The 72,089-nt window shown below is 42.6% G+C and overlaps 1 protein-coding gene and 1 non-coding gene across 2 annotated transcripts; one reads left to right on the top strand and one right to left on the bottom strand.

The window, feature by feature from the left end:
- Positions 1-38,188: 38,188 nt before the first annotated feature.
- Positions 38,189-38,295, top strand: LOC112998007 (small nucleolar RNA R71). The gene has a single exon (XR_003263054.1). It is a non-coding gene; the product is annotated as a small nucleolar RNA R71 (small nucleolar RNA).
- Positions 38,296-41,786: 3,491 nt separating this feature from the next.
- On the bottom strand, positions 41,787-44,768 carry LOC100805172 (uncharacterized). The gene is made up of 2 exons (XM_003535082.5): positions 43,688-44,768; positions 41,787-42,929 (listed from the first exon to the last, which is right to left on the bottom strand). Exons 1-2 carry the CDS (start codon positions 44,764-44,766, stop codon positions 42,050-42,052), a joined length of 1,959 nt encoding a protein of 652 aa, XP_003535130.2. The 5' UTR covers positions 44,767-44,768; the 3' UTR covers positions 41,787-42,049.
- Between the last annotated feature and the right edge of the window lie 27,321 nt (positions 44,769-72,089).

The raw sequence follows: 72,089 nt of genomic DNA, 5'->3' as shown, positions 1-72,089 counted from the left end.
CTAGGTGATGTTCTTTTGCTTCCTCTATGTATATCTTCCATTGTCTTGTGTTTTGGTGCTTTTTAGAGTAGATTCAAAAAAAAATTAACCAATTAAATATTAAATCTACACTTGGTCTTCCATTTCTATGGTTCAAATTTTGTAGATCTACTCTTGAATCATGTTTTTGTTTTGATTTTAGGTTCTATCATTTTTCATTCATAATATTCTTGTGCTGAACCTTATATCTAAATTTTCTTCCAAAATATTGATTAGAAAAAAAACACAAAAATCTAAGTGTAAATCACTTAATCCATGTTGTCTTAGAGTCATGTTTAGTCATAGTAATTGTCACATTATGTTCTAAGTTTGCGTTGAATTTTTATATTGTTGATTGAATTCTAGATACATTTGTTCATGTATTCTTGTCATTCTTAGCCTATATTTTTGAATTTTGAGTCTAATTCATGCATGTTATTTAGTTCATAACATGTTCTAAATCAATTCCTAGAAGTAGTCTTGTTGTTGAACTCTTTTTTTTTTTGTTTTCTAAGTTTCCTACATGATGCCTATGATGAAGTTGAGTTGTGGTGCTGAGTTGTGGCTGGATTTGTGAATCAAAATAAGTCTTAAGCTCTCTTGAATTGTGTTATTCAAGATAATTGAGCATAATCAAACACAAATTGTAACTATCCAAGCCTTAAGCAACATAAACACTACTCTTGATTTCTAGATTGAAATCGCTGGTGCTGGCAGCTTGAACATACGAACTTATATAAATTACTGGGAATTGGTCACTACGTGTTTTGAGCTGAAATTTTTACTGAATTTGCTAGACATCTGGACCAAAATTATGAAAAAAGAACCAAGCTATTCGGATTAAAGGAAAAAAATAAGAAAAATCACACAAGTTGGCAGAAAAATCAGTGTCCAGGAAAAAAAAGCGAAAGGGAAGTGTGCTTGTTGTTTTGGCTCAAAATTTGTTCTATAATTGGTGCCTATTTTATACCAATCCTAGTTTTGAAATTTCAATTGAAAATTAGTGTGAAAAAAAGTTCCAAAACTAGAGGTTTCTTGAGTCTTTTTATTTTAGCTTTTTTACTCTACTCTAGAGCCATTCTAGGTTTCTCTTTGAGTCCTAGCTTGCTTTTATGTGCTTTTCATTGCTTTAATTGTTGAAAAATCCCTGAAAATTTGTCTTGTTAAAACTCTATTGGTTTAGCTTTCATTTCATTTTTGGGGTCTTTGGTTATTGCTTTTCGCTTTGTTTCCTTGTTTGTGAGTTGCCATATAGGGAATTGGAAAGGAGGATTGGTGTCATCCCTTGAAGAATTTGAGTCAAGAAACAAGGGGATAACCACCATAAGAGCTATTGGACTAAGAAGCACTCCAAATTGAGTGAATCACCAAAGAGAGAACAACCACCAAAATTAAGGACCTTGTTGTAATTTTGTAATTGACAATTTACTTACTTTCATTGCTTTCAAATTTTGTAACAACAAGGCCTTTCATTGGAAGTATGTTGGGAGCCTCCAATAGGTCACCCTACTTCCATTTGTGTGTAATAATTTTAGGCAATTTTCCCTTAGGATTGTCAGTGTTTTGTTGGGAACCTTAAATGTGGTCATCCAAACACTCTTAGGATTTGTCTAGTTTACATTTCTTGCTTACTTTCATAGCTTATTTCCTTTACCTTCCATTGTCAAACCACCTATATAGCTTGCCTTTTACCAATTAGTTGTTACCTTATCCTTCACACCTCTTTTAGTGTTTATTTTGGCTAGTTTCAACCATAGTTTCTTTTACCTTTTGTTTTCAAACCCCCAACAAGAAAGAAGCATAGCTTAGGAACCAACATGAGTCTTCATTTTTCATATAGTGTTAATGGTGAGGGTTCTACTCCTAAGGACCCCTTGTATAAGATATTAGATGAGTTGAGATCCCTTAAGTTGTGGAAAGAAAAACAAGAGAGAAAAGAAAAAGGTAAAAAAAGAGTGGAAGAAATAAGTCAAGATGAAAGAGAGAAAATAAGAGAGGAAGAAAGAAGAAAGATAAAGAAAGAAATGAAAAGAGAAAAACATGTCTCCTATAGTAATCATGACTCTTGCAAGAGTTTAAGTGAAGAACTTAGCGACTATTATAGAGGGCGCAATAGTTCACATACTAAACATCACTCCCAAAGAAGAGAAAAAGATAGAAGGCCTCAAGAAGTTAACATTAGCCTCCCATATTTCCATGGAAAAGATAATGTTGAGGCCTACTTAGATTGGGAAATGAAGGTTGAACAACTCTTTGTTTGCCATCATATTAGCGAAGAGAGAAAAGTTCCATTGGCTACCCTTAGTTTTCAAGGGTATCCCCTTTATTGGTGGACTTCCCTTGTTAGGGAACGAAGGATTCATGGGGATCCTCTAGTAGAGTATTGGAATGATCTTAAGAGCGCCCTTTGGAAGAGGCACATTCCCTCCTACTATGAAAGGGAGCTTATGGACAAGCTCCAAAGGCTTAGACAAGGGAGTATGAGTGTTGAAGAATATAGATAACAAATGGAACTACTCTTTTTAAGAGCTGGACTTAGGGAGGAGGAAAGAACAAGCATAGCTAGGTTCCTTAGTGGGCTTAATATGGAAGTGAGGGACAAGGTTGAACTCCTTCCATATAGGGACCTAGATGAGCTAGTCCAACTTTGTATAAGAGTGGAGCAACAACTTAAAAGGAAGTCTTCTTCAAAATCTTATGGCTCTGACTCTTATCCAAGGAAGAACCAAGCCCATGGAATTTTGGGGGCTGCACCTTCAAAACCCAAGGAAGATAAGGGTAAGACCATAGAGAAATACACCCCTAAGACTAGAAAGGACTAGAAACATTAAATGCTTCAAATGTCTTGGGAGAGGTCACATTGCCTCTCAATGCCCCACAAAGAAAACCATGATCATGAGGGGTCAAGACATTTATAGTAGTTGATCGAGGCCGTACCCGAATCAAATAAACATTAAAATGCAGTAACTAAGAAGTGATCCTAGGTCGTTTACCAATGAGCAATGATAAACCAATTGTTCATAACAAATAGTAGGAAAATAGTAACGAATTGGGGGGGAGTTGTTTGCTTTTGTAAATTAAACAGTGAATAGATGTGAATTATAAAATATCATAATTAAAACACGTTGTTTCCCCTTGATTCACAAGCAAGTCTCTTATCCTAGGTTACGAGAGTTTATCCTTTATCAATTGAACCACTTAATCCAACCCTAAATTAAATTACTAAGCGAAATTTAACATAAGGCATTCATTATGTGATTAAGCAACACATACACCAATTAATCATAAACCATCATTAAGCATGAACATAAATTAAGCGCAGAGACAATTAATCAAGCACTAACCATGCATGAATTAATAGCAACAAATTCAAAGTAATTAGTGAAGAGGAATAATTGAACAAAATTTAATAGTAATAATAGAACCTCAAAGAGAACTGTGCTTGATCCTCAAGAGAAAACAACACTAGAGACTTAGCCTTCCATTAATCAATAGAGAACGAAATTATAGATTGAAGAATGAAATTTTATTGCTGAAACGAAAAGTAAAAATTGGAATTGCAAAACGAAAAAGTGTCTAAAAGAAGAAAAGCCTAAAACTAAAAACAAAAAACAGGAGAGAGGACAGGAGAGAAGAGGAGAGCCTAAACTAGAACCTTGGTGCTGTTATATAGTTTTCATCCCCGAAGCTTACAAATCTGTTTTAAGTCCAAGCCCATAAATAAAATAAAATCTAAATAAAATAAGATAAGATCTAGATGAAATAATATATAGATTAGATAAAAATCTAGATAAGATAAGATTTGATAAAACTATCTGCTCTCTTCAAGTCCAAGCCCAATTCTGGGTTCAAGCCCAATTGCTTATAATTCTCCTGAAATTAAATTAAAAACACAAAATTAGTCCAATAGGCCCAAATGATAAAACTGCATAATTAATTTGACAATTAAGACTAATCAGTAATTAAAATGGTGCAAAAAGGGTTAAGAAATAGGAGAAAATAATGGCACATCAAAACCCCCCATACTTAGCCTTTTGCACTCCTGGGCAAAATGAAACAAAGAACAAAATCCAATGATATCAAAGAGAGACAAACAAAAACATTTACATATTTCTCAATGAAAATCAAGGAATGAAAGGAATGGGTAACATCTAACATGAAGAGATCCAAAGAGTCAAGATATTCGTGAAAATCATCCAAGCAACCCAATCATGGCAAAATAGTTAATCAACTCAAGAATGAAAAGTGAGAAAGCCTCACAAGATATACACTCTATCTCTCAAGTGTCTAGGCTACTATTTACCCTCAAAGCACCCATGAAAGCAAACACCACATAAACTTGGCAAGATTCTAAAATTGACAATCAACCCATAAACACAAGCACATGAGGATCAAAAGGTCTTTTAAGGTTGTAATGGGGCCAAGGACAAGGTAGGGAAAAGTATGGAATAAGTAGCTAAATCCCAAAGGAATAGAGGAGCAATGGGGAATAAGTGCATATTAAGAAAAAAAATAAGAAAACCTAAAGATAAAATTTTAAACGCAAAGAGTAGAGCCAAGAGTCTCGTCATTCTTTTTCCATTTAAGATCTTATTCACTCAACTTTATTGCTTTTTTTTCGAATTGATTTAACTTGAAATTATTTTTTTTCTGCAAAATTATTTTTCTCTTTTTTTTTTAGCAGTAGCATTTGAGAACTAGCATATCATTCAGCAACATGTCCAACATTTAACCCATATACAATGTACATCAGTATGGCTCAAAAATACATCATGAAGCATAGCCAACAAAACATGTTATCCAAAAAAACCCCCCCACACTTATTCCCAAAACAATTCCAAAGCTCCAAAATTCCTTAAGGGTAAGGTGATATCATGGTTTTTCACTTAAGGCTTGTAGTGAGCTTCAAAACAAGGAAAGGGAAACAAGGCTCAAAAGGGCTATCAAAGGAATTAATTCAAGGTAGATCCATTTGGCTAGAGGCTTATAAGAACAAAATTGCCTAAATCATTTCCAAATATGCATGTGAATTAGGAAGCATCAACAAGAATCAAGCCAAGGCTATTGTGCAAGCAATCAATGGGGCAAAACACACCAAATGATTATGATGATGGATGGCTCAAATTCTCACAAAGGTAAACTTATCACTTTCAAATTGAGCTTTCAAAACTATCATGACATGTAGAGGAAAAACAAGGATTTCAAATCACAAAATGTCAAGAGACTTTTATTTTCAAAACAATTACCCATTACTTGAACATATCCTATAATTCAAAGAAAAATATGCAAAGTTGTACATGCAAACAAAATTGACCTAAAATATTAAACTAGAAACCCAACTAACAAAATTAACAAATTTAACACAACTAACAAAATTAACAAAACTAACATAACTAGCAAAACCAAAGAACACTCCCCCCATACTTAAACAACACATTGTCCTCAATGTAGCACAAGTAAAAGATTAAAAGCAATTAAACCATCAAATAGAATCAGAAAAATGTAATAAAAGTAAAGGAGATAGGAAAAGAAAAACTCCCTACGTCATCGTGGAAAAGAAGTAAGCTGAAGTGAGGAGATCTTTTGAGCAAGGACAACCCCCAATGTGAAATTGGATGCATCGCACATTAGCTCAAATGGGGTTGTCCAATCAGGTGCATGAATGATAGGGGAGGTAGTCAGTGCTCTTTTGAGGCAATGAAAGGCCTCTTTGCATTTATCATTAAAGTCAAACTCCACCTCCTTTTGCAACAAGTTGGATAGTGGAAGGTGTCGCAACGTGCCCTTTTGCGGGCGAGCAAAGGCGAGGCTCACGGGTGCGCTTTCCAAAGGAGGAAAGATGCGCGGAGTCGCCACCAATGTTTATTTGTGGAAAACGTCGGAAAAACCGAAGGAAACCGATCAAAATGAAAATTCTAAGTTCTGGAGTTGTATTTACGCTTGAGGAAGGTATTAGCACCTCTCACGTTTGTCTCAAAGGACAACAGCCTATTTTTTAGAATTGTGGAAATTGTATTACCTTAACTTATATTTCTTTTTATTTTTTGAGGTCGACAAAAGCAGGGCTTTCGCTCCTACGTACCCTCCATCGAAGAGGAAACCAGACCTACGTAGTTCTTTCTTATGCGTGAATCAAGTGATTCTTTTTACTTGAAGGGTGATCATTTTAAGGCGTTGGACCTTAAAAATGATCCATTTTACTTGGTAAGAAACTGAAATGATAAACTTTCAAAACCCTATTTTTTGTGGACGAGCTTGACTAGGCGAGTTGATTTTAGCCTTAGTTTCGCTTTAGTTATTAGTCAATTCAATTAAGAATGAGAAATCCCAAAGAGAAAACGTCCGATTGATTTTTCGCTTTATTTTACTAAAAGGTATTTTTTTATTATTATATTATTATTTTACCTCTTTTTTGATTTCCAACGTGGTTACGGCACGACCGAACGGTCGGAATTCATTTTAATCGAAATTAACAGATGATACAATTCAAATGATCGGTGGAAATTTATTTTATTTTTAGATTAGGCGAGAAATGACTTAAATAAATGACTTAAGCACATCAAAAGCGGGTATAAAAAGTGAATGAAAACGAGAATAAAAATACATGAAACAAAATGTGGACCACCACGGGTACATAGAATGAATTGAAAAGCTCGGTTTGAGGTACTTACCCGTTGAAGACTGAAGAAAACGAAGAACGAACGATGAATGTTGAAGAACAGTCAAGAATCTTCGCGTAATTACTCATGGAAGCGTTACGGAAATGTTACGGAAGCGCCTCGGCTTGGATTTTCTTCACGGAAATAATTTTCCTCAGCAATTTTGAGAGAAAGAGAAGTGCCAAGAAGGCTGAACCCCTTCTCCCTTCACTCCTCCCCCTATTTATGGCAAAATAGGGGAGGAGCTTGCCACCCAGCTCACCCAGGCGAGCAAGGTTGCGACCTCCAGAAGCAACAGCCTTCTGGAGGAAGAATCTGGAAGGCCCAAGTGGGCCTGATTGTTATTTGTACCCCCCCCCTTTTTACTAAATGCACCCCCTCTTTACCTTTTTTGGTAATTCTTTTTCCGTAACGTTACGAAACTTTATGAATTTCGTAACGATACTTATTTTTCTTCCGCAAGGTTACGAATCCTTACAGATTATGTATTTACCCTTTTTTTAGCTTTCGAAGAAGTTACGAAAACTCACGGATTGCGAAAAATACCTCCTTTCGATTTCTGTCACATCACGGAATTTTCTCGGATCGCGTAAGCCTGCTTCCTTTTGATTTTCGGTACGTCTCGGGACTTCACATATTGTGCAACAAAGGGTGCCAAATATCTCGAAGCGGCCAATCAATGGTTGTATATCATCAAAATTATAATCCCCGGACGAAATTAGGGTATGACAGTTGCCCCTCTTTACTTACCTCTCATCGGAGATAAGAGGAAAGCAAAGATAAGACACTGATTTCGTCCATCCTGCCCTTTCCGTGATGACGATTCTTGTCTCTACTCCTTCTTTTTTTTTGCTGTACAACACAAAACAAAATACAAACAACAACAAGAACAACAAATATAATATACATATACACATATACACATGTTTGGCGAAGGAACCGATCCGGAAAACAAAAGAAGAACATATTTCCTAGTCACCAGAGGCTCCACGCTTGATAATGGAGGACACATGAACAGCGCTAGGCAATGACATTCATGGGGCTCCGAAAAAGGTGGAGAATGGAGGATTGCCTTGAGGGTCTGCACTTAGGCAATCATGAAACATAGCTCCAAACTCGAAGGTGGAGGACACATGAACAGCGCTAGGCAATAACATTCATGGGGCTCCGAAAAAAGGGGGAGACTGGAGGATTGCCTTGAGGGTCCGCACTTAGGCAATCATGAAACTTAGCTCCAAACTCGAAGATGGAGGACACATGAACAGCGCTAGGCAATAACATTCATGGGGCTCCGAAAAAAAAGGGGGAGAATGGAGGATTGCCTTGAGGGTCCGCACTTAGGCAATTATGAAACTTAGCTCCAAACTCGAAGGTGGAGGACACATGAACAGCGCTAGGCAATAACATTCATGGGGCTCCGAAAAAAGGGGAGAATGGAGGATTGCCTTGAGGGTCCGCACTTAGGCAATCATGAAACTTAGCTCCAAACTCGAAGGTGGAGGACACATGAACAGCGCTAGGCAATAACATTCACGGGGCTCCGAAAAAAAGGGAGAATGGAGGATTGCCTTGATGGTCCACACTTAGGCAATCATGAAACTTAGCTCCAAGCTCGAAGGTGGAGGACACATGAACAGTGCTAGGCAATAACATTCATGGGGCTCCGAAAAAAAAGGGGGAGAATGGAGGATTGCCTTGAGGGTCCGCACTTAGGAAATCATGAAACATAGCTCCAAACTCGAAGATGGAGGACACATGAACAGCGCTAGGCAATAACATTCATGGGGCTCCGAAAAAGGGGGAGAATGGAGGATTGCCTTGAGGGTCCGCACTTAGGCAATCATGAAACGTAGCTCCAAACTTGAAGATGGAGGACACATGAACAGCGCTAGGCAATAACATTCATGGGGCTCCGAAAAAAGGGGGAGAATGGAGGATTGCCTTGAGGGTCCGCACTTAGGCAATCATGAAACTTAGCTCCAAACTTGAAGGTGGAGGACACATGAACAGCGCTAGGCAATAACATTCATGGGGCTCCGAAAAAGGGGGAGAATGGAGGATTGCCTTGAGGGTCCGCACTTAGGCAATCATGAAACTTAGCGAAGGTGGAGGACACATGAACAGCGCTAGGCAATAACATTCATGGGGCTCCGAAAAAAAGGGGGTTGGCGGGACCGAACGGTCCACCGGGTTTTTCCACCTGAAAGGCAAACATGCTTTTTGTAAAGAAAAATAAATCATTCGCGAGAGCACCATATCTTAGAGAAACAATATACTTGTGCCAAGGGTAATCTTCCTTGTAACCGAGAATGAAGGGCAGGACGTCAACTTTTAGCTTTTAAATGAACATGCAGGGGAGACATCGGGCTAAGCTGAAAATAAATCACTCATAGTGTATAAAACTCACAAGGCAAGTGTTTTATCCTATTCCAAAACCATAACTGCACCATGACTCTATTTTGCACACGACTTCCTATCGAATCAAAGATCAAACGTACGATCACGGACCAATAGGATTTTCTCGAGGGTAGTGTTTTTTGGAGAGGAAGCTGGGTGTTTCGGTCTTTTCCTCTTTGTTCATGTGGGGTGGGATATCGTCAGTCGAGAATGACTTTGAATGGCAATCTGAAGGGAAGAGGCACCAAAAATGGGTTTTCCTTTGCCGGCAGTCCCTTACCTTGCTGAAAATTTATCTGGTCTAAAGATCTTTCGTTCTCTTTCTTTCATTGATCGAGAATTACCTCTTTTCCCTTTTTACTTCCTTTCGATCTTTGATCGGGAATCCTTCTTTCTTTTCTTTTGTTTTTTTCTTTATTTTCATCTTTTTCTTTCTTTCCATTTCTTCCTTTTCTTTCTTTTCACTTCTCCTTCCCTATCCCTTTCTTTGGGAAATCGGGTTTTAGCATTCTATTCGCTCTCCCTTAAGGAGATTCCGCTGTCCTTTGCTTCGGGGAAGCAATGAGGATTCTTTTTTATAGGCCAAGGTTCAAAAAGGTCTAAGGTTGTAGTTTCAATGGGGTCTTTTATCGTGGGAACCCAATCTTGATATCTGGGGCGAATCAAATTTGGGTGTCAAGGTGTCGATTTCGGGCTGAACTTCCATATTATTCCATAAGGCACACGTGACAATGATGATTTGAAAACAACATGCAAAATTAGTCATGGCTACAGCCAGGTGGGCACTCAAGTGTGGCGTCCCTAAATTAATGACTGGTTTAATAGTAATAATTTAGATAACAAAACCCATGGTAATATTTTTTTTTTCTTTTTCTTTCTCATTTCTTTCTCTTTTCACCATAACTAGGTTTAGAAGGAAAATCCTCACTATAAAGTCCTGAATGGCCAGTTCACAACTTTATTTGGAGTCATTTCTTTCTTATCGCTCATAATCTCTAAACTATTTTGCTTTTTCAAAAGGAAGAATGTACCAGCCATTACTTTAGGTCGTCACGTGAAAACAAAAGAATATAATACGGTCGGTAAACTCTTTTACTAATAAAGTTGCTAATGCTTTCTTTTCAAATAACAAGATCGATTATAAATGCATTCATCATTTAAAGCTGTCCAAAATATGGGAGTTTTACAAAATACATAGTGTCATCCAGAGCAAAGGTGTTCATAGTGGTGGCTTCAGCCACATGTATACAATCATCAAATGCCTATACATCAGGTCTACCCATACAAAAACAAAAGAGTAAACCTAACAGTCAGTCCTAGATACACCCACCCTCAAAAGTATACAAAACGAATCCAAAAAGCTATCCACTAGGATGAAGAGCCTCCGCTGATCGCCATCTCCCCAGGACCACCATCCTCCATAGAGTCTGCCTCAGATGCCGACATGACTTCCTCGGGAGAATCCACCTCAAGAAGTGGATCCTCATCACCCTCTAGAAAGTCAAGGGCATCCACAGCAGGCTCAGGAGGTAGCTCCTCCAGATCCTCCTCGGGGTCTACCTCGGATGGCGTTACCTCGATCACTTGGACGGGCTCCACTAGACGATATGGTGTAGGCGTGGGTAGTATCCACTCCACAGTGCGCTGAAGCTTCCGTGCAGGTTCATCTGGATGCACCAAAGAAGTAGCCGTGAATCGAATGGTGCCCCGAAATCGGCACCTCGTGTTGCCTTCGAGGGTCTCCCAAACTCCCTCTAGGCACTCCCTCTCTACTCGATCACGGATTAGCTGCGCCGCCATCACGATCTACAAGAAAGAAAAGAGAGGGGTAGACTCTTTCACAAGAATCTAACTGCGCTGCACACAAATTGTCTCATAACCACTACATGCAAGTAAAAGGGGTATTTTAAGGCTTTTTATCTCTGGTAATCGATTACACAACCTTGGTAATCGATTACCAGAGGCTAAACTTGAATTACACAGCCTCAGGACATGAAATATGCAAAAATGCACTGTGTAATCGATTACACATACCTGGTAATCGATTACCAGTGACCCATCCCTCTGTGTAATCGATTACACAGGCTGGTAATCGATTACCAGAGGCCTCCACAGTGTTCCAGTTCCTTTCTGAAGCCTGGTAATCGATTACATCCCCCTGGTAATTGATTACCAGAAGCTCCCCTAGTTTCCTGACCTTGTTTTCAAGCCTGGTAATCGATTACACCCCGTGCTAATCGATTACCAGAGACCATCCTAGTCTCCTGTCTTCATTTTTAAGCCTTGTAATCGATTACCCACCTTGGTAATCGATTACCAGAGCCCATATCTCACATATCAATCAAGTTTCACAGCTGGCCAGCCACCACAAGCCTCCTTGCTTTGTGGTCTTTGTTCCTTTTATCTGTTGACTGCCAGGAGCTCGCTTGCTTAGGTACATCACAGGTTCTCACTGACCGACTATGCCCGGGTTGGGTCGGGATTGGTCAAGCTTGGTTTTGGGCAATAGCACCCCACCTGACGTCCCCAAGGTCTCCTGACCCCCGCGACATATCTCCAGGTACCACTCTGTGGTCAACAATAAAAGCAGGAAGTTTCACCCTTCAGCACTTCCTCATCTCAAGCTTGTAGGATTATGGGGTACCCATCACATGTGGTCCTAGGTGGCGGTCGGGCGATGGTGCAGAACAAGTTTTCCATATCCACAAAGCGCGCATAAACCCACCATCCCCTGTTGCCCACCTCCATCTGAGCTCACGTACTCCCACGTAGCCCATATCCTCGTTTCTCTCAACACCGGGTCCCCATCAATCCTCCCAAGCTTCCAAAACATCCAAACAAAACGACATTCAAACCGCACAAGCTATCACAGCCAAGCAAAACAGAGCATAGGCAGAAAACTCTGCCAAAACACCAACCAAATCACAGCTTTTCTCACTTAAAGACCCCAGTAACAATTCCTTCGTTCCGGTTCATTAACCATTGGATCGACTCGAAAATTTTACTGGAAATCTCTAATACTTAAGCCTACATTTTGACCGTTGGGATCTACTAGCAAACATCCAGAACTCATTCTGCACTACCCTTTCCACAGCCAACCACACACAAGCATTTTTCTGCACAAGCCAAAATTCTGCTGCACCTATTTTGACAGCAAAATTCTGCATAAGTGCAGATTTCGAAAATCACACTTCCTCTCATCCAATCTTGCCCAAATCAATTCCTACAAGTCCCAAATCATGTATCAATCATGTCTAACCCAAAACCAAGCTCCAAAACACAGCAACACAGAATCTAAGTGTCCAACACCCCTCCATTCAATGGGTTTTCTAGGTTTGAAAAGTGAAATTGAGAATAAGGTAAATTTGAAGCAAACTCTCACCTCACACCAGTCCATAACATCAATCTAAACTTGCTCAAACTGGATTTACACCTAAAACTCCACCGAATCAAAATTTGACTCCTCAACACTCAATTTTGCCCTAGAAATGGCTCTTTATTCACTTTGATCATTTGTTTTTCTCTCTAGCACAGTCCAAGCTTTCTCCCAAGTCCTAAATGACATTTCAAGCTAGTATTAACTCACTTTAACCTCCATTTACCACAAAATTCAGACTTAACCTTCCAACCCTCAAAGCCTCACTCTTTTTCCACTCATAACATCACATTCTTACTTTCTAACCCTAGGTTAACTCTACCCTTCACCTCTAACAGTTTTCCATAAGAAATTTCAGCATATAAACATCACAAACATCATCACAAAAACCCTAAAACAGAATGGGTATGTCTAACTCATCCAAGCATGGCAATTTCAACAAGCTTTCAACAAGAGTCTTCACAAATAACCATCATGAAGCAGAAAACTAACAAAACTACCCATCATATCTCCCAAAACCCCATACCCACGAAAATCAAAGGAGAAAGAAGTTCACCCAAACCTGAAATTTTGAAGTCCCACTCGTAGACACACACTTCACGACCCCGAAAATGCCCTCCTTTCGCGATTTGGAGCAGAAATGATGGCCAAAGGTTGGAGCTTTGTTAGGCAACAATGGTGGAGGAAGAAGAGAAGAAGAAGGCTGCGTGAGAGAGAGGGAGAGCTTCTGAATTTTTCTGCTTTGGCTGAGTGAGGAGAGAGAAAAGCTTTTTGGTTTTAAATAAAGGGTTTTCTCTTTTTCTATTATTTTATTTCAGCTATGCCACATGTCTCCGTTTGAGTGGAGCAAGAAGGGCCCACTTTCCCTTTTAATTGTGACTCATACTCAGCCACAAACAGTGAGAAAAACCTGACCTTTGAAACGCTAAAATCCTGCCTCGGTTTGCGTGCCGTTTCTCTGGTTCCAATTCCTCGCGTTTCTCTGCGTCCGTCGGGGCCAGTTTTCGAAATCAAGCAATATATATATATATCAAAATGCTCAGAATAAAACCCCGAGCGTGGTTCAGAGGTTGGTTTCGTTAAATTCTAAGTCGCACGCAAAACGATGATTTTTAGACTAATTACTTAAGAATTAACCCATAACCTCCCAGTTATGGATTTCTCTTCCTTAATTAGCCTAACCCGCGTATCTTGCCCCCACTACTCCTATTTCTACCAAGAACATATATGCATATACACTGAATAATACTTATATATATATAATCATTCAAAATACATTCTTTTCGAAAATTCCGGGTAGAAATTTCCAGGATGTCACACAAACATCCTGTTTATGGCATGGTGATACTACGGTCGGGAATTTACACAAACAGACCCAACGTTTCCCAATTATGTTCTTTTATCAGTTCAATGAATTCATCCATCCTTATCTCGGTTATTCCGGAAAATAAACTCTTAGCATCAGTCCCTTGTTTCCAGAAGATACGTTTGCTCTTTACGAATGATTTATACTTCTTAACTATAACATGTCGACCTTCGCGGTCTTTCTTTCTTTTTCCTTTTTGTTTCATTCACAAAATTATACACTTGTGGTCCTTTATGAGGAAAACCTTTCTTTGTACATCTATATTCTTATACATGACAAACTTTTTCTGTACACGCATTGGAACTCTTTCTCTTTACGTCACACAGTCTATATACAAACCCTATTTACGTTCAAAGATTTTTTTATTTTTCCCAACACACACTTACGGTTCACACAAAAGTTTCTTCATATACACTCGTTGCTCACACACACAAGAATTCCTTTCCACGCATCATTTACACACACAAAAAATCCTTTTATACACACTTTCCTTTTTCTTTGCATACGCAGACATTTTATTCACAACGCTTCTTTCTTTTTATTAGGATTTTTGGTTCATTTTATTTTTAGGACGACGTTCCTAAATGAAAAACTCTACACGGTTCCAGAATTTCAACAAACACTATTGACAATAATGAAACAAGTACCGACGTAACAACTCAAACGATATGTATGTTCAAAACAAAAGTCAATCAACATGAAACAAACGTTAGTCCCTTAGTCAAACAGAAATATATAACAGGAAAAATGGAAACAAAAAGAAATATGGATCAAGGGATCTCCCAATCATGTGGCCCCGCTCCCTCCTAAGAAATCAAGTAAATCGGTCATCTCCTTGTCCTTGTGGGCCTCATCTGCCTCGTCGGGAGCCTCTGCTGGTGCCTCTGCTGGCGCCTCTCCTGCCCGGGCCTCAGGCCAATCTCCAGGCCATGCGACCTCTGCCCTGAACTGGTCCGAAGTAGGGCACGGAAAAGAAGTAAAACCGTGGCTCTGCAGGCTGAGGCTCATCTGGTAAAGACAATCATGAGTTTGTACATGAGCCCGGTGGTTGGCCGCCTGCTGGCGAACCAAATGCCGCAAATACTGCTCCGTATCAAATGATCCGGCTGGACCAGCCTGATGAGGTGATGGGCAGCCGAATCACCTTGCTGGGTGCGACGGGGACTCCGAACGACTAGCAGAGTCCTGTGATCAAGGCGGGAAATCCTAGGGCCCTGTTGGACTTATCCGGGTCCAGAGGGTGCCTGGTAGGCGCCGTACCTGCAAATAGATAGATGGCATCAGTGATTAACTGAGCCACGTGAATGCTCATCCGTGTTAAGATGGCATACACCAGCTGACACTTCGGCAAGGGGAGGTCGGAATTATGATCGCTGGGCTAGATGTTGCTGAGCAGCAAAGTCATCCAGATCTGAGTCAGGGTGGTCATGTTGGTGCGCATGATCCGCAGCCGTCTCCCGGCAGCAGTCCGGGCAAAATCCTGCCCCGGTATACATAGCAAATGGGCGATGGCCTCCTCATCGAACCCATCGGACCGGTTCCTCCTCTGGCCATACTCGCACTCCTGACCCTCTTCCAGCACTAAAGGGTATCCCAGGAACTGGCTGATAGCATCTGCATCAAACGGGATCCACTGACCCCTCACCCAGGACCTCATATCTCGCACGCCCTCCTCTGTAGGCCAAGCATTAGCATAAAATTCGAGGACTATGTCTGGATCGAACTTGGCCATGGGGGTAACCAGTGATGCCCACCGCCGGCGAACTGTCTCCTCCTGGAAATCGGTATACTCATCGTCCCTAAGCTAGACGCGTCGCTCCCGGAGAAATGACCATCCCTTGATGGCCTCGAAGCGCTGCTGGTGTTCAGCGCTCCCAAAGCGGTGACTGTCATACTCGGGAGCGAAACTGGTTCCTTCGGCCGCTTTATCCTTCCTGGATCTCTTTGAGGCAAGTTTCCTCGGGGCCATCTCCTGCGAGAACAAACATTTGGAAGTTAGTTTTACAAGATAATGCTTATCTTAACGCAAAAATGTCGTGCTAACCCCTCTGATTTAGACCAAACTCATGTAATCCATTCATGCACACGCGTATGTGTAGAAAATATCCTATTACTCATGTCAACATACAAGAACATCCAACATACTCTAATTGCCATACACCTATATACATTCTGAAAAAGAAAACACACTTTCATGCTCAAAGTGTTGCGTCAAACTTTACACCTAATTTATATCCTAAACATTTGCTATCACAAACTACTTACATACATTTGAAGTACACCATACAAATTTTTATTGTTTCACTCATATTTATTTATATGCATATTGGAAAGCTAATTACATCCTGCACATATTTGCATTCAAAAGGGCATTCCACACTATCATACATTCATTTAGGAAAACAATTATTCATACTTGGCGAGGAATTTTATGCCCCTTATATTTACACATATATCTACGCACCATTGAAAAGCATTTCCCACGTTACTTAGGTGCAAAGTACCAATCATGGGGCAGCCCAAATTCTTACAAGCAAGTCCCTATTTTCATGCTTCTCTAATTCTAAAACCAAATTTTGGGTTCCTAGTCATGAGTATGTTTTCTTGCATTGAAGCTAAAAAGTTTGGGTTCCTAAGCTTGGGATTGCATTTGGGCATCTATTTTGACTTTCCTATGCTATCTCTACATACATAAAACAGCCCCACCATCCCAATTTTGCAAAATCATATTCATATATCATTGGGGCATTTCACCGAGCACTTGATGGGCGCATGTTTGGACATAAATTGCAAGAGAATGGGGGCAATGTGGCATGCCCCATTGCTTCAGAATACAACATAGGCCTAAGGCCTTCTCATTCAAATCCTCAACTCAAAAAAATCAAGCATAAAAACAACCCAAAACTGTCCCACAAATATAAGCACATTCTCACAATTTGGAGCACCAAAAGATGAAGAAAATATACCAATGGGAAGCTAAAAACATCAAGGATTGAATACTTACTTGTTGGAGCGAATAGAAACACCAAAAACGAAAGCAAAACGCGAGCAAAAGTGGCTTAGGGGAGCCAGAAACGCAAGCCTTCGTGTTCTTTATCTTTTGAATGAGGGGGGGAAGTTTTTTAGATACAAAAACGTTCCCCTCCCTTGTTTTTATAATTTGGGTGCAGGGGTTGCTTGCCCAGGCGAGCTCAGCTCGCCTAGGTGAGCTAACTTGCCATTTTTTTTTTAGGGGAACATTAACCATGTCTCCTCCTTCCTTATGGGTTAGCGTTTGCCCACTTGAACCTACTTAAATTAGAATTAGGTGTCGATTACTTATTTAAAACAAACAATAGTAAAAGAAACTGCGAATGCAAAGGATACTGGGTTGCCTTGCAGCGACGTTCTCTGCTTGTTTAGCGCCGGGAAGGGGCAACGATCGGTCGGTCGTGACCCTATCCCCACTTGCATCCGTCCCTATGTACCTGTAAGTAGGAAACAAAAAATCCAATGGCCAATCGTGTCTGGTCATCGTCTTACCTTGGTTGATTTCCGTAGTCAACTTGTCTCAACTTCTAACCGTGACCTAAGAAGGCCCTGCCCCTGTTACCACAAAATATGCATGTGTATGTGCATGTATGAATGTTACTAATGCGATGACTTTCTTAGTGAAGGCTGGTTAGATTCAATTTTAGATAAGCGTTTGGGGCACCCCATACACCGAGCGAAGAGGGCTCAAGTTATAACAAATATAAAACACAAGGTTTGAAACCAAAGGGAGGACTGAAACCTCGCCCATCTTTTCTTTTCAAAGAAACGAGACAAATACAGTGAATGGGAATCCCTAGAGGAAACCAAGAAGAACGAGAAAAACTCAGAAATAAAAAACATGCAACGGTCCTCTCGATTGCCCCAGACTTCAAGCGTAATATCGTTTAACTACATCGGAGTTCACGGGCGAGGGCAACTCCTCGCCATCCATGTTGGTGAGTATCAGAGCACCCCCAGAAAAAGCTTTTTTCACCATGAAGGGACCTTCATAATTCGGGGCCCACTTGCCTCGACTATCCTTAACAGTGTGGGACATCTTTTTCAGCACGAGGTCCCCCTCGTTGAACTTGTGCGGACGTACCTTCTTATCGAATGTGTTCTTTACTCTTCGTTGATACAGACGCCCATGGCTCATGGCTGTCAAACGCTTACCTTCAATGAGGTTGAGTTGGTCGTAGCGTGCTTGAGCCCATTCCGACTCTTCTAGGCCGGATTCTGCTATTATCCTCTGAGAAGGAACTTCCACCTCAAATGGGAGTACTGCCTCCATCCCATAAACCAAGGAATACGGTGTTGCCCCAGTAGAAGTTCGCACCGAGGTTCTGTATCCGTGCAGGGCGAAAGGCAACATCTCATGCCAATCTTTGTATGACACTCTCATCTTTTGAACAATCTTCTTAATATTCTTATTCGCAGCCTCTACAGCCCCATTCATCTTTGGCCGATAAGGGGTAGAGTTGTGATGCTGGATCTTGAAGTCCTCGCGCATTTCCTGCATAATCTTATTGTTCATATTGGTACCATTGTCAGTAATGATCTTCCTGGGGAGTCCGTATCGACAAATCAGCTCCTTCTTTATGAACCTAACTACCACATTCCTTGTGCCATTAGTATAAGAAGCTGCTTCGACCCATTTGGTGAAGTAATCTATCGCCACAAGAATGAAGCGGTGACCATTCGACGCTTTGGGTTCGATGGCCCCAATGACATCTATTCCCCACATGGAAAAAGGCCAAGGGGCGGACATAACTTTCAGAGGATGTGGCAGAACATTGACATTGTCCACGTATGCCTGACATTTCCTTACATGAGCGCAACAATCGCTTTCCATGGTGAGCCAATAGTAACAGGCCCTAAGAATTTTTCTGGCCATAGCATGCCCATTGGCATGTGTCCCAAAGGAACCCTCGTGGATCTCCTCAATCATGAAGTTCGCCTCTTTGGCATCTACGCATCGTAGGAGGGTCATGTCGTGGTTTCGTTTGTACAGGATGGTACCACTTACAAAGAAACCAGTAGCCAATCTCCACAATGGCCTTTTGTCATTGTCAGAAATCCCTGGTGGGTATTCTTTGTTCTCGACATACTGCTTGATGTCGAAATACCACGGTTTCCCATCCCGCTCTTCCTCTATTGCATAACAATATGCCGGTCTTCCTTGAGATTTGAATTCGATGTATGGCAGATCCCCGTGTGGGGCAATTTGAAACATGGATGCCAAGGTGGCTAATGCATCAGCCATTTGATTCTCTTCCCGAGGTATGTGGTGGAAGGAAATGTCGTCAAAGTACTTGGCTAACCTCAAGATGTGAGTTTGATATGGTATCAACTTCGGATCCCTAGTTTCCCATTCTCCATTCAACTAGCGTATCACCAAAGCTGAGTCTTCATACACCTTGAGTAGTTTTACATCAAAATCAATTGCCGCCTGAACCCCGAGGGCGCATGCTTCGTACTCGGCCATATTGTTGGTACAATCAAAACCTAGCCTAGCCGTGAAAGGAATACACTGGTCATCCGGGGATACAAGGACTGCCCCTACTCCGTGGCCCAAAGCATTAGATGCCCCATCGAAGCAAACAATCCATTTGTCTATGTCCTCGTGCGTCCACTTCTCTTCAAACAGGGCCATGATATCTTCATCTGGGAACTCGGGGTGCATCGGCCGATAATCCTGGAGGGGTTGCTGGGCCAAATAATCCGCTAAGGCACTTCCCTTTACCGCCTTTTGGGTGACGTAAACGATATCGAATTCAGATAATAGTACCTGCCACCTAGCGATTTGTCCCGTGAGGGCCGGTTTTTCAAAGATGTATTTCACGGGATCCATTTTAGAAATAAGCCACGTGGTATGGCTGAGCATGTACTGCCTAAGCCGATGTGATGCCCATACCAGAGCACAACACCTCCTTTCCAGCATTGAATAATTCATCTCACATGCGGTAAACTTCTTGCTCAGATAATAGATGGCTTGCTCCTTTTTCCCAGAATCATCATGCTGACCCAACACGGACCCCATAGACTCGTCCAACACGGTCATGTACAGGAAAAGAGGTCTTCCTGTTACAGGTGGCATGAGCACTGGGGGATTTGCGAGACTCTGTTTGATCTTCTCGAAGGCCTCTTGGCAGTCACTGTTCCACAGGACCGCCTGGTTCTTACGTAATAGCTTAAAAATGGGCGCACAAGTAAGGGTGAGTTGCGAGATAAATCTCACGATATAATTCAACCTGCCCAAAAACCCCCGAACTTGCTTCTCCGTGCGTGGTTCCGGCATTTCAAGGATGGCCTTCACTTTCTTGGGATCTATCTCTATCCCTTTCTGACTTACGATAAATCCTAGAAGCTTCCCCGACTTCACCCCAAAGGTGCATTTGGTTGGGTTTACTTTTAATTGGTATTTCCGCAACCTTCCAAACAGCTTACGCAGATTGACAAGGTGTTCAGCCTCAATCCGAGACTTGGCAATCATGTCATCTACGTAGACCTCTATTTCCATTTTTCCCAACACACACTTATGGTTCACACAAAAGTTTCTTCATATACACTCGTTACTCACACACACAAGAATTCCTTTCCACGCATCATTTACACACATAAAAACCTTCTATACACATTTTCCTTTTACATACATGTATAAATAAAAACCTTTTTCTTTTCTTTATGAACATGACTTTTATTCACAACGCTTCTTTCTTTTTATTAGGATTTTTGGTTCATTTTATTTTTAGGACGACGTTCCTAAATGAAAAACTCTACACGGTTCCGGAATTTCAACAAACACTATTGACAACAATGAAACAAGTACCGACGTAACAACTCAAACGATATGTATGTACAAAACAAAAGTCAAAACATGAAACCAACGTTAGTCCCTTAGTTAAACAAAAATAAGATGATATGTAAAAAGAAAAAAAACAAATGGAAACAAAAAGAAATATGGATCAAGGGATCTCCCAATCATGTGGCTCCGCTCCCTCCTAAGAAATCAAGTAAATCGGCCATCTCCTCGTCCTCGCGAGCCTCATCTGCCTCGTCGGGAGCCTCTGCTGGTTCCTCTGCAGGTGCCTCTCTTGCCCGGGCCTCAGGCCAATCTCCAGGCCATGCGACCTCTGCCCTGAACTGGTCCGGAGTAGGGCACGGAAAAGAAGTAAAACCCTGGCTCTGCAGGCTGAGGCTCATCTGGTAAAGACAATCATGGGTCTGTACATGAGCCCGGTGATTGGCCGCCTGCTGGCGAACCAAATGCCGCAAATACTGCTCCGTATCAAACGATCCGGCTGGACCAGCCTGATGAGGTGGCGGCGCGTCTGCGGCCTGTGGAACACGTCTCTGTGTGCAATACTTCTTAATAAAGGCTCGGGTGATGGGCGGCCGAATCACCTTGCTAGGTGCGACGGGGACTCCGAACGACTGGCAGAGTCCTGCGATCAAGGCGGGAAATCCCAGGGCCCTGTTGGACTTATCCGGGTCCAGAGGGTGCCTGGTAGGCACCATACCTGCAAATATATAGATGGCATCAGCGATTAACTGAGCCACGTGAATGCTCATCCACGTCAGGATGGCGTACACCAGCTGACACTTCGGCAGGGGGAGGTCGGAATTATGGTCGCTGGACTGGATGTTGTTGAGCAGCAAAGTCATCCAGATCTGAGTCAGGGTGGTCATGTTGGTGCGCATGATCCGCAGCCGTCTCCCGGCAGCAGTCCGGGCAAAATCCTGCCCCGGTATACATAGCAAATGGGCGATGGCCTCCTCATCGAACCCATCGGACCAGTTCCTCCTCTGGTCATACTCGCACTCCTGACCCTCTTCTAGCACTAAAGGATATCCCAGGAGCTGGCCGATAGCATCTGCATCAAACGGGATCCACTGACCCCTCACCCAGGACCTCATAGCTCGCACGCCCTCCTCTGTAGGCCAAGCATTGGCATAAAATTCGAGGACTATGTCTGGATTGAACTTGGCCATGGGGGTGACCAGTGATGCCCACCATCGGCGAACTATCTCCTCCTGGAAATCGATATACTCGTCGTCCCTGAGCTGGACGCGTCGCTCCCGGAGAAATGACCATCCCTTGATGGCCTCGAAGCGCTGTTGGTGTTCAGCGCTCCTAAAGCGGTGACTATCATACTCGGGGGCGGAACTAGTTCCTTCGGCCGTTTTATCCTTCCTGGATCTCTTTGAGGCAAGTTTCCTCAGGGCCATCTCCTGCGAGAACAAACATTTGGAAGTTAGTTTTACAAGATAACGCTTATCTTAACGCAAAAAGGTCGTGCTAATCCCTCTGATTTAGACCAAACTCATGTAATCCATTTATGCACACGTGTATGTGTAAAAAATATCCTATTACTCATGTCAACATACAAGAACATCCAACATATTCTAATTGTCATACATATATACATGCATTTGAAAAGAACACACACTCTCACGCTCAAGGCATTGCGTCAAAATTTACACTTAACTATGTCCTAAACATTTGCTATCACAAACTACCTACACTCACTCGAAATATATATACCATACAAACTTTCATTGTTTCACTCACACTTACACATATTGGCAAGCTATTTACATTATGCACATACTTGCATTCAAAAGGCATTCCACACTATCATACATTCATTTAGGAAGACAATCATTCACACTTTGCTAGGAATTTCATGCTCTTTATATTTACCTATGTATACACACTATTGCAAGGTGTTTTCCACACTACCTCTATGTAAAGTATCAAACATGGGGCAGCCCCAAATTCGAGCAAAAACTCTCACAAGCAAATCCTAATTTTCATGTTTTTTCCTAATTCTAAAACCAAATTTTGGATTCCTAGCCATAAGCATGTTTCCTTGCATTGAAGCTACAAGTTTGGGTTCCTAAGCTTGGAATTGCATTTGGGCACCTATCTTGAATCTCCTATGCTGTACCTACATATAAGAAACAGTCCCACTCTCCCAATTTTACAAAATCATACTTATACATCATTGGGGCATTTCACCGAGCACTTGGTGAGCGCATGTTTGGACATAAATTACAAGAGGATGGGGACAATGTGGCATGCCCCATTGCTTCAGAATACAGCATAGGCCTAAGGCCTTCTCATTCAAATCCTCAACTCAAGAAAACAAGCATAAAAACAAACCAAAACTGCCCCATAAATATAAGCACATTCTCACAATTTGGAGCACCAAAAGATGAAGAAAATATACCAATGGGAAGCTAAAAACATCAAGGATTGAATACTTACTTGTTGGAGTGAATAATAACACCAAAAATGAAAGCAAAAGGCAACCAAAAGTGGCTTGAGGGAGCAAGAACCGCAAGCCTTCGTGAGTCCTTTCTTTTGAATGAGGGGGGAGTTTTTGGATGCAAAAACGTCCCCCTCCCTCGTTTTTATATTTTGCATGCAGGGGTTGCTCGCCCAAGCGAGCTAACCTGCCACATTTATTTTTTTTGGAAGGGGAACATTAACCATGTCTCCTCCTTCCTTATGGGTTAGCGTTTTGCCTACTTGAATCTACTTAAGTTAGAATTAGGCGTTGATTACTTAAAAAACAAACAATAGTAGTAAAAATACTGCGAATTCAAAGGATACTGGGCTGCCTTGCAGCGACGTTCTCTGCTTGTTTAGCGCCGGGAAGGGGCAACGATCGGTCGGTCGCAATCCTATCCTCCACTCGCCTCCCTCCCTAAGTACCTACAAGTAGGATACAAACAATATGCGGCCAATCGTGACCGGTCATCGTCTTACCTTGGTCGATTTCTGCCATTGACTTGTCTTGACTTCTGACCGTGGCCTGAGACGATTCTGCTCCTTGCTATCACAAGATATGCATGTTCATGTGCATGTATGAATGTTTCTAATGCGAATATTTTATTTTAGTGAAGGCTGGTTAGATTCAATTTTAAATAAGTGTTTGGGGCACCCCATACACCGAGCGAAGAGGGCTCAAGTTATAACAAACTAAAACACGAAGTTTGAAACCAAAGGGAGGACTGAAACCTCGCCCATCTTTTCTTTTCAAAGAAACGAGACAAATACAGTGAATGGGAATCCCTAGAGGAAATCAAAAGGAACGAGAATAACTCAGAAAATAAAAAAAAATGCAACAGTCCTCTCGATTGCCCCAAACTTCAAGCGTAATATCGTTTAACTACATCGGAGTTCACGGGCGAGGGCAGCTCCTCGTCATCCATGTTGGTGAGTATCAGAGCACCCCCAGAAAAAGCTCTTTTCACCACAAAAGGTCCTTCATAATTTGGGGCCCACTTGCCTCGACTATCCTTAACAGTGTGGGACATCTTTTTCAGCACGAGGTCCCCCTCGTTGAACTTGCGCGGACGTACCTTCTTGTCGAATGCGTTCTTTACTCTTCGTTGATACAGACGCCCATGGCTCATGGCTGTCAAACGCTTACCTTCAATGAGGTTGAGTTGGTCGTAGCGTGCTTGAGCCCATTCTGACTCTTCTAGTTCCGATTCTACTATTATCCTCTGAGAAGGAACTTCCACCTCAAACGGGAGTACTGCTTCCATCCCATAAACTAAGGAATACGGTGTTGCCCCAGTAGAAGTTCGTACCGAGGTTCTATATCCGTGCAGGGCGAAAGGCAACATCTCATGCCAATCTTTGTATGACACTGTCATCTTTTGAACAATCTTCTTAATATTCTTATTCGCAGCCTCTACAGCTCCATTCATCTTTGGCCGATAAGGGGTAGAGTTATGATGATGGATCTTGAAGTCTTCGCACATCTCCTGCATCATCTTATTGTTCAGATTGGTGCCATTGTCAGTAATGATCTTCCTGGGGAGTCCGTATCGACAAATCAACTCCTTCTTTATGAATCTAACTACCACATTCCTTGTGACATTAGTATAAGAAGCTGCTTCGACCCATTTGGTGAAGTAATCTATCGCCACAAGAATGAAGCGGTGACCATTCGAGGCTTTGGGTTCGATGGCCCCAATGACATCTATTCCCCACATGGAAAAAGGCCAAGGGGCGGACATAACATTCAGAGGATGTGGCGGAACATTGACATTGTCCGCGTATGTCTGACATTTTTGACATTTCCTGACATGAGTGCAACAATCGCTTTCCATGGTGAGCCAATAATAACCGGCCCTAAGGATTTTTCTGGCCATAGCATGCCCATTGGCATGTGTCCCAAAGGAACCCTCGTGGATCTCTTCAATCATGAAGTTCGCCTCTTTGGCATCTACGCATCGTAGGAGGGTCATGTCGTGGTTTCGTTTGTACAGGATGGTACCACTTACAAAGAAACCAGTATCCAATCTCCACAATGTCCTTTTGTCATTGTCAGAAATCCCTGGTGGGTATTCTTTGTTCTCGACATACTGCTTGATGTCGAAATACCACGGTTTCCCATCCCGCTCTTCCTCTATTGCATAACAATATGCCGGTCTGCCTTGAGATTTGAATTCGATGTACGGCAGATCCCCGTGTGGGGCAAGTTGAAACATGGATGCTAGGGTGGCTAATGCATCAGCCATTTGATTCTCTTCCCGAGGTATGTGGTGGAAGGAAATGTTGTCAAAGTACTTGGCTAACCTCAAGATGTGAGTTTGATAGGGTATCAACTTCGGATCCCTAGTTTCCCATTCTCCTTTGAACAGGCGTATCAGCAAAGCTGAGTCTCCATACACCTTGAGTAGTTTTACATCAAAATCAATGGCCGCCTGAACCCCGAGGGCGCAGGCTTCGTACTCGGCCATATTGTTTGTACAATCAAAACCTAGCCTAGCTGTGAAAGGAATACACTGATCATCCGGGGATACAAGGACTGCCCCTACTCTGTGGCCCAAAGCATTAGATGCCCCATCGAAGCAAACAATCCATTTGTCTATGTCCTCGTGCGTCTGCTTCTCTTCAAACAGGGCCATGATATCTTCATCTGGGAACTCAGGGTGCATCGGCCGATAATCCTGGAGGGGTTGCTAGGCCAAATAATCTGCTAAGGCACTTCCCTTTACCGCTTTTTGGGTGACGTAAACGATATCGAATTCAGATAATAGTACCTGCCACCTAGCGATTCATCCTGTGAGGGCCGGTTTTTCAAAGATGTATTTCACGGGATCCATTTTGGAAATAAGCCACGTGGTATGGCTAAGCATATACTGCCTAAGCCGATGTGATGCCCATACCAGAGCACAACACGTCCTTTCTAGTATTGAGTAATTCATCTCACATGCAGTAAACTTCTTGCTCAGATAGTAGATGGCTTGCTCCTTTTTCCCAGAATCATCATGCTGACCCAACACGCACCCCATAGACTCGTCCAGCACGGTCATGTACAGGAAAAGAGGTCTTCCTGTTACAGGTGGCATGAGCACTGGGGGATTCGCGAGACTATGTTTGATCTTCTCAAAGGCCTCTTGGCAGTCATTGTTCCATAGGACCGCCTGGTTCTTATGTAATAGCTTAAAAATGGGCTCACAGGTAGGGGTGAGTTGCGAGATAAATCTCGCGATATAATTCAACTTGCCCAAAAACCCCCGAACTTGCTTCTCCGTGCGTGGTTCCGGCATTTCAAGGATGGCCTTCACTTTCTCGGGATCTATCTCTATCCCTTTCTGACTTATGATAAATCCTAGCAGCTTCCCTGACTTCACCCCAAAGGTGCACTTGGTTGGGTTCAGTTTTAATTGGTATTTCCACAACCTTCCAAACAGCTTACGTAGATTGACAAGGTGTTCGTCCTCAGTCCGAGACTTGGCAATCATGTCATCTACGTAGACCTCTATTTCCTTATGCATCATATCATGGAACAATGCCACCATGGCACGCTGATAGGTTGCCCCAGCATTTTTCAGCCCGAAGGCCATCACTTTATAGCAGAATGTCCCCCACAGGGTGACGAAAGTGGTCTTCTCCACATCTTCGGGTGCCATCTTTATTTGATTATACCCTGAGAAACCATCCATAAATGAGAAAAGGGCGAATTTGGCTGTATTATCTACCAATATGTCAATGTGTGGCTGGGAAAATTGTCTTTTGGACTGGCCCGGTTCAAGTCCCGGTAGTCTACACACATTCGAACCTTGCCGTCCTTTTTCGGGACTGGGACAATATTGGCCACCCATTCTGGGTACCGAGCCACAGCTAAAAACCCTGCGTCAAATTGCTTCCTTACTTCTTCTTTAATCTTTAAAGACATCTCGGGTCTCATTCTTCGTAACTTTTGCTTAACCGGGGAAGACCCAGGATTCAAAGGCAACTTATGTTGCACAATGTCGGAATCCAGACCGGGCATGTCTTGATATGACCACGCGAAGACATCTTGATACTTTTCAAGAAGGGTTATTAAACCTTGGCGGATAGGCGCGGTCATACCGGTTCCTACCTTCACTTCTTCCTTTTCCTCCTTGTCCCCAAGTTTACCAATTCGGTTTCTTCTTGGTGAGGCTTCATTTTACGTTCTTCCTGAGCGACCAACCTCTCCAACTCTGGTGACAAGATGTCCTCTTCCTCTTCCTCATTTATCATTTGGCTTATATCTCGATCGAAATCGATTGTCAAACCCTCGTTGTTAGGATCCTCAAAGAATCGACCCTCATATCTATACCAAACAAGACAAAAGAAACAAAAACACGCAAAATGATATGAGAAAAGGTGGAACTGCAAGAACAGATGAAACAAGATCTCTTTGTTTATTTAATAAGGTAGGTTTCACAAAACAAAAGAGAAAGGAAATCTATATGCTCTAATTACATTGAATCAGCGGTATAGACTTCTGACTGGCTTATCACGCGCTAGTTCCCCACTTGGGAATCGGGGTGGCATGGTTGCTCAAAACTTGGTAGGTCTTGAGGGAACTCCTCTTCTATTGCGGCCACCTCCTCCTTGGACACCATTCCAGCGCTGGTGAAACACTAGCTAATATGGCCGGGCCATACCCTATCCGCCCGAAATCTTGACGGCACGTTCCTCCTCCCCGGCATCCCGGGTTCATACCCTATCCCGAGGTAGTCCTTGCCTAGACCCATTCCGGGCTCAAATCCGTTCCTGAGCATAACACGCGCCACCATTATGGCCGCGTTGGAGAGAGAAGGTAGCGACGGACTTGGTTCCACAGAGGCGCAGCTCACCACCTCAAAGGATTGGAAAGTCGTTTCCAATGATTCTTCCGCTGCTTCTACGTACGGTGCAGAGGAGGGGCAGCTCACTAACATATCCTCTTCACCCGACACTATCACTAAAAGTCCACCCACTGCGAACTTCAATTTCTGGTGAAGCGTTGAAGGGACCACTCCCAGGGCATGAATCCAAGCTCTTCCCAAGAGGCAGCTATAGGCGGGATTTATATCCATTACTTGAAACACCACATTGCAAGTGTAGGGGCCTATCTGAATGGGAATATCGATTTCCCCCATCACTTCCCGCCGAGTACCATCAAAGGCTTGCACCACCATCGAGCTCGGTTTTAAACGTGACGCACTAAAAGGAAGCTTTTCCAAAGTGGTCTTCGGCATTACATTTAAACTCGATCCATTGTCAATAAGTACCTTTGCGACAATGTGGTCCATACATCTCACCGACACATGTAGAGCCTTGTTGTGTCCTCTCCCCTCAACGGGAATCTCTTCTTCCGCAAACGTGATATAATTGTTGGTGGTTATATGATTAACGATGCCTTTGAAACCCTCCACTGAGATATCATGTGCTACATGGGCATCGTTAAGGACCTTCATCAACAGGGCACGATGAGGCTCGGAGTTTATGAGTAGTTCAAGCAAAGATATCCTTGCTGGAGTTTTATTCAGTTGCTCGACTACCTTAAACTCGCTTTGTTAGATGAGACGGAGGAACTCATGGGCCTCTTCCAAAGTCACTATTTTTCCTTGAAGTCCTTCTTTCTTTTCGACCCCACTTACCACTGGAGGATCTACTTCTTTCGAGGAGGTGGCTATGTCTGTGGGCTCTTGGACCATGGGCGCTTTCCCTTTGGAGGGCAATTCCGCCGGGTGAGGGGAAGCGAACACCCGACCACTGCGGGTTACGCCACTGAGGCCATTGATGTTGGTTACCTTAGCTGATAGGGAGTCAACTTCGGTTGCAACTCTTTGACTGGACGCGGGAGGGGTATACTTCCACGGAACGGCCTTATTACTTTGATATGCAAATGGCGTTGGCTTGGGCGCCGCCCGGGGGTATATGGGTGTGGAGCCGGTCCCTTTTCTAGTAAAACATATCACTAGGGCCTTGGGGGTTAGAGGAACCTTCTTCTCTTCCGACTGCATGCAAACTTGTGGTTCTTCCCTCCCTCCTATGGACACTTCAAGCTGCCCCCAGTCCATGAGCCGTTGAAGCAATTCTTCTACTGTGAGACAGGTTTCCATGTCGTGCGACTCCCCGAGGTGAAACAAACATTCGTCCCTTTCGCCTCCGCCACGGGAGACCATGCATGCCGCTTGCAGTGATTGATAGATGAAGCGTCTAAAAGTAGCTACCTCTCCTAATTTCTTTGCCCGCGATGGCCCATCCTCTTCGACGGCGTTCACGCTAGCCCCTCCATGACTAGCTAGCGGGTTGGTTTTAACATTTGGGCCTTCCTCTTGAAACGATAGCCAACCGGCACTGATTACGTGTCGTACCTTATATTTGAACGGGAGGCATGAGTCAATGTTGTGTCCGGGAACTCCACTATGGTACGCACACTTGGCACCCGGGTCATACCACTTGGGGTAGGGTGGCTGGAGGACCTTCCCGGGTATGGCCACCACCAAATGATTCTCCAATAATGAAGGCCATAACTCGAAGTATGTCATGGGAATAGGAGGGAAGTTGTCTTTCGGGGGCGGGTGCTGTGCATATTTATAGGTCGCGTCGGGGGTTGTATTATTAACTGGCCGGGGTGCGGCTGGAGCTGTGCATTGGGTCGGCGCTCTTTCTGCTGCGAGTGGTCCTTTTACTTGAGTCGGGAAGGAATTCCCGGCTCGGATTAAAAAATTTGGGGGATTGGATTGGTATGAGCTTTGGATATTTTGGGGTGCTTTCATCCACGTCGGGGCGGTGGTGACCGCGTGGGTGTCTCCTTCCTTTTTCCTCGCGCCCACTACTGGGGCTCTTCTGTTGTTGTTGGGAGCCATATTGGCAGCATATTCGAACTTGCCTTTTCGTAGTCCGGATTCAATCCTTTCTCCGGCGAAGACGAGATCCGCAAAGTTAGCTGGCATGTAGCCTATCAGCTTTTCATAGTAGAACGTGGGTAACGTATCTACCATAATTGCGATCATCTCCCTCTCCGTCATGGGCGGTACGACTTGGGCTGCGAGATCTCTCCATCTTTGGGCATATTCCTTAATGGACTCATGCTCTCGCTTAGTCATACCCTGAAGCTGGTTCCGATCGGGAGCCATGTCCGTATTGTACTGGTACTGCCTAATGAAGGCAATTGCCAAGTCCTTCCATGATCGGATCTGGGATGCTTCCAGATTGGTATACCATGCTACAATTACTACGGCCAAGCTGTCTTGAAAGAAATGGACCAACAACTTCTCGTCTGCAGAATACGCCCCCATCTTTCGGCAATACATTCGGAGATGCCCTTTTGGACATGTCGTCCCTTTGTACTTATCAAAGTCTGGTACTTTGAACTTGGGAGGGATAACGATGTTGGGCACGAGACATAAATCCGCTAAATCCGAGAATGGGTAATTGCCAAGGCCCTCGACTGCTCTTAACCTCTCTTCAAGCGCCTCAATCTTTCCCTTATCTTCCGCGAAGGGAACAGATTCTTTTACGGGTGTGGGTGAGGTCGGGATATGGCGGACTATGTTCGGTTGGGGTAGTTCATGGGGGACGGATCTTTGAGGTGGAGTAGGGGGCCAAGATGGGTATCTCCTTCCTCATCGTCTTGCCCGGGATAGTCGTCATAAGGTGGGAGTTGCCCCTCGAAAGTAGGGGCTTGGCTTAAATCTTCCGGGGTGGCACGGGGGGTGAAGTCCGGAGGAAAGCCATAAGGATAAGCTTGCGGACTATACCTTCGACCAAACACGGTCGTGTTTCTGTCTTGGCCCAGATTTAAGGCGGGCTGCAGCACCGGCTCCGCTTCCCTAACTGTACTGGAGGTGGTTGCCGTGGCTTTATCCTCTATAGTTTTCTGGAGTTTTAACATGACCTCCGAGATGGAAGCCATTTGATCTTTTAAAGCCGATAGATCGGCCTTCATCTGTTCCTGCATGCCCTCTTCATTATCCATTTTTCTGGATCGAGTGTTATAGGGGTGCCTTGGTGTTTTCTTAGTTATGATGAAATTCCTAAAAAAATAAACAACGGTGAGTATGCCACCAAAACATGAATATGCAAATGAATGATCGGAGCACTTGGATCCACCCCAAGGTTTTTTTAGATAACATGATGAGTTCAGAACTTCTCATTTTATAAAAAGAACAAAGCTTTCATCTAGCCAAGATTATACAAAGGTGTTACAAGAGACCCTAACGGTTTCTAATTATGTGGGCCATCAAATCTATCATGTGTTGACAGTAATTGATTAGCCCATGAATCTCCTCGGGGGCCGTACACACTTCGGCCATGGCTTTTGCTTTGGCTAATAGACGCGGGAGGTCTTGACTTCCATTCAAGGTCAAGGCGAACCTATCCATCCACATAGTCGCTTCTTGATGCAATGCATCAATCACCCTCCCTCTTGCTTCCTTTTCGGCGTATACTTGTGCAAAATCCTCCACTAGCTTTTGTTCATGGGCCACAGACTGGTTCAACTCTTCCTTGTATTGCCCTATGATAGCTAGCATGCTTTGCTTCGTGGCTTCCAAGTGTTGAGCCAAACTCCTTTTGGCCCTCGCGCAAGCAACTAACTCTTCTTTTAAGATCATGCCATGCACTCGTGACCGATCTCTTTCCTCTCTTCAGAGCTTGAGCTCATTGCTGCTACCCCACAATGCTCCTCGGAATTTCTCTCGGCCATATTCCTCCTTGTGGGCCCTTTTGGTTTCTTGTTCAAGGGCTCTTGCAGTGGCCACGTTTTCCTCTTGTAACTTGGTGCACTCTTTCCGGATGTGTGTAGCAGCTGATTTGAACTTCTCCTTGGCGAGTCTTGCCTTCCCTAGCTCTAATTTTAGAGCTCGAACTTCTTCATCTTCCTCCGGAGCTTCGAAGTTCTCCTCATCGATAACTTTCAACTTGGAGAGCCAATCTAACCCTCGCGTGTGAATTCTTAGCCATCCATGATAACCTCCGATGACGCCATTACGGATGCCCCTAAGCTCCTTGTCTTTCCTCAACGGACTCCTCCACGCCTTGTGGATTCTTTGTATAACCTTGAGACCTTGCGTGCCTAAATCTTTCACAAGGAAAGGTGAGAGACTCCCTTCCGTTGGCGCTCCCCTCATGGGGTACCCTAGCTGTCTTATGGCGAGCGCGGGATTATAATTAATACACCCCCTAGTCCCTATCAATGGAACATTAGGGTAGTCCCCACACGAGAAAAGAACTCCTTCCTTTCCTTCCTTCCAACGAGGAAACCAATTGATTGCGCTGCCCCCTATCTCCGCCAAATGTTGGTCCCAATTGACTCTTCCTTTTTCGGTGCATGAGCAATAACTTTGAAGCGGACACGGGTGTCTTGTGTCTTGTTGGAATAGGTGTGAAATCAACCACACAGAGAGAGCGGGTAAACAACAGACAATCCGTGCACTATTTTTCTCACACCTCCGGTCAAAGGTGTCAAACAAATCTGCCAAGATAGCCACCACTGGACTTTCCTTGCTATGGTGATATGCGAGGAAAGCATCAATGGTGGCTAAGTCTACCAAACCGTCAACGTTTGGAAAGAGGACAACCCTAAAAATCAACAAAGCGAATATATCCGCAAACGGGCCCCACTTCTCTTGGCTTGCCATATCCCTTGCCTTGCCTTCCAAGTATTTCCGAGGCAGGCCCACTACGCCGTTCCAAGTTTGCTTCATGCGATCCAACTCTTTTGTTGAATCTCCAACCACAGCTGCAATCTTGCTCAAGGAAGGAAGAAAGCCGGAGAAAAGATACGGTTTTCTCCCCCCAAGAAGGCATCCTAATATTTCCTCATACTCTTCAATAGTTGGTACCATTTGGAAGTCCCCAAACGTGAAACACCTCAACGGCTGGTCATAGTATTGGGCGAGGGATACGACAACTTCCGTAAATACCTCCGCTGCGGTCAAATCTAGAATCTTCCCGTACACTTTGCGGAAGGCTTGCCTTTGGAGAGGTCCCATCAATCGTCCCAATTCCTTGAGGCTAGTGACATCTACACTTTTAACCTTGACTTGATAAAACCTTTTGCCGTTTTGATTTGTCCCCATCATTTACCTAAAAAAGGGGTGGATCAAGACTCCGACATGAATGATGCAATGCGTATGCATGAAACAGAAAGAAAACGACACAAAGGGGTAATTCATACATACGAGACCGCAGAGATCCAATTTTAATGCTACGTTTGGGCATGATGGCGCCTCGACGTAGCATAAAAAGGTTATGTATTACTCTAAAGAAACCAAACACCACTAGCAAAAACTATAAACTAGTGCTATTTTACCAAAAAAATGCATGAGAACGAATGGCACGGAGCGTGTTTGCTCTTTGCCCCTATTTGGGAACCTATAGGACAATATCTAGGGGTCTCTAATAACTACTCCCCAACAATTCATAACTCACACGGCTGTTTTCTAGAGGTATCATCACTCAAGATAATAATATTGTGGCGGTATGGAATACCAGCGACAACATATTATAAAGAGAGAAAGCTCTAGACGAGGTTTCACTATTATCAAGCAAGTCGGAGACCTAGCATGATCATAGATTCACCTCCACTCCTTAGATTCCCATGAACCCGGGTATAGGGCCCCTTTTTACTCAAACCCGTGGGTGCTTAGAATGCAGTGTAAAGAATGAAAAATAGACAACAGTTATTTACATTTTACACAGTTCAACAAATGCCCACACAAAGTTTCACAAATCCACAATTCCTTAAAATAGGCCTAACTCACAAAAATAGTCCCCAGTGGAGTCGCCAACTGTTGCAACGTGCCCTTTTGCGGGCGAGCGAAGGCGAGGCTCATGGGTGCGCTTTCCAAAGAAGGAAAGATGCGCGGAGTCGCCACCAACGTTTATTTGTGGAAAACGTCGGAAAAACCAAAGGAAACCGGTCAAAATGAAAATTCTAAGTTCGGGAGTTGTATTTACGCTTGAGGAAGGTATTAGCACCTCTCACGTTTGTCTCAAAGGACAACAGCCTATTTTTTAGAATTGTGGAAATTGTATTACCTTAACTTATATTTCTTTTTATTTTTTGAGGTCGACAAAAGCGGGGCTTTCGCTCCTACGTACCCTCCATCGAAGAGGAAATCAGGCCTACGTAGTTCTTTCTTATGCGTGAATCAAGTGATTCTTTTTACTTGAAGGGTGATCATTTTAAGGCGTTGGACCTTAAAAATGATCCATTTTACTTGGTAAGAAACTGAAATGATAAACTTTCAAAACCCTATTTTTTGTGGACGAGCTTGACTAGGCGAGTTGATTTTAGCCTTAGTTTCGCTTTAGTTATTAGTCAATTCAATTAAGAATGAGAAATCCCAAAGAGAAAACGTCCGATTGATTTTTCGCTTTATTTTACTAAAAGGTATTTTTTGATTATTATATTATTATTTTACCTCTTTTTTGATTTCCAACGTGGTTACGGCACGACCAAACGGTCGGAATTCATTTTAATCGAAATTAACGGATGATACAATTCAAATGATCGGTGGAAATTTATTTTATTTTTAGATTAGGCGAGGAATGACTTAAATAAATGACTTAAGCACGTCAAAAGGGGGTATAAAAAGTGAATGAAAATGAGAATAAAAATACATGAAACAAAATGTGGACCACCACGGGTACATAGAATGAATTGAAAAGCTCGGTTTGAGGTACTTACCCGTTGAAGACTGAAGAAAACGAAGAACGAACGATGAATGTTGAAGAACGGTCGAGAATCTTCGCGTAATTACTCACGGAAACGTTACGGAAATGTTACGGAAGCGCCTCGGCTTGGATTTTCTTCGATTTCCGTCACATCACGGAATTTTCACGGATCGCGTAAGCCTGCTTCCTTTTGATTTTCGGCACATCTCGGGACTTCACATATTGTGCAACAAAGGGTGCCAAATATCTCGAAGCGGCCAATCAATGGTTGTATATCATCAAATTATAATCCCCGGACGAAATTAGGGTATGACAGAAGGGCTACCTTGCTAAAATCTCTTATAAAGCGCCTGTAGAATCCTGCATGACCAAGAAAAGATCGCACCTCTCGCACGCAAGAGGGGTAAGGCAATTGTGAAATAACAGAAATTTTTGTAGGATCTACTTCAATGCCATTTTTGGAAATAATGTGGCCTAAAAATATACCTTGCTCAACCATAAATGACATCTTTTCAAAATTTAGAACAAAGTTAGTTTCAGTGTATCTATTCAAAACTTTTTCCCGACTATCCAAACAAACATCAAAAGAGGATCCATATACAGTGAAATCATCCATAAACACCTCTATGCAATTTTCTAAAAAATCACTGAAAATAATAATCATGCACCACTGGAAGGTACCAGGGGCATTGCACAGGCCGAAAGGCATCCTCCTATAGGCAAAAGTGCCGAAGGGGCAGGTGAATGTGGTCTTTTACTGATCCTCAGGAGCAATAGTGATTTGCATATAACCAGAAAAACCATCAAGGAAACAGTAGTGAGATTTACCTGTCAGGCGTTCAAGCATTTGGTCAATGAATGGCAGTGGAAAATGGTCCTTTTTGGTAACCTGGTTCAGCCTCCTATAGTCAATGCAGACTCTCCAACTGTTCTGCACCCGAGTAGGTATCAGCTCCTCCTTCTCATTTTTGATGACGGTGAGGCCGGTTTTCTTCGGGACTACCTGAACGAGACTCACCAATTGGTTGTCAGAGATAGGATAAATGATTCCAGCTTGCAAAAGCTTGGTTACCTCCTTCTTCACTACATCAAGAATTACCGGGTTGAGTCTTCTCTATGGTTGTCTTACTGGTTTAGCCCCATCCTCTAAATTTATCCGATGCATACATGTGGATGGGCTAATACCAGGAATGTCCGCCAGGGTCCAGCCTATAGCCTTCTTATGCTTCTTGAGAACTGATAACAGCTTCTCCTCTTGCTCATTAGCAAAGGAGGCAGATATAATTACTGGAAAACTTTTGCTCTCATATAAGTAAGCATATTTTAAATTCGATGGCAAAGGCTTCAATTTTGGTGTGGGCGGCTGGATAATGGTAGAAAGAGATGGTTTCTCAGCCTATACCTCATAAAGAAAGTCAGAGGTATATGTACTTCCTAAAACATGGTTAGTTCTATCTGACTCTAGAAAATCAATCTCAAGAGGTAAAACATCACCAGACATGTAATCAATATAAATTTCAGATTCACTCTCAGCATCAAATTCAGACATATGATCAAGTAGAAATTCAGATTCAATGCATGAAGAGTGACAGACATGCAGATTAGAATGAAGATCAGTCATGTATTCATCAACAATATGGTCAATTATTTCAACACGAAATACAGAAAGATCTTCAGATGGGTGTTTCATAGCATCAAGAATATTAAAATGAACAGTTATATCACCAAACTCCATAGATAGTGTGCCTGCATAAACATCTATCTTAGTTCTAGCAGTTTTCACAAAAGGTTTGCCTAGAATGATGGGAACTGATCCTTTAGAAAATCCCTCCTCCATATTCAAAATATAAAAATCAACAGGGAAAATCAGTTCACCAACTCTAACTAAGACATCCTCTATGAAACCAACAGGATAGGCAACACTTCTATTAGCTAAATGAATTACCACATCATTTGACTGCAAGGGACCAAGAGATAGAGAATTAAAAATAGACAGAGGCATCACACTAACAGAAGCTCCTAAATCTAGCATGGCATTGTCAAACTTATTGTTCCCTATAATACAAGGTATGTTGAATGTACCTGGATCTTTACATTTTTTAGGGATTTGGGGAACAGATTTACCAATCAATGCAGAGACATTTCTGCCCATACTAATTCTTTCACTTCCTTTAAGCTTCCGCTTATTAGTGCACAGCTCCTTCAAGAATTTAGCATATCTTGGGATTTGCTTTATTGCATCCAGCAGAGGTATGCTTACCTCTACTTATCTAAATGTTTCCAAGATCTCCTTCTCTGCCTCTTCCATTTTTTGTTTGAAATTGCTCTTGGAGTGAATGGAAGAGGGATATGCTGCTTCTGTAAATCAGAATTACCAGTGGAAGATTCACCTGCATAGAAATTGTTAGGTAACTTACTCTTTAAATTTTTGTCATCATCTTTTTCTGGAGTAGACTGAGGTTGGGCAGGTTCATTTGCGGATGAGGAAGATGTTGCTGGTTGAGGTTCTTGACACTGCTTTCCCGACCTCAATGCAATGACACTCATATTTTTGGGATTTTGGATAGATTAAGAAGGTAATCTGTCAAAATTCTGGGACTGTTGTTGATTTAACTGCGTAGCCAATTGTCCCATCTGATTGGTTAAGCTCTGAATGGAGGCTCTGGTTTCTTGTTGAAACTGCATGTTCTGCATAGTCATTTGCCTCACAAGTTCTTCAAGGGAAGGTTGCAGAGGAACCTCAACTGTTTGCTATTTCTGGGGCTGTTGCTGTTGTTGTTGTTGGATTGGTGGAGGAATGTATGGTCTGCTTGGGCCAGCAACATTCTGAAAATAAGGTTGTTGTTGTTGTTGTTGTTGTTGCTGTTGTGAAGGATTCGACCATCTAAGGTTGGGATGATTCCTCCACCCGGGATTGTACCTGTTGCTGGAGAGGTCATAATTGTTCTGTTGTGGCTGATTTTGCTGCTGAGGTTGAGGAGGTCTATTGTAGATGTTTGCAGCATAAGCTTCAGGCTATTCAATTGCTTCAGATTGTTGCATAGAAGGGCAAAGGTCTGTGTGGTGGTTGGCAGAGGAGCATAAACCACAGAGTCTTGCGACAGGTACAGACTTCTGATTCAAGGCCAGCTGGGTTACCAGGTTAACCAAGGCATCTAGTTTACCCTCAAGCTTCTTAGTTTCAACTGATGAAGATGAATTCGTGGCTACTTCATGCACTCCTCTAATGACAATAGCATCATTTTTGGTACTAAACTGTTGGGAGTTGGAAGCCATCTTCTCAATTAAATTTCTAGCTTCAGCATGGTTCATGTCTCTAAGGGCTCCACCACTGGCAGCATCAATCATACTTGTCTCCATGTTACTGAGTCCTTCATAAAAAATATTGGAGAAGAAGCTGCTCAGAAATCTGGTGGTGAGGGCAACTGGCACATAGTTTCTTAAATCTCTCCCAGTATTCATATAAGCTCTCTCCACTGAGTTGCCTAATTCCTAAAATATCTTTTCTGATGGTCGTGGTCCTGGAAGCAGGGAAAATTTTTTCTAAGAATACTCTCTTGAGGTCATCCCAGCTCGTGATAGAGCTTGGAGCAAGGTAATATAGCCAGTCCTTTGCCACTCCCTCTAAAGAATGAGGAAAGGCCTTCAGAAATATGTGATCCTCCTGGACATCTGGGGGTTTCATGGTGGAGCAGACAATATGGAATTCTTTCAAATGTTTGTGCAGGTCTTCACCTGCAAGGCCATGAAACTTTGGAAGCAAATCGATCAGTCCAGTTTTAAGAACATATGGGACATCTTCATCAGGGTATTGGATGCACAAGCTTTCGTAGGTGAAATCAGGTGCAACCATTTCCCTTAGAGTCCTCTCACGGGGTGGAGGTTGTGCCATGTTCTCAGAATGTTCAAAATCAGAATGTTCAAAACTATAACCAACTACAGAATGCTCAGACTCACCAATAACAGAATGCTCAGGATGCTCAAAAGGTACAAAATGATGCCTAACTAATCTATGAAATGTCCTATCTATCTCAGGATCAAAGGGTTGTAATTCAGATGGGTTTCCTCTAGTCAAACACTATATTCAGCATGCACAACTAGTTGCCTTCTTATGCAAGTAACAACGTAGGTTTGAACTACAGCTACCCTCAAATGGTATCCAAATGACTTGAAATTTTGTGAGCAACACCCTAAAATCATGAAAAGATGGCACAAATTTTCAAGCAAAAATTCAAAGTCTTACTATGGAAACTACCTAAGGAGAGTTTAGAAAAATAAAACAATAAAACTTGAAAGAAAAAAAAACTAGTAAACAGGCAATTTTGGCTAGCTAGAGACTTCAGCCAGCCTTTGGCGGGCTGCCATGATATGGGAAATTTTTTTCTACCCCAAATACATATATAATAATAGTCATTCTGATACCCAGAGCAAAAGTTATGGCCGTTTGAAGTTTTGACAAAAATCAAATTCACTACTTTTTTGGAACTTTCAAATCTGACCAAACTAAGGGCTCCAACTATTTTTCCCACAAAATATGGATCAAAAGAACCTATCACACCAAAATTCAGCCAAAATTAATAACCCTAACTATCAAAACAAAAATAGCCAATTAAATTGTCAACAGTAGTCACTAATTCAGTCGCTAAGGGATTTGCACTACTACTTTGTTTTCCAGATCAACAAAAGTGGTCGCCAAATCCATCGCAAAATACTATTTACAGCAAAATACAAAAACTAAAACAGGGGAAACGCTGAACAGAAAAACTAAAACAAAACACCACACTAAACAAAATAACAAGACACTAGACAACACTAACACAACACACGAAAGCATAAAACAACTAAACATAAAACACGAATCACTAGCTATTATGAACCTTTGGACACTGCTCCTCGGCAATGGCGCCAAATTTGATCGAGGCCGTACCCGAATCAAATAAACATTAAAATGCAGTAACTAGGAAGTGATCCTAGGTCGTTTCCCAACGAGCAATGATAAATCAATTGTTCATAATAGATAGTAGGAAAATAGTAACGAATTGGGGGCGGGGGTTGTTTGCTTTTGTAAATTAAACAACGAATAGATGTGAATTATAAAATATCATAATTAAAACACGTTGTTTCCCCTTGATTCACAAGCAAGTCTCTTATCCTAGGTTACGAGAGTTTATCCTTTATCAGTTCAACCACTTAATCCAACCCTAAATTAAATTACTAAGCGAAATTTAACATAAGGCATTCATTATGTGATTAAGCAACACATACACCAATTAATCATAAACGATCATTAAGCATGAACGTAAATTAAGCGCAGAGACAATTAATCAAGCACTAAGCATGCATGAATTAATAGCAACAAATTCAGAGTAATTAGTGAAGAGGAAAAATTGAACAGAATTTAATAGTAATAATAGAACCTCAAAGAGAACTGTGCTTGATCCTCAAGAGAAAATAACACTGGAGACTTAGCCTTCCATTAATCAATAGAGAACAAAATTATAGATTAAAGAACGAAATTTTATTACTGAAACGAAAAGTAAAAACTGGAATTGCAAAACGAAAAAGTGTCTAAAAGAAGAAAAGCCTAAAACTAAAAACGAAAAACATGAGAGAGGAGAGGAGAGAAGAGGAGAGCCTGAACTAGAACCTTGGTGCTATTATATAGTTTTCAACCCCAAAGCTTACAAATCTGTTTTAAGTTCAAGCCCATAAATAAAATAAAATCTAGACAAGATAAGATAAGATAAAATAAAATCTAGATGAAATAAAATCTAAATAAGATAAGATAAGATCTAGATGAAATAATATTTGATCTAGATAAGATAAGATTTGATAAAATTGTCTGCTCTCTTCAAGTCTAAGCCCAATTCTGGATTCAAGCCCAATTGCTTATAATTCTCCTGAAATTAAATTAAAAACACAAAATTAATCCAATAGGCCTAAATGATAAAATTGCATAATTAATTTGACAATTAAGACTAATCAATAATTAAAATGGTGCAAAAAGGGTTAAGAAATAGGAGAAAATAATGACACATCAGTAGTCAAGAGGAGACTACTTCTTGCCCTTCCTCTAGTTGAAGTGAAGATGAAGTAAGGGGTGAAGAGTCTAGTGAGAAAGTCTACCCCCATGAAAAAGGTGACCTCTTAATGGTTAGAAGGCTCCTTGGAGGTCAATCTTGTGATCTATCTCAATCCCAAAGAGAGAACATCTTTCATACAAGATGCAAAATTTTAGATAAAACTTGTTCTCTCATTGTGGATAGTGGATATTGTTGAAATTGTTGTAGCACAAGATTAGTTTCCAAGTAGAACCTCACTATCATTCCCCACCCAAAACCTTATAAACTTCAATGGCTCAATGAGCAAGGGGAAATGATAGTTAACCAACAAGTGAAGGTACCTTTCTCCATTAGGACATATAAGGATGAAGTTAATTGTGATATAGTTCCCATGGAGCCAAGACATATTCTTTTAGGAAGGTCGTGGCAATTTGGTAGGAAGATAATTTACAATGGCATAACTAATGAGATCCTCACTCATCTTGGCACTAAATTTACAATGGCCGTACAACTAAACTCACTTTTAAGTAGCAACCAACGTTTTGTTATAACTCTCACATGCACCATAAACTGTTTGATTGTCTTTAATACACCTATGGTACATTAAAAAAAAAAAAAAAAAAGCTGCGTCCCTTTTGTGCTTTTCAATAATATTGTGCATCCCGTGAAGCAGATTATAATACACTACTACCGCAACGAAACCACGTCAATTAGCAGCAAAATACTGTTACCCGGCAAAACAAATAAAATGAATAAAAAGTGCAACCTTGTGATCCTTCATTGTTGAGGTCATAAATGCGACCAAATACAAGTTTAGTCAAAGACTCCAAATGGCCACACCTAATGCAGTTGTCAATATGAAAAGTTTTTATTAAGATCGTTTTCTAAAAGAAACATGAATCACACGCCACGAAAATGCCAGCTACAATATACATGACAACCATTTCAGCAATAAATGTTTGAAATTCACAATAATGAGACTTGAATTTTTACAGTATAACCGACCCCAGGACCACTTTACTATAAATTATGACATTAAAGTAAGAAAAGAGTGTATGAAGATTATCACAGTTTCTTTATTATCTGTCAGAAATACACGGCACAAACTGGTACCAGTACCACCAAGAAGATAGGAGCTACGATAGAAAAATTATAGGAAAAACCAAGCACATTTCTTCAAAATTGTATCTTTTTCCTTTTCTTTTTTCACAATGGCTGCGAGGTTGTCACCTGCTGCGGCTTCTTCATGCTGTCGGAGGGAAGCTTAGCAGAAACTTCCGTCCGCATTACAGAAGCAGCTGTCATGGTCTGGTAGTGTGAAGGCATGAAGGGTGCCAAAGGTTGACTATAAAACACTTGAGCAAGTGCAGGATCTGCATAGTTGTAAGCATAATTTGCAGGTACTGCAGACTTAGGAGGCATTGATTGAGGATGGCGATGATAAATTTGAGAGTGAGCAACATATTGCTGTTGATGCTTACTAGAAGAAACTTGAACCAATTGAGGGGTGGCAGGTGCGGTTCTACATGCACCTGCTGCCATTTCAAAATTAGGATTTCTTGTTGAGTTGTAAGCAGCAGAACTTGGTTGATTTTGGGACTGGCTAGAAGGCATAGTTGTGGCAGATTCAGCTGCATTAGCCAGCTGCACTGACAAGTTGTATGGTTGGGCCTGTCTTGCCTGCACATAGTAAACCGGGTATTGTTGATCAAGGTGATGGAGATGTTGGGTATGGAGTTGTTGCTGACATACAGGATAGTATGAGGCGGGGATTGGCACAGACCCTGAAAGGGTATGGTGAATTAAATGTGTGTTGTGGATATACTGCTGTGGTTGATGCTGCTGCTGCGGCGGCTGAGTCTGATGCTGCTGCGGCAGTGGCAGTTGATCAAATTGTGGCTGCAAAACATATCCAGCTTCCTGCACATGCTGCTGCATCTGAATCCAACCTTGTTGATCAGTCACATTAAGCTTTGGATCAACCGAGGCATTGCTAGGAACCTGAGAACTTCCATATTGAATTTGAACTTGGTCTTGATAAATGGCTGGTTTCGGGCGCAACATTGCATTTGAAAGACTACTATCACTGCAGAATACCATACATTGTAAATCAATCATTGAAGTGCATAATTCCAGAAAAAGCCAACTAAAACTAATAAATGGGAAATAAAATCAAACATCAAACATCTTATACAAACAAATGTAATTCCTCTGGAGTAGCTCACATTAGAGGATAAAATAAACACTTTCTGATAAGAAATCAACTGTCGATATTATATGCACATACATAGCAAATAGATGTGCTGAAATATCTATCGTTAATGAGAATAACAATGACTGATTTTACTTATAGGTCCATCAAACCAGATATCATACAATCGAATCTAGCTCGTACTAAGGTTCGAACTTGTGATCCTATCCAAACTAACCAAATTCCCCCACGACTAGACTGACCCTAGAAGGAAAAGCATCAAATCTCAGTTGTTAATAATAAGTGCACATACATAATACTAATAAATAGTGGATGTGTTGGAACATTGATAATATGAACTTCAACAACTAAGATTACTTGCTTTATCTTTACTTACCTTAAAGGACCCAAAACATACAAATTAATTTTTTTTGGTAACCTTGAACACATATAAGGTGGGTATTCCCCTTCCAACACGATTTATTCCTTACCCAAGGACCAACCAGAAGTCAATCCTTAGACCACTTGTTTAAAGAGTACAGCCCGCTGCCACTTGGGCGCAAACCTTTGTTGTTATTGGTACATACAAATTAATTTAATGGAAATAAACAATCTGTTAGTTGCTAAACCACATTGAGAGAACTTGAAAGTACCTTGAAAGTGAATCAGGGGAAGGCAAATCAACAACACCATGAGGTGATTTCTGTTGAAATTGGTGAGGCTGAGGCTGTAGCGGCGGGGTTGGCGATTTTCTATGCCCAAGAGGGACCCCATGATCGGATCTCTCGTCATCGGAGACAAGGCGGTTCGTGGAAAATTCCATCACCGGCACCGGCGCAACAAAACCTTCATCTTCTTGTTGCTTCTGTCCCACCCCCAACTGAGCAAACTGTTCCTCAATCTCCACGTGAACCTTTATCGGCGGCAAATTCGGCGGCACAGAGGAACCAGAACCGAAAGACGAATTGCTCTCAAGCATAGGCGAATCCGACACCACATCCTTGAAAACTTTCCCACTGTTACCATTGCTGTTCGCTGCAGCAGAAGCAGAAGCAACCTCGTCGTCGAGTCCGAGGATGCAATTGACGGAGGCGGACTCAGATAAGCCTCCGTCAAGGGACCCACTGAGCCACTCCTCGGACTTGACAGAGCCCAAGCCCGCGGGCCCGTGGACCGAGTCGGGCTGGGACGGAAAAAGAAAGAGGCGAATTCGTGAAGAAGGTTTATTATTGTTATTGTTTCCGGAGCGGTGATCGTACTCATCGATCATGTTCTCGAGGTCTTCGTCAGTGGTGACGGAGACGAGGGAGTCGAGGTCCTCGCTGGGGAGCTGGTACTTAAGCACGAAGGGGCGCGCGTGGAGGAACGACTTCGAGAGGCGCGTGGAGAGCTCCGAGAGAGTGACGTGGCGGGGGACGACGACGATTCGGGTGTCGCCGCCGACGTAGCAGAGTGACTTGTCGTGGGGGCGGGGCACGATGTGGCCGCCGTAGCTGCACATCAGCCGGAGTTTGGCGGAGCTCAGAGGAGGACAGGGCTCGTCCCAGGAGTGTGGGGAGGAATCCACCGGGTCAGGTGGAGGAGTGGGCTGCGCCTCCATGGGGACAAGGTTTGGTTGTGGTTCCTTGCTGCAAGAGTGGGCTTTAATATACAGGCGGTTGAAGTTAATACTAACTGGGAAGGAATTTTTTGGACACCCATGATACCCATCGGTATCCTTTTTATTGGGCATATGGAACAAGAATAGAGTGTCTCCCAAATTATTAATAAAACATTTAAATTAATTATAGATAAATAGTATTATTTTATATAATATTAAAATTTTTAATATATATCTAATGTAGATGGAAATTTATATAATAAATTTTATGATGATTATTTTTTATCAAATAATTAATTTATTTACATATATAAATTATAAATAAAAATCATAGGTTTAATAAGTATTTATATATGTAAAAAAATATCTATCAAATTTATTTAATTATCAATTGCTATAAAAAATTTAAATACATCATTTAATTAAATATTATATTTATTTAATTTTTAATCATTATAATAAACATTTAAATACATCATTCAATTAAATATCAAATTTTTTTTAATTATTAAATTTTGTAAATAAATTAAATGAATAAAAAATTTCTAAAATATAATTTTTAAAAAATTAAAACACACGGATTAATAAATAAATATTAAATCTTAAATTTTGATTTCAATATTTTTTATAACTACTTATCATATTTTAAATTTTAGTTTCAATATTTTTTATAACTACCAAATCAAATATACTTTTACATTTAATTTTAATCATTATCTTAAACTAATAATCTAATAATATTTTAAATTTTGGTTTTCATATTTCTTATAACTACGAAATTAAATATATTTTTAAATTTTATTTCAATCATTATCTTAAACTAACAATCTTATCATATTTTAAATTTTAAATTTTAGTTTCAATATTTTTTATAACTACCAAATCAAATATATTTTTAAATTTGATTTCAATCATTATATTAAACTAACTATCTTATCATATTTTAAATTTTAAATTTTGGTTTCGTAATTTTTATAACTAACAAATTTATTATACAATTAAAGATTATGTTTCAATATTTTTATAACAAATTTTAATTATTAAAAATTTTTGTTTAAATATTTTTTGTACCTAACAAAATTAAATTATTTTTAATTATGATTTCAATATTTTTCATAAGTAAAAAATTTAATATCTTTTAAATATTTGTTTCGATTTTTTTTAAAGATAGACAAATATAATATCACAATATTGAAAATTAATTGTTTCACCAATCTAATCTTAATTTTAACAATCTAATCTAATCTTAGTAATAACCAATATATTTTTTATAAATAAAATCAATAATTAACATATAAATAAAAAAATTATAAAATTTCACTAACATTACACTACAAAACAATTTAAATAATAATTGACAAATCAAAAATAAAAAAAAAAACAACTTTAGAAGAAGAAAAATTGAAAAAAAAATTATTCAACAAAAAAAAACTCATACGGATTAGCAATCCATATGGGTCATATGGATTGCCAATCCATATGGTTTATACGAATCCGTATGAACCATATGAATTAGCAATCTGTATGATCCATACGGATTGACATACAGATTGATAATCTGTATGAGGTTTTTCTAGAAAAATATCATTTTTTTTGTTGGAGAGGAAGAAGAAGGACCATAGCGGCGTAGGAAGTGGAGAAAGAAGAAGGAAAGAAGAAAAACCACAGTCGCGCGAGAAGTGGAGGAAGAAGAAGAACTGCAAGAGAAAGAAGAACCGCAAGAGGAAGAAGAAGAACCACAACCACGAGGAAGAAGAAGAAACGCAACCATGAGGAAGAAGAAGAACCACAACAAGGAAGAACCACGAACCAATAGGAGAATGAAAGAGATCACAAGGAGAATGAAGAAGACCATGATGTCTGTCATACCCTAATTTCGTTCGGGGACCATTGTTTTTTGGCATGCGACTTCCGCTTGACCACCCCAAAATGTTTAACACCCATCGTTGTGGAATACGTAAAGTTCCGAGATGTTTCGAGAAGAAACAGGTCAAAAACACGAAACGAGAGCGTATTTAGCAAAGTGGGGTGTGTGTAAATAAACTCTTAAACTCTAATTTCATTTGAGGATCATTTTTGATTGCTTCGGAAGGCTTAACACTCATCACGATGGAATCCGTAAAGTTTCATGAGATTTTGGAAAGAAAACGACCAAAAACACAAAAATGGGGGGTGAACTTATCAAGATGGGGGTGTAAATAGCAATTCGAATCTAGGCCATTTTGGAAATTGGGTTGCTTAAGGAGGAAGCAACTGGGCGGCAAGCTCCTTCACGTTGTTGAAAAATGGTTTCTGGGGCTTCCGTGTCTTCCGTAATGCTTCCGTAAAATTTCCGAAAACTTTGGGTAAGCATATTTCACTTAACATTGGTGAAAGGGAAGAGAAAAAAAGATGAAAATCAAATCCGAAACACTTTCGTAACTTTTCCGTAAAGTACGAAAAGGGGGTGAACTTAGTAATTGGGGTGCGCTTAGAAATCTTCCTCAAGAAGCCTCTAGGCGGCAAGCACCTCTCATTTTCCCTATAAATAGGGGAGGGGGACTGTTTCAAAAATATTCATGACCCCTAAGCTATGCATTTCGGCTATTTTGGGCAAACAAACACATTTTCGTGAAGAAAAATCGAGTCGAAGTGCTTCCGTAACGCTTCCGAGACGTTTCTGTAAGCGATTCTGGGAAAATTCTTCATCGTTCTTCGTTCATTCTTTGTCGTTCTTCAGTCTTCAACCTGTAAGTTCCCAAAATTGAATCTTTCAATTCATTCTATGCACCCTTAGTGGTCCGTACTTGTTTTGTGTACTTTCACTTTATTTTCGCTTACTTTCAGTTTTCTTTTCTTTTGCTTTAACGAACTTTTTACCGTTTATTTAAACCGTTTTCTCATCTAATAAATGATAAAATGAATTTCAACCGATCATTTGTGTTGTAATCTCGTTGAATCACTGTTAAAACAAAATCTAACCTATCGTTCACACTGTAACCACGGTTAAACAAAATAAAAGCAAAATAATAATAAAATAATTAAAATATCTTGCAAAATAATAATAAAATAATCAAAATATCTTGAAAAATAATAATAAAATAATCAAAATATCTTTGAATAAAATAATCAAAAAAATCAATCAGACGATTTTTTGGAAGTTTCCTTGAATGAATTGACTAATAACCAAAGTGAAACTAAGGCTAAAATCAACTCACAAATCAAGCTTCGTCCGCAAAAGTCACTCAAAACCATTTTAAGGTCCAACGCCTTAAATGGTCCTCTTTGCTTTTATCAGTTAACATGGACCGTTCAAAAGCATAAAATCAACACATAACTTTACCGCTTTTGCAAGAACTACATAGGTATGATTTCCTCATTGCAATTGAGGATACGTAGGAGCAAAAACTCCGCTTTTGTCGACCACCCCAAGAGATCGTTAATGGTCCAACGCCTTAACGTTTCTCTACTTTCAAAAACCAAGAGATCGTTAATGGTCCAACGCCTTAACGTTTCTCTCCTTTCAAAATCAAAAGATCGTTTAATGGTCCAACGCCTTAAATGACCTTTTGTTCGGTTAAAATATATCTTGCGAAAAAAGATAAAAACAACTTAACCAACTTTTAGTTCTAAAAGAACTAGGTAGGTCTGATTTCCTCATCGCAATTGAGGATACGTAGGAGCGAGGGAAACACCCTTGTTGACCACAAAAAGATAAGAAAATACAAAAAACATAAAAAGCGTATAAACACAAAAAGACATAAAAAAAGGGAAAATAAAACATTCTGAAGTCATATTTGCACACTTGATTAAAGGTTGTCGTCCCTTGTGACGAATGCGTGAGGTGCTAATACCTTCCCTATGCGTAAAAATAACTCCTGAACCTTTCACGATTAAAGTTCGTAGACCACACCTTTCTGATTTTTCCGACGTTTTCCTCGAATAAACGTTGGTGGCGACTCCGTGCATTTTCCTCCCGCCGAAGGGTAGGTTGCGACAGTTGGCGACTCCACTGGGGACTATTTTTAGAGAGTTAGGCCTTCTAATCTCGTGCAATATCATGACTTCCTCTTTCGTCGGTTCCCTTTTATTTCTCTTACGTTCTAGTATATAACTCTTTGATGCTTTTAGTGTGTTTTTGAAATGTATGCATGAGATAGATATTTATTCATTTGGTGCACACAAACACCAACACTATTTGTACACACGGTGAGTTGAAAAGGGGCTCTATACCCGGGTCCATGGGAGCATAAGGAGTGGAGGTGAATCTGTGGTCATGCTGGGTCTCCGACTTGCTTGATAACAATGAACCCTCATCTAGAGTTTTTCTCTTTGATAACATATTGTTGCTGGTAGTCCCTACTGCCGCAATATGTTTTTTTCGAAGGGGATGATACCTCTAGAAACCATCAAGAGAGATATGACCACCTTGGGAATTATCACTAAAAGCCTTTTAGTTCCTCCCGTTTAGGTCCCTAAAATAGGGGCACGAAGGGAACACGCTACGTGCATTTTAAACACTGCCATGCATATAACCTAAATGTCATGTACGCCTTTGCTGTATGATTATTTGAGGATATTGTCATGCTGTGTACATCCCCCTGTTGCGCTTTTGCGCATCTGCATCATGTCGTCACGCATGCGTTGTATGTTGGTCTCGTCTTTTGTCACGGGAAGCCAGAAGGTCCATATCACCTTGTTAACTGCACACATGGGACACTGCGCCCCCGAATGCGCAAGTAAGAAGAGAGGATTTTTCGGGCTCTCGTGTCCGTAAATGAATTCATATCATGCATCGCATAAGCATCTCTCCATGGCATCATAATGAACATATCGTTCCTACATTTGTCCGTTATCATATTCCAGCATCACATTTTGGATGAGTCATTGCCTCATCATGCATATGCGTTCAACATACTTTTTGTTCTACAAACTGCATACCTTTTGTTTTCATGTTTGCTCATGTATGATCCTTGCGTTTTCCTCTGCAAAACAAAAACAAAAAAAAGAAGCGTGAAAATTCACACTACATTCTTAGTTGCATGTGTTAGGTACCATGAGCCAACCATGTTGTGATCATAAACCCATTTCTAAAAAAAAAAAATGATTGAGCATGGTACCTAATGCGCGGTTAACTAGGAAATGATGTTTCTTCGGGCATCTCAATCTCATCATTACATTTTCCATGCATAGTGTCGCAACCTACCCTTCGGCGGTAGGGCGACGCGAGACTCACGGGTGCGTCTCCCAAGAAAGGAAAATGCGCGGAGTCGCCACCAACGTTTATTTGAGGAAAACGTCGAAAAAACCGGAAAGGTGTGGTCTACGAACTTTAAGTGTGAAAGGTTCGGGAGTTATATTTACGCACGGGGAAGGTATTAGCATCCCACGCGTCTGTCACAAGGGACGACAACCTTTAATCGAGTGTGCAAACATGACTTCAATTTTGTTTTATTTTCCTTTTTACGTCTTTATGTCTTTTTATGCCTTTTGTATTTTTTATCTTTTTGTGGTCGAAAAGGGTGTTTCCCTTGCTCCTACGTATTCCTCAATTTGTGATAAGGAAATCAGACCTACGTAGTTCTTTGAGAACTAAACGTTGGTTAAGTTGTTTTTATCTTTTTTTTTGCAAGATATATTATGACCAAACAAAAAGTCGTTTTAAGGCGTTGGACCATTTAAACGATCTTTTGATTCTTTTTGAAAGGAGAGAAAACATTAAGGCTTTGGACCATTAATGATCTCTTGGTTTCTTGAAAGTAGTGACAAAGTTATGCGTTGGCTTTAGGTTTTCAAAAGTCCACGTTTAACCAAATAAAAGCAAAGAGGACCATTCAAGGCGTTGGACCTTAAAATGGTTTTTAGGTGATTTTTAATGACAAAGCTCGATTTGTGAGTTAATTTTAGCCTTAGTTTCACTTTGGTTATTAGTCATTTCAATTAAGAAAAATCCCAAAGAAAAGCGTCCGATTGATTTTTTTATTATTATTTTATTCAAAGATATTTTTTATTATATTATTATTATTTTGCCTCTTTTTGGTTTTAAACGTGGTTACAGCGTGAAAGATCGGTCGGATTGTATTCTAACAGAGATTAAAAGATATTACAACTCAAATGATCGGTGAAAATTTATTTTATTTTTGATTAGGCGAGAAAACGACTTAAATAAGTGATTAAAGCACGTCAAAAGGGGGTACGGAAAGCAAACAAAATAAAAATAAAAGCACGCGAAACAAGTGGGGACCACTAAGGGCACATATAATGAATTGAAAGGTTCGATTTCGGGAACTTACCGGTTGAAGACTGAAGAATGACGAAGAACGATGAAGAACGATGGAAAACCTTCACGAAATCGCCCACGGAAACGTCTCGGAAATGTTACGGAAGCGCCTCGACTTGAATTTTCTTCACGGAAACAATTTTCTCACTAATTTTAAGTGAATCTCAGATACCAGGAGGGTTGAACGTATTTGCTCTGCCCTCCTTCCCCTATTTATAGGAGAAAAGAGGGAGGTGGTTGCCGCTCAGCTCGGCCAAGCAAGCTGGGTTGCTTCCACCAGAAGGCATTGCCTTCTTTGGAACATCCTGGAAGGCCCAAGTGGGCCTGATTGCTATTTGCACACCCCTATTTACTAAATACACCCCCTTTGCATTTTTTTGCTGATTCTTTTTCCGTAATGTTATGGAACTTTAAGGATTACGTAACGATACTTGTTTTCTTTTCGTAATGTCACGAAACTTTACGGATTACGCAACCATCCCCTCTTTGACTTTTGGAATGTTACAAAACTTTACGGATTGCCCAATAATGCTTCCTTTCGACTTCTGACAGGTCGCGGAACTTCACAGATTGCCTAATGATGGGTGTCAAGTACCTCGAAGCGATCAAGCGAAGGTTGCATCCCACCAAACAGATGGTCCCCGGACAAAATTAGGGTATGACAGTTGCCCCTCTTTACTTGTCTTTTATTGGAGATAAAAGGGAAGTAAAGATAAGACACTAATTTCGTTCGAGTGGAACATCATTCGGCTGGTCGATATCCCTGCCAGCGGAACCTATCGTTCAGAAAGAAAAGAAAATACATTAGAAGCGTCAACAAAATTCAGTGTCTTGAAAACGACAAAGTTGGACAACCACGACACTTCCCTTCGCCATCGGACTCGATCGTCCCTGCCCAGCAGAGAAGAATCTCGCGCGTCGTTGGGCCTGAATGTTTCCGGATGACGAGAGTAAAAACCTGCAATAAATTTGAAAATGATCAGCACCAAACGGCCAACATCATCCTAATATCGTCGAATTCGTTCCCCTCGGTTGACGAAAGGCACGGATGACCATAAGGTATCTTCGCCTGCCACCTGACTCGCTGTCCCTGGATGGCAAAAGGTGCAAAAGATGATGTCAGTCTCTTCGCATCAACGGGCTCGCTTGCCCCTGGTTGACGAAAGGTGCGAGTAACCATAAGGTAACCTTACATGTCACCTGACATCACGGGTCAGGACGACAAAAGGTGCAGGAGATGATGTTAGTCTCTGCGCGTCAACGGGCTCGTTTGCCCTTGGTTGACGAAAGGTGCGGGTAACCATAAGGTAACCCCGCGCGTCACCTGACTTCACGGGTCAGGACGAAAAAAGGTGCAGGAGACAATGTTAGTCTCTGCATGCTATCATGCGTTGAGTCTTACAGATAGCAAAAGAAATTTTATACAGATAACCACTTGGGTTTCTCCGCCTGCCCCCTAACTTCACGGGTTAGTGCTACACAGAGGTAGTCTGCACGGAAGACAATTTAAATCTTCGCGTGTCAACAGGCTTGTTGGCCGTGATTGACAAAGGGTGCAGAAGACGACGTTAGTCTCTACATGCTATCATGCGTTGAGTCTTAGAGATAGCAAAAGAAAGTTTATACGGATAACCACTTGGGTTTCTCCGCCTGCCCCCTAACTTCACGGGTTAGTGCTTGACAGAGGTAGTCTGCACGGAAGACGACGTAAATCTCTGCGTGTTAATGGGCTTGTTGGCCGTGATTGACAAAGGGTGCAGAAGACGACGTTAGTCTCTGCATGCTATCATGCGTTGAGTCTTACAGATAGCAAAAGAAAGTTTATACGGATAATCACTTGGGTTTCTCCGCCTGCCCCCTGACTTCACGGGTTAGTGCTTGACAGAGGTAGTCTGTGCAGAAGTCGACGTAAATCTCTGCGTTTCAATGGGCTTGTTGGCCGTGATTGACAAAGGGTGTAGAAGACGACGTTAGTCTCTGCATGCTATCATGTGTTGAGTCTTACAGATAGCAAAAGAAAGTTTATACGGATAACCACTTGGGTTTCTCCGCCTGCCCCCTAACTTCACGGGTTAGTGCTTGACAGAGGTAGATGGTGCGGAGAAACTGCTTGTGTATCTTTGCACGTCACCTGACTTCAGGGTCAGTGTGACATAAATTGTGGGGCGACCGACAAAAGCGAGGCTCTTGCTCCTACGTATCCTCAATTTGTGATGAGGAACTCAGACCTACGTAGTTCTTGATAACTGTGAGACTAAAATAGTCTCGGTGTTTTTTCACTAAAATGCGAACATGCTTTTAGTAAAGAAACAAAACATCCAACTGATCAGAGCAACATATGATTTTTTGATGAAAAACAATGCGTCTATTGGGGAAGGAGAGTATGCTGATGAAATTTTTCTCATAACCATAAATGAGATTTTGGATATTAGCATTTCGTTTCTAAACGACCATTTAGAGGAAACACTGGGTCAACCAAAAATAGAAGAAAATCACTCAAAGTGTATCAATCTCACATAGGTAAGTGTTTCATCCTAATTCCAAACCATAGATATGTCATGACTTGATTTTGCAAATCTTTTCCTATCAAATCAAAGATTACATGCTTGATCATGGATCAATAGGACTTCTTCTTGGGAATGGGGTTTGTTTTTGGTGGGAAATTTGGCTTTAAGTGTTCTTGGCCTTTTCCTTTTCTGTTTTTGTTTAGTGTGAGGTGAACAAGTCACCGATGCACATGATTTTGGGTTGGTAATCAAAGGGAGATGACCACTTTAGGTCGTGGTTTCCTTTCTTTTCTTGTTTACTTGGTGACAATTCGGTATTGTTCAGATATTGTCTGGTCTAAAGACCTTTTTGCATATTTCTTTTTCTTCCAATCCTTGATCGGGAATTTTCTTTCTTTTTTTTGCTTTCTCCTATTTTTTTCCCTTGATTGAGAATTTTTTCTTTTTGCTTTTTGCCGATTCTTTTGATCGGGAATTTTCTCCTTTTTGTTTTCTTTTGAGGGCAAGGTTTATGGTGAGTTGGGACTTTGGCTCAAGGCTTGTAGAACGGTTGGACATGATATATGTTAGGGTGTTGGTTTGGCCAGCGGTTCAGGGATAAAGGAGATGTCCCACATTATTTCCATGACACACAGGCAACAATGATGATTAGGAAATTTTATGCAAAACTGGTCATGCATGCACCCATGTGGACACTCAAGCATCAAGTTTTTATGGTCATGTGACAGTAGGGCTCAGGATTCATTTTCCCTATTTAAGTCAACCCAGTGTTTCAAAAGCATGTTCTTTTATCAATTCATGCATTCATCTGAGTCCATTTTGGGCGTTCGGGAAAATTTTCACAGCATTCACCCTTCAGGTGTATACACACATTTTTTTTTCAAAAACTGGCTATGATCAGTGAATTTTTTTTCAAAGAAAAGCTGGAAGTTATCTCTTTTCAAAAACATGTTGGCTTTTTAGCCAGACAACTTATTTTCTCTCCCTTTTTTTTTCTTTCCTTTTTAAAGTTATTACCATTTGTTTATTTTCTTTTTTTCTCTTTGAAAAGGTCGTGCGGACGAGGGTGCACACTACCTACTCACGTCTAACCACAAGGTAAACGAAAAAACACGCAATGGTAAGTTGCAATAAAAAATAGTGACGAAATAACTGAGAGCCATAACGCCAAATTCTAACAGAAACAAAAATAGTAACTGAAAATAGTAATGTTAGTAACCATATAGACAATAACAGAAAACAGTAATGTCAATAGTAATATAGACAATAACAGAAAACAATAATGTCAATAACAAAAGTGCGGTGACCTCGGTCACGTGGCTCCGCTTCCTCCCAAGAAATCGAGCAAGTCAGTCATATCTTCATCCATACGAGACTCCTCTACCTCACCGGGGGATCCTGCAGGCTCCTCTCCTGCCTGGGCATCGGGCCAGTCTTTAGGCCATGCGACCTCAGCCCCAAACTGGTCCGGGGTAGGGCATACAAAAGGAGCGGAACCCTGCCTCTGCTGACTGAGGCTGAATCGGTAGAGACACTCATGTATCTGCACCTGCCCACGGTGGTTGGCCGCCTACTGGCGAACCAAATGTTGTAGATAACGCTCCATGCCTAGTGATCCAGCGGGATCGGCCTGTCGAGGTGGTGGCGGTGCGTCTGGGGCCTGATGTGCATCACCCTGCGCTTGCCTAGGCGTGCAGTACTTCTCGATGAAGCCTCGGGTGATCGGCGGTCGGATTACTTTATTGGGGGTGACGGGAACTCCGAAGGACTGGCAGAGGCTCGTGATTAGTGCTGGAAACCCCAGGGCCCTGTTGGACTTATCCGGGTCCAGAGGGTGCCTGGTGGGTGCCATACCTGCAAACAAATAGATGGCGTCAACAATCACCTGGGCCACGTGGACGTTCATCCGTGTCAGGATGGCATACACCAACTGGCACTTAGGCAGAGGGAGATCGGAGTTATGATCGCTAGGCAAGACATTGCTGAGCAGCAGTGTCATCCATGTCTGGGTCAAAGTGGTTATGCTAGTGCGCATGATCCGCACCCGCCTCCCTGCAGCGGTCCAGGCGAAATCCTGCCCCGATGTGCATAATAGCTGGGCAATGGCTTCCTCGTCGAACCCGTCGGCCCTGTTCCTCCTCTGGCTGAATTCACACTGCTGGCCTTCCTCCAAAACTAGCGGGTCACCCAGGAACTGGCTGAGGGCATCTGCGTCAAAGGGAATCCACTGACCCCTCATCCACGAACACATGTCTCGCATTCCCTCCTCTATGGGCCAAGCATTAGCATAGAACTCTAGGACTATCTCAGGGTCAAACTTGGCCATGGGAGTCACCAGCGGCATCCAACGTCTGCGAGCTATCTCCTCCTGAAAGTACGTATACTCATCCTTCCTGAGCTGGACACGCCTCTCTCTGTGGAACGACCATCCTCTGATGGCCTCGAAGCGCTGCTGGTGCTCGGCGCTTTGGAAACGATGACTATCAAACTCGGGGGCGACACTGGACCCTTCTGCTGTGGCGTCTCTTCTAGACCTCTTCGTGGAGAGTTTCTTTGGAGCCATTTCCTGCAAAGATGTTTAGAAAGTTAGTTCAAGAAAAACTTAATCAAAATGAAAGCCAGATCAAGCCAAACAACATACCCTTTTTCCAACAAAGCATGAACATCCATATGAATTTGAAAGGAATGCTTACATGTTAATGTGCAGGTTCTCCTGGGATATTCATACATTTATACCTATCTTTCCCTCGATGAACGACACCCTACAAGATGCACCTACTTTTTTTGGCAAATAAATTCCTTACGCTTATGTGTCAAACTATCCATACATATTTTCCAAGGCTTTTGCTACCCACCTACCCCATTCTTTTTGCTATATGTTCACGTTTCATTCACATACATGTTCATACATTTGAGAGGCAACTTCATGTTATATATTCGCACATGTTTACACTCATTTGAAAACAATTTCATGTCGCACCTTCATTGGAAAAGCAATTTTTGTACTACTCATTCACATTCTTGAAAGGAAATTTCATATCATATGTTCCTACTTTGAGAAGCATTTTCGTGCCATTTTCAACATATATGCACATTTTGCAAAGCATTTAGCTACCTATTCAACATACACATGTACATGGTGAACAACATTTTCAATTATCTAGGTACAAGGAAAACATGGTGCAGCCCAAACCAAGTGCTGGCCTTAAGGGGAAACCTCACCAACATGCTCTCACTTTCATGCTTTCTTGTGTTTCAACAAACAAAGGCTTGGGCCCCCTTGGCCTAAGTCATGTTTTGGCATTTATCCTAATCCTCGCAAGCTGTCCGCATCCAAAAATGGTAATCATACATACACAAATCCAATCTAAAAGCCATATTTACAAACTTAGGCAAAAATACCGTTGAGGCATTTCACCGAGCACTTGGTGGGCACACTTTTGGGTACCAAAAACAAGGGAATGGGGGCAATGTGGCTTGTCCCATCATTTCAGAACACAACCTAGGCCTAAGGCCATCCCCTACAACCCCTCAATTCAAAGAAACGAAGTATAAACTTGCCCCAAATTGTCTCACGGAATTGGTCAAATTATGTACCATTCAAAGCATAAAAGGCATCAATGGAAAGTTGGAAACCAAAGAATAGTGCACTTACTTGTATGGAGTGACCAAAGACACTAAAAATGGAAGCAAAAGCGCAAAAATGGTGGCCTAGGGGCGAAAATCTGCAAAACCCGTGGGTACTGCATTTTTGAATGAGGGAGGGGAGTTTTGGGTGGAGAGAAACTCCCCCTCCCCTTGTTTTTATGTTTCCAGGTGCAAGAGTTCTCGCCCAGGCGAGCTCAGCTCGCCCAAGCGAGCTCAGCTCGCCCAAGCGAGCTAACCCTGTATTTATATTATTTTTTTGGGAAAACACAGGTATGCGCTCTCTATGGGTCGGCGTTTGCTTACTCGAACCCCCTTAGGGTAGATTAGGCATCCGACCATTACCTTAAAGACACAACAGTAATAATTACTGGGAATTTAAAGGATACTAGGCTGCCTCCCAGCCGCGCTTCCTGCTTGTCCGGAGCTGGGCTTGGGACGACGATCCATCGATCATGGGCCTAGCCCCTACTCAAGTCCGTCCCTAAGTACCTAAAAGCAGGAAATGACATTGCGCAACAAACTGTGGCCGCGTTACCGTTTACCTCGATTTGTCTCTGTCTTTGGATTTGACCTGGTATTTGACCATCGCCCAAGATGATTATGCTCCTGTCATAAGATAACAAGTATGCATGTGTATGCGTATGCATGAGCATTTCCAAATGCAATAATCTTCTTAGTGAAAGCTGGTCGGGTTCAGTTTCAATTAAGCGCTTGGGGCATCCCATGGACTGAGCGAAAAGGCTCGGGTTATCAAATACGGTACATATTTTAAAGCACAAAGTGAGGACCGGAACCTCAATCCCATGTTCTTTTCTTTTAAAAGACTGCAATGAGAAAATTATAGAGGACAGGAATCCCTGGGGGAAACCAAGAAGAACACACAAAAATAAAAGAACATGCAGCGACTTCCTTAATTGCCCCAGATCCTAAGCGTAGTATCGCTTGACAACATCAGAGTTCACGGGTGATGGTAGCTCCTCGCCATCCATGTTGGTGAGCACCAGGGCCCGTCCTGAGAAAGCCCTTTTTACAACGAAAGGCCCTTCGTAGTTCGGGGCCCACTTTCCTCTGTTGTCTTTTAGAGCTTGGGAGACTTTCTTCAGCACCAAGTCCCCTTCGCTGAACTGGCACATGCATACCTTCTTGTCAAAAGCGTTCTTCACTCGTTTATGATATAAACGCCTATGACTCATGGCGGCCAAACACTTGCCTTCTATGAGATTAAGCTGATCGAAACGTGCTTGGGCCCACTCCAATTCCTTTAATCTGGATTCTGCCAAGATTCTTAATGATGGGACTTCTACCTCAAATGGTAACACAACCTCCATTCCATATACCAACGAGAATGGCGTTGCCCCGATTGACGTGCGCACTGAGGTCCGGTAACCATGTAACACGAACGAGAGCATATCGTGCCAATTTTTGTATGACACGGTCATCTTCTGGATAATCTTCTTGATATTCTTATTGGCTGCCTCCACAGCTCCGTTCATCTTTGGTCGGTAGGGTGTTGAATTGTGATGTTGGATCTTAAACTCCTCGCACTTTTCCCTTATCATCTTGTTATTCAAGTTGGTGCCATTGTTCGTGATAATCTTCCTCGGAAAACCATATCAGTAGATGATTTCCCTTTTAATGAACCTGACCACCACACTCTTGGTGACACTAGCGTGCGACACGACTTCGACCCACTTAGTGAAGTAATTGATCGCCACTAGGATGAAACGATGTCCATTTGCAGCTTTGGGCTCTATGGCCCCAATCACATCTATTCCCCACATGGAAAACGACCATGGTGCGGCCAAGACATTCAGAGGCAAGGGCGGAGCATTGACATTGTCTGCAAACGTCTGGCATTTGTGACATTTCCTCACATGGAGACAACAATCGCTCTCCATGGTGAGCCAATAGTAACCCGCCCTTAAGATCTTTCTAGCCATGGCGTGCCCATTAGAGTGCGTACCAAAAAAGCCTTCATGGACCTACCCCAGCATGTTTTTAGCTTCCTTAGCGTTCACGCAACATAGCAGAACCATGTCATGGTTTCTCTTGTATAGTATGCTTCCGCTCATGAAGAAGCCGACCGCCAATCTCCTCAATGTCCTTTTGTCGTTGTCGGAAGCCTCCGGTGGGTACTCTTTGCTTTCAACGTATCGCTTGATATCGAAATACCAAGGCTTACCGTCCCGTTCCTCTTCCACCAGACAACAATGTGTGGGTTTGCCACGACACCTGAACTCGATGTACGGTAGGTCCCCATGTGGTGTTTTCTGGAACATGGACGCTAAAGTGGCAAGCACATATGTCATTTGATTTTCCTCTCAGGGAACGTGATGGAAGAAGATCTCATCAAAGAAACCAGCCAATTCCTTGATATAGGCCTGGTAAGGAATCAACTTGTGGTCTCTAGTTTCCCATTCCCCTCTCAGCTGGTGAATCACCAGTGCCGAGTCTCCGTACACCTTGAGTAGCTTGACATTGAAGTCAATTGCTGCCTGGACGGCCAGGGCGCATGCTTCATATTCAGCCATGTTGTTGGTGCAGTCGAACCCCAGCCTGGCTGTGAAAGGTATACATTGATTGTCCGGAGAGACCAATGCTGCCCCAACGCCATGGCCTAGAACATTTGATGCTTCATCAAACAACACGATCCATTTGTCCCGGTCCTCGTCTAACTTTTCCTCAAACAAGGCCATGATGTCCTCATCTGGGAACTCGGGATGCACGGGTTGATAGTCGTTGAGAGGTAGCTGAGCCAAATAATCCGCCAAGGCGCTTCCCTTTATCACCTTTTGGGTGACATAGACTATATCGAACTTAGATAGCAAAACCTGCCATCGGGCGATCCACCCCATTAGAGCAGGCTTCTCAAAGATGTACTTGACTGGGTCCATCTTGGATATCAGCCAGGTGGTATGGATCATCATGTATTGTCTTAGACGGTGGGATGCCCAGACTAAAGCACAACACGTTCTTTCCAGCAGGGAGTAGTTCATTTCACAGGCCGTGAACTTCTTACTCAAGTAGTAGACGGCGCGCTCTCTTTTCCCTAACTCGTCATGTTGCCCCAGCATACATCCCATTGACTCATCCAGGATCATCATATACAAGATGAGAGGTCTTCCGGGCACCGGCGGCATAAGCACGGGAGGGTTCATGAGGCACTGCTTGATCCTTCGAAACGCCTCTTGACAGTCCTCATTCCAGCGGATGGATTGGTTCTTGTGTAAGAGCTTGAACAATGGCTCACAGATAGTAGTGAGCTGTGATATGAATCTGGCAATGTAGTTCGAACGCCCCAGGAAACCTCGGACCTGCTTCTCGGTACGTGGTTCTGGCATTTCAAGGATGGCTTTCACCTTTTCGGGGTCCACCTCTATCTCTTTCTGGCTTACAATGAAACCCAACAATTTCCCTGACTTGACCCCGAAGGTGCACTTAGCGGGGTTTAACCTCAATCGATACTTCCTAAGCCTTTCTAACAACTTCCGCAAGTTGACAAGGTGCTCCTCCTCGGTTTTAGACTTGGCGATCATGTCGTCCACATAGACCTCGATTTCTCGGTGCATCATATCGTGGAACAAAGCCACCATAGCCCGTTGATAAGTTGCCCTGGCGTTCTTGAGCCTAAAAGACATCACCTTATAACAGAACGTCCCCCACAGGGTGACGAAGGTAGTCTTTTCCATATCCTCAGGCCCCATTTTTATCTGATTGTAACCGGAGAACCCGTCCATGAAGGAAAATAGAGCGAAATTTGCCGTATTATCCACGAGGATATTGATGTGCGGCAGAGGGAAATTGTCCTTGGGACTAGCTCGATTCAGGTCCCGATAATCTACACACATTCGTACCTTCCCATCCTTCTTAGGGACTGGTACAATGTTGGCAACCCATTCCGGGTACCGAGCGACAGCCAAAAAACCAGCGTCAAATTGTTTCTTTACCTCTTCTTTTATTTTCAAGGACGTCTCGGGCTTCATCCTCCTCAACTTTTGTTTTACCGGGGAACACTCAGGATTTAGAGGTAATCTGTGCTGTACGATGTCAGAACTCAAACCGGGCATATCTTGGTATGACCAGGCAAAGATGTCTTGGCAGTTTTTTAGTAGGGCCAAATTCTTCACGGATGGGTGCGGTCATACCCGTACCTATCTTTACTTTCATTTTCCCACTGCCAGTTCCTAAGTCTACTAGTTCTGTCTCTTCTTGATGAGGCCTCATCTCTCGGTCCACATGAGCGACTATCCTCTCCAACTCTGGGGGAAGTCCCACATCCTTGTCCTCTTCACTCTCCGTCTGACCCGCTTCTTGCTTGAAATCGATGGCTGGGTCCCGGGTATTAGTACCTTCGAGGGACTCGTCATCGGATCTGGCATTTTAAGCGTAAAGAAATAAACATGCAAATGAATGAGAATGAGTAGAGGCGCAGGAACAGATGAAGAAAGATCTTTATATTATAAATTCAGGAACAAAAAACATAATGCCTTAACAAAAGGAAACTCTAAAGCCTAGGCCCAACCATAGAGTTTAAAAGCCACAAAGGGTTACATTATGCTTGTCGCGTAAACGTTCGGGCGCTCCTCCACTCGCCAATTTCCTAGTCGGAAGCCAGGAGGACATGGTCGTACCAAAACTGATCCCCTCGGGGGGTCATCCTCGCATATCGCGGCGACTTGGCCTTCGTGTCTTAGACCCTCACTTATAAAGGTTCTACTGATGTGGTAGGGCGGGGCCCCTTCGGTTTGTTGTCCTAACCGCGAGCCTTGGCCTTTGTTCTTCTTTTCCATGATACTTTTCCTTATGTCAGCTTGCGTGGGTCTATAGCCTAACCCAAACTTCCCACGGTTTCCTCTGGTGCTTACCAGGCTGGTTTTGCCGCCGTTTTTCCTGCCTAAACCCATTCCGGGCTCGTAGCCGTACCCCAACATCACCTGGGCCACCATCATTGCCGTATCGGATAGGCGAGGCTGCCCAGAGAGGGAATCTATGGAGGCAATGCTCACTACCTCAAAAGATTGGAAGGCCATTTCCAATGACTCCTCCGCAGCTTCCACATATGGCATAGAGGAAGGGAAACTTACCAAGACGTCTTCCTCCCCCGATACAATGACCAAGTGCCCCTCCACTACGAACTTCAGTTTTTGGTGGAGTGTAGAGGGAATGACTCCCACCGAGTGGATCCACGGGCGTCCCAAAAGACAGCTGTAAGCCGGGTTAATATCCATCACTTGGAACGTAACCTGACAGGTATGAGGCCCTATTTGTACAGGGAGGTCAATCTCTCCCCTCACCTCTCGGCGGCTGCCGTCGAAGGCACGAACCACCACGGAACTTGGCCTTAGATGGGAAGCATTAAACTTTAATTTCTCCAACGTGCTTTTGGGCATTACGTTCAAACTGGAACCATTATCGATGAGTACCTTGGCCATGACGTGGTCCATGCATTTGACTGACACATGCAAAGCCCTGTTATGCCCCCTCCCCTCGGCAGGGATTTCCTCTTCAGTGAAGGTGAGGTCGTTGTTGGCGGTGATGTTATTGACGAGTCCCCCAAAGCCTTCTACGGAGATGTCTTGGGATACATGAGCTTCGTTCAAGACCTTTATTAGCAAAGCCCGATGAGGCTCGGACCTCATGAGCAGTTCCAAAAGAGAAACTTTGGCTGGGGTTTTGTTGAGCTGCTCAATGATTTTGAACTCGCTTTGTTGAATAATGCGGAGGAACTCGCCTGCCTCCTCTGACGATACTTCTTTCTTGCCACAACCATCCTTTTTCTCAGAAAGACCTTTCATTGGAAAACCCTCGTCCGGAGCGGGGATCACCTTATCATTTTGTTCTTCCGCTATCTTCGCCTTCCCTTTAGCGTTTGCGGGCTGTGTTGGTAGGTCAGGGGGTGCGAACACGCGATCGCAGCGGGTCATGCCGCTCAGCCCCGTGATATTGGTTACCTTGGCCGACAACGAGCTGATGTCGGTGGCTTCTTCATCGAGGCCGTACCCGAATCAAATAAACATGAAAATGCAGTAACTAGGAAGTGATCCTAGGTCGTTTCCCAACGAGCAGTGACAAGCCAAATGTTCATAATATACTTGCAGTAACAGTAACGATTGGGGGGGGGGGGGTTTGGTTGTTTGGTAATTAAAGAGCAGAACAAATAAAATGGAATACGAAACTACTAATATTAAAAACGGGTTGTTTCCTCTGATTCAGAAGCCACTCTCTTATCCTAGGTTATGGAGAATTCGTCCCTAACAGTCAACCACTTAATCCAACCCTATTTCAAGTTACTAAGCGAAAATCAACTTAGGGTTTTCCATACGTGATTAGGCACCACATACACCAGTTAGCCCTTCGTCCATTAAGCATGAACGCAAGTTAGGCTCAGAGGCAATTAATTGAACACGAAGCGTGCACTGATTAATATTCACGAAATTGGGATAACTGGTGAAGGGAAAACTGCCAGGAAACCACATTACAAACGAAACCTCAAAGAGAGTTGGGCTTCGTCCTCAAAAGGAAACAACACCAGAAAATCTAGCCTTCCATGGATTCAAACAGAAAACGCAAATGAAACATGAAGCAGAAACGTAAATGAATAAGAACGTAAATGAACAGAAACGTAAATGAAAGTAGAAGAAGCAAGAATGAACTCGTAATTAGAAGCAGAAAACGGAAATTTGCATTAAGAACGAAAACTGTAACAAGGGAACAGAAAAACATGAAAACCTAAAACCAAAGCTCTGAATAATGAAAATAGCATAGCAGAATAGAATGCCCTGCACGAATCCTAAGGCAGCTATTTAAAAAGAGTCACTCAAAGTCACTGGGCCCTATTACAATACTCTGGCCCAAAACGAAATAAACACTGAACAACATAAAATAAAATTGCGAAATTTCCTAATTAGAAATTAACTAAGGTAAGCGCTGCTTTATTTGCCCTCTTCAAGTCCACAACCAAAATCCGGATTAAGCCCAATGTTTCATTAATTCCTGAAATTAGATTAAAAACATCAAATTAGCTAAATGAGCCCAAATAATAAAACTGCCTAATTAATTGACAATTAAGACCAATCAATAATTAAAATGGTGCAAAAAGGGTTTAGAAAATAGAAGAAAATGATGGCACATCACTTCTTCCTTCCTTTCGCTTGGAGGCACATACCTCCACGAAACTACGTGGTTGTTTTGGTACGGAAACAGAATAGGTCTAACTACCGAGGGGAATTGGGGCTCTTGGGGAGCTGCGTCTATGGTGAAATATACCACCAAAGGCTTAGGCTTTCTAAGACATTCTTCATCTGTGGACTGCATGTATATGTGCTGCTCTTCACCCCCCTCATTGCTGACTTCCAGCCGGCCTTGGTCCATCATCTGTTGCAATAGGTCCTTTACTGCTAAACATGCTTCCATGTTATGTAGCGCGCCGGGATGCATTAAATAGGAATCTTCCCCGTGCCCACCGCGTGGAAGTACGCCCCCTTCTTGTAGGGCCTCATAGATAAACCTTCTGGGGGTCGTCACGTCCTTCAAAGGTTTGGACCTGTGCGGCCTACCCGACTCGACGACATTAACTGTTCCCCCTCCATGATTGGAAAATGGGTTTGTTTTTAGGTTGGGCCGATCTTCTTGAAACGTCAACCATCCGGCTTCTATCAAACTTTGGACCATGTGTTTAAATGCCAGGCACTGTTCGGTTGAGTGGCCCGGGGTCTTCCCATGGTATGCCTAGGTCGCGTCAGGGTTATACCACTTTGGGAAAGGAGGCTGGTAGATCCTTCTGGGAGATATCATAGCCATCCGGTTGACAATAAGGGATGGTAAGAGGTCTTCGTTCGTCATTGGGATTGGGGTGAATCCTGGAGTTGGCCTCGGGGGAAAGTTCCTTGTCGTGTTGGAACCGGTGCCAAAGTAGGTATTACTGGCCGGGCGAGTCAGGGTTGGAGCCAGAGCTTGGGGGGGCTCCCTCTGGATGGGCACGGGCGCCCTAGTTTGTACGGGTGCTGAGTTGGAGGAGTCCCTGGCGCGAGTCGAGAAGCTCGGGTGATGTTGCGCGTACTGATGGGTACCGTGGGAGATTTGCGGCGGCTTGATCAATGCGGGCGTTGAAGTGACGACATGGGTATCTCCTTCCTTCTTCTTTGCCCCAGTTGCTCCGATCCTCCTAGCGTTGGTACCTGTGGAGGAGACGTAATCAAACTTCCCTCTCTTCAAGCCCACTTCGATTCTTTCCCTGGCGAACACCAAGTCTGTGAAGCTGGAGGGCCTGTAGCCCACTAATTTCTCATAGTAAAACACCAGCAAGGTGTCTACCATCTTGCTAATCATTTCCCTTTCGACCATGGGAGGGGCTACTTGTGCTGTCAGGTCCCTCCAACGCTGAGCGTACTATTTAAGGGACTCGCTTTCCCTCTTAACCATGTTCTGCAGCTGAGTCTGGTCGGGAGCCATATCAGAATTGTACTGATACTACCTAAGGAAGGCGGTAATCAGATCCTTCCAAGTGCGGATGCGGGAAGCTTCTAGATTGGTGTACCAGATGATCGCGACCCCAGCCAAGCTATCTTGGAAGAAGTGCATCAACAACTTCTCATCCCTAGAATGCGACCCCATCTTGCGACAATACATTTTGAGATGGTTCTTAGGGCAAGTTGTCCCCTTGTACCTATCGAAATCAGGTACCTTGAATTTCGGGGGGATGATGACATCCGGTACTAAGCAAAGATCAGCCATGTCTGTGAACAGATAGTCGCCAAAGCCTTCAACAACCCTCAATCTCTCTTCGATGAGATCGAGCTTCCTCTTTTCTTCTGTTGTCGGGGGTGTCCCTTCTGCGGAAAAGAATATCGGTTGTGCTGGGGGGTTTCGAGGTTCTCCCATGAGGTTGGGCTGAGGTAGTGCATTAGGCGCTGGCCCCTCGGTGGGGAACGGGGAGTGGGAATCGATGTTTCCTTGGGCATGCTCTCGACGATCCTCGTGGACCTCGTCCAACTGTCGAGGAGGCTCCCCTTCAAGGATGAGGGGAGGGACATGACCTGCATCATCACGTATAACTGGTGGTGTGTAATTAGGTGGCAATCCATAAGGGTAAGCCACTCGGTTGTATCCCAGATGGGGGTTGCTGATGTGCCCCAGTGTGCTTCTTTCTTGTCCTACCACGTCTGGGATAGGGTGGTGCGTGATAGCTGGGAGAGTTGGGTCTGCTTCGGCAGCCGAACTAACAGGGGCAGCGGTGGCCGCGTTTTTCTCCATTAGCTGCCTCATTCCTAGCATGGCATCCATCATGGAAGCCATTTGCTCTTTCAAAGCCGACATGTCGGCTCTCATCTGTTCCTATACCTCCTCTTGGTCACCCATCGTCCTAGATTTTGATCTGGTGCGATAGGGATGCCTTGGGGCGCGTTTAATTATGGCATCTTTCCTAAAAAAACCAAACGTGTGGAGTACGTAAAAAATGAATGCATGCTAGAGATAAAATGTGGGAGTGATTCGATTCGCACTGATTTTTGGGAAAAAGCGTGGGATAAACTGCTTTTTATTCAGAAAGTTGTAACTAGTCAAGATCCGAGTGACAATACAAACTTCCTAGCAGTTCCTAATTATATGGGCCATTAAGTCTATCATATGCTGACAATAGTTGAGAAGTACGCGGATCTCCTCGGGGGCGGAGTAGGTGTCTGCCATTGCTTTGGCCTTGGCCAACAATCAGGGAAGTTTTTGACTCCCGTTCAAAGTAAGAGCAAATCGGTCCATCCACATTGTTGCCTCTTGATGTAACGAGTTGATCACCTTTCCTCTAGCCTCCTTTTCCGCGTACACTCGGGCATACTCGTCCACCATTTTGTGTTCGTGGGCTGTAGCTAGATTTAATTCTTCTTGGTACTTGCTGATGAGGGCTAGCATGTTGGTCTCCGTTTCGCATAAACGCTGAGACAAGCTTCTCTTGGACCTTAGGCAAACCTTCAACTCATCCTTCAAGATCAAACTGTCTACTCGTGATTGGTCCCTTTCCTCTCTCCGGAGCTTAAGGTCGCTGTTACTACCCCACAGAGCCCCTCGGAATTTGTTCCGGCCATGTTCTTCCCTACGAGCCCTTTTGGTCTCTTGTTCCAAGGCCTTGGTGGTAGCTATATTTACATCTCTTAGTTCGGCATTCTCCTTTTGGATCTTAAGTGTTGCTTATTTGAACCTTTCTTTGACTGTTTAGACTTTCTCGAGTTCTACCCTAAGGGCCCGCACCTCTTCGTCTTCCTCCGTTGCTTCAACTTCCAACCCTTTAGTGGTTCTCAAACTCGGGAGCCAACCCAGACCTTGCATGTGGGCTTTCAACCACCTATGGTAGCCGCCGATGGGCTCGTTGTTACTGCCTCCGAGTTCTTTGCCCTTCTTTTGCACCATCTCCCATACCTTGTGGACCTTCTGAAGTGCCTCCACGTTGGTGTTATTGACACCTCGTACAATAATAGGTGCGAGCTCTTCCTCTAGTGGTGCCCCTCTCATAGGGTAGCCAAGTTGTATTATAGCAAGAACGGGATTGTAACTAATGCAACCCCTTGTCCCTATCAAGGGAACATTTGGAAATCCTCCGCACAAAATAAGAACCCCGGTTCTTCCTTCTTTCCATCGGGGGAACCAGTTGACAGACGCTCCTTCTTTGCTTGCTAAGAGTCGATCCCAACTTGCCTCTCTCATCTCTGTGCATGAACGGTGGCTTTCTAGCGGACAAGCATGTCTCACCTCTTGGCGGAAAAGGTGCGAAACCAACCATACGTAGAGGGCTGGGGTACAACAAACAATCCTTTTACTGCTCTTCTCACATCATCGGTCGAAAGTGTCATATAGATCAACTAGTATAGCGACAACCGAGCTTTCCTTGCGGTCATGATAGGCGAGAAAAGCGTTGATCGCTGCTAGGTCTACCAACCCATCCACATTTGGAAAGAGGACTCCTCCGAAGATCAAAAGTGCGAGGATGTCTATGAACGGGGCCCATTCGCCTCTACCTGCCAAGATTCTTGCTTTTGCCTCTAAACATTTTCTCGGTATTCCTACCACCCCATTTTCGACTTGCTTTCTGTGGTCTAATTCCTGTGCCGAGATTTGGACTATCTTAGAAATTCTAGCTAAAGAGGGATAGAATCCTGAGAAGAGGTATGGTTTCCTTCCCCATAGAGGGCATCCTAGGATCTCTTCAAATTCTTCCACCATGGGTGATAGCTGGAAGTCCCCAAAGGTGAAGCACCTCAACGGCTGGTTATAATATAGGGCGAGGGAGGCTATGGCCTCTGTGGAGACTTCTTCCATGGCTAGGTCCCAGATTTTACCGTAAGCTTTGCGAAAAGCTTGTCGCTGGAGCTGACCCATGAACTACCCTAACTCTTTTAGACTGGTGATTCCTAGGCTTTTGACCTTGACTTGACAGAACCTCTTTTTAAGTTAAGGCGCCTGACTCGACCCCATGTTTTACTAAAGTGAAACAAAACCCAGTGCGAATCAACACTCCGACATCTATCATGGGTGGAATGGATGAATGCATGAAGAAATGCATATGACACAGATGCAATTTATGAATACAGGAGCCCGGGAAATTGTCCCTTTCTTAGATACAACGTTTGGGCAGCATGGCGCCCTATGTATGTATTTAAGAAGGCGACATGGACCCTACATTGGTTTGACAAAGTGAGGGGATCAAGACGGGATCCGTGCATGATGCATATGCGAAAGGCACAACACAGGGATGTACATAGTATGACAATATCCACAAACAAATATAAGCAAAGGCGTACATGACATTTAGGACTACATGCATGGCAGTGTTAAAAAATGGCACGCAGCGTGTTTGCCCCGTGCCCCTATTTTAGGGACCTACACGGGCGGAAACTAAAAGGGCTTTTAGTGATAATTCCCAAGGTGGTCATATTTCTCTTGATGGTCTCTAGAGGTATCATCCCCTTCGAAGAACATATTGCGGTAGTAGGGACTACTAGCAACAATATGTTATCAAAGAGAAAAACTCTAGATGAGGGTTCACTATTATCAATTGACCTTGAAGGAATGACTTAAGTCGGTGTCCATTGACCTTGAAGCTCTTGTTTATGGAGTGACTTTTAATCTCAACTGTACCATAAGGAAAAACATTAGTAACAACAAAAGGACCAATCCACTTAGACCTCAACTTACCACTCATGAGTCCAAGCCTAGAATTATACAATAACACATTTTGCCCAACCATGAAATCCTTCTTAATTATCATGCTATCATGGAACTTCTGGGTCTTTTCTTTGTAGAACTTGGCATTCTCATACGCTTCTAGGCGGATCTCATCTAACTCACTCAGTTGCAACTTTCTTTCCTCACCAGCTTGATCCATAGAGAAGTTGCAGGTCTTCACTGCCCAGTATGCATTGTGCTCAATCTCCACTGGAAGATGACATGCCTTTCCAAAGACAACCCGATAAGGAGACATTCCTATGGGTGCTTTGTAGGCAGTCCTATGTGCCCAAAGAGCATCATCAAGCCTGGTACTTCAATCTTTCCTGCTTGGCTACACAATCTTCTCTAAAATTCTCTTGATCTCCCTGTTAGAAATTTCTGCCTGTCCATTGGTTTGGGGGTGGTATGGTGTGGATACCCCGTGTACAACCCCGTACTTTTTAAGCAAGGCATGCATTGATTTGTTGCAAAAATGGGTTCCTTGATCACTAACGATTGCTTTAGGTACTTCAAACCTGCAAAGCATATTAGATTTGACAAAATCTGCAACAACCTTAGCATCATTAGTTATAGTGGGCTTGGCTTCCACCCATTTTGAAACATAATCAAATGCAAGGAGAATGTAAACATAACCACAAGAGAAAGGAAAAGGGCCCATGAAATCTATGCCCCACACATCAAACGCCTCACAGAATAGCATAGGTTGCTGAGGCATTTGTTGTCGCCATGTAAGTGCACTTCCTGCTCTCTGACACGACTCAGAAATGCTACAAATCTTCCACGCATCTTTAAAGATGGTGGGCCAATACAAGCCACAGGCAAGCACTTTGCGAGCTATCCTTTGAACACCCAGATGACCTCTCGGTGCAGAAGAATGACAAAACCACAGGACTGAGTCAGTCTCATGATCTGGAATGCATCGTCTAATAACCTGATCATTGCACAATTTCCGCAAGTAGGGGTCATCCCAAATAAAATGCTTAGCATCACTTTTAATTTTATCTTTTTGAGCTTTAGATGCTAAGAGTGGAAAAACAGAAGCAACGAAATAATTGACAATGTTAGCAAACCAGGGAGTAGAAAGAGAATCAGAAATACTATACAATATATACAAATGATCATCCGGGAAATCATCCCGAGTGGGTGAATCCTCATCAGACACACGTTTGATCCGACTCAAATGATCAACAACTAAATTTTGTGCTCCGCTCCTATCACGGATCTCTAAGTCAAACTCTTGGAGCTAGAGCATCAATCGGATCAATCTAGGCTTTGAATCAGCCTTCTTCAACAAGTAATTTAGAGTTGGATGATCAGTATAAACAATAATACGAGTACCAAGAAAATAAGAACAAAATTTTTCAAGAGCAAAAACTATGGCTAGTAGCTCTTTCTCAGTAGTAGTATAATTTGCTTGGGCAGCATCTAAAGTCCTAGAAGCATAATATATCACCCTTGGCAATTTATCAATTTTCTGAGCAAGGAAAGCCCCCAATGCATAATTTGATGCATCACACATAAGCTCAAAAGGGGCTGTCCAGTCGGGTGCCTGGATGATGGGGGTGGTAGTCAGTGCTCTTTTGAGGCAATCAAAAGCCTCTTTGCATTTATCATTAAAGTCAAACTCCACCTCCTTTTGCAACAAGTTGGATAGTGGAAGGGTTATTTTGCTAAAATCTCTTATAAAGCGCCTGTAGAATCCTGCATGACCAAGAAAAGATCGCACCTCTCACACGCAAGAGGGGTAAGGAAATTGTGAAATAACAGAAATTTTTGCAGGATCTACTTCAATGCCCTTATTGGAAATAATGTGGCCTAAAACTATACCTTGCTCAACCATAAAATGACATTTTTCAAAATTTAGAACAAGGTTAGTTTCAATGCATTTATTCAAAACCTTTTCTAGACTATCCAAACAAACATCAAAAGAGGATCCATATATAGTGAAATCATCCATAAACACCTCTATGCAATTTTCTAAAAAATCACTAAAAATACTGATCATGCACCGCTGGAAGGTACCAGGGGCATTGTACAGGCCGAAAGGCATCCTCCTATAGGCAAAAGTGCCGAAGGGGCAGGTGAATATGGTCTTTTCCTTATCCTCAGGAGCAATAGTGATTTGCATATAACCAGAAAAACCATCAAGGAAACAGTAGTGAGATTTACCTGCCCGGTGTTCAAGCATCTGGTCAATGAATGGCAGGGGAAAATGGTCCTTTTTGGTAACCTGGTTCAGCCTCCTATAGTCGATGTAGACTCTCCAACTGTTCTGCACCCGAGTAGGAATCAGCTCCTCCTTTTTATTTTTTATCACGGTGAGGCCGGTTTTCTTCGGGACTACCTGGACGGGACTCACCCATTGGCTGTCGGAGATAGGATAAATGATTCCAGCTTGCAAAAGCATGGTTACCTCCTTCTTTACTACATCAAGAATCACCGGGTTGAGCCTTCTCTGTGGCTGTCTTACTGGTTTAGCCCCATCCTCTAAATTTATCCAATGCATACATATTGATGGCAGAGGCTTCAATTCTGGTGTGGGGGGCTGGATAATGGTAGAAAGAGATGGTTTCTCAGCCTGTACCTCATAAAGAAAGTCAAAGGTATGTGTACTTCCTGAAACATGGTTAGTTCTATCTGACTCTATAAAATCAATCTCAAGAGGTAAAACAACACCAGACATGTAATCAATATCAATATCAATATCAATTTCAAATTCACTCTCAGCATCAAATTCAGACATATGATCAAGTACAAATTCAGATTCAATGCATGAAGAGTGACAAGCATGCAGATTAGAATGAAGATAAGTCATGTATTCATCAACA

The sequence above is a fragment of the Glycine max genome, chromosome 9, assembly GCF_000004515.6.
Source record: "Glycine max cultivar Williams 82 chromosome 9, Glycine_max_v4.0, whole genome shotgun sequence".
In the NCBI taxonomy this organism is placed as follows: Eukaryota; Viridiplantae; Streptophyta; class Magnoliopsida; order Fabales; family Fabaceae; genus Glycine; species Glycine max.
Note: the sequence above shows the minus strand (reverse complement) of the source record. Positions and strands in the feature narration are given on the sequence as shown.

What these genes read in the sequence shown, in the direction of transcription:
- LOC100805172 (XM_003535082.5), bottom strand. Translation starts at nt 44,766, where the DNA reads ATGCCCAATAAAAAGGATACCGATGGGTATCATGGGTGTCCAAAAAAT. An exon ending in TCCCCTGATTCACTTTCAAG is followed by an intron (nt 42,930 to 43,687) that starts GTACTTTCAAGT and finishes GGTATTCTGCAG; the next exon opens with TGATAGTAGTCTTTCAAATG.